Genomic DNA, 72,089 nt, shown 5'->3' on the forward strand with positions numbered 1-72,089 from the left:
GTTTTAATATTTTTAGCTCTATGACCCTAAGAGTGAGTATATCTGATGGTTACTTGATGCAAGAACAAGTGCCAGGCTCTGTGTATGAGGTCGATAAAAAGATCAGGCATGTCCTTATTCCGCTTCGGTAATTTTTTTTCCGATTTTTTTTGTGTGTTGTTGTTGTTTGATTTTTTGCCTGTTTGACTGGCGAAAGCCTTTTTATCATCTACGAATATAGGGACAACAGGAGACAGTACATCTTAGCCTAGATACAGTGAATAGCCATTATTCCAATCTATATCTATTTAGCTTTTTCTGACAAAAATATATACATCACATATATACACTTACTTTAGTTTACAAACTTCACATTTAAAAAAAAACAACTTTGGCCTTGTACATGTAAAATAAATAATCAACTCAAATAACAACTAACGCTTGTTATATCAAGCAAAGTTTATTATAATATTCAAAATGAAGCAATTAGCAAAACAAAAAGCAAATACACAAATATAAATTTTAGTGAATTATGAGAGGCACAGGTGAAATTGGTAAAATGTGTCTACTTCCAATATGAAGTCTTACACTAATGTTTACATTTAATCTATTATTATTACTAGTGTACAGAAATGTCAATCGACAATCTAACTTTAATTTTTTGAACACTGTTGATATATGATATTAAAAGAAAATAAATCGATGAAAGTTCGTTTAAAATTGATCTAAAGAAGATTTTATTATATACAAATGAAAACTCCGGCAAACATTAGCTAAGTATTTTCGCCAAAATGATTAAAACATATACGTATATACCACTGTATACTGCTCAAATATGAAGATATATAAATACAACTCCTGAGTAAAAAATGAAAATCATGTAGCTTTTGTCAGAGGTACAAAACTCAATATGAAGGCTCTGAGAATTTCGAGACTGAGAATAAGCTAAAAATATTTTGTCAGAAAAAAAATTTGTGAACTTTTTTGCCAAAACACGTTACTATTAATTTATTTGAGAAAATCGGGGGAAAAAACACAATAATTTTATTGTATTGTCAGAAAAATTGTATCATGGTGTTATGTTCTTCTTTCTTTAGTTAGAATGAAAGGCATATTATATGACCAGAAATCTATTGTAATCAGTTTTCACCGTGTAGATATGTGATTTTGTTCTTATTTCATAGCAAGGGTATTACGGAAAAATAAGTTGTAGTAGTTTTCTGAGGTTTTGTATTTTGCTTCGGGCAGCGTAGGAAAATGGATATCTTGCATGACCAAAGGTTTTCACACGCTGTGAGTAGCAAAATATATTGTCACAATATAGTTTTCCTTTAATTAAATACCTATATAAATTCTAAGACATAGAGATTCCATTTACTATAGATGGATGGATAGATATATATATAGATAGATAGATAGATGATAGATAGATAGATAGATAGATAGATAGATAGATAGATAGATAGATAGATAGATAGATAGATAGATAGAGAGAGATAGATAGATAGATAGATAGATAGATAGATAGATAGATAGATAGATAGATAGATAGATAGATAGATAGATAGATAGATAGATAGATAGATAGATAGATTTATTTCGGCATAAAGGTAAACATGTTATATGATAAACGATCATGATATAGATTAAAACAAATTACAAATAAATGAATAAATAAATAAATAAATAAAATAAATAAATAAAATAAATACTATATAATGTAAAGCGGACTTCAATTTGTTACTTCACAAACAAAAATATAGCTGTCAAGAAATAATATTCCTGAATGACGGATGAATACATCATTTTTGCACAAAAAAGCCAAGCTCTATGTAGCATCGGTTCCCGTTTCCAAACAAAGACGTGATGCACAGCTTAGATAGGAAATAAAGGAAAACAATAGTCCGGCAATTCCATATGTGGTACCGTCACAAACATAATAAGGGCTTACATGAGCAACGTGTATATAAGGAAAAACATGTATACTTATATAATAAATGTTGATATAAGTTTTATATGTACAAGTCATCTACAGGTAACACAAACTGGTTAGAGCATGCAATCATCTTTCAAAGTTAAGTAAAAGATAATGAATCATTCTTTCTGCAACTTTCACTTTAGATATTTCTCAACTAACGTCATATCAGTATACGTATTTTACTAAATGCACAAATCTTATTCAGTCATGTATTTTCTTGCGTACGTAAATTATTTTTTCGCTTAGCGTAGCTGAATCAGCTATTTGCCATTTAATCAAGAATCGCCTGTAAAATATGACGCAATTTATCCCGTTCTTGTCGGACATTAGTCATCACTGTTTGCCGCTGAATGCAGGTTATCCAGTTCTTGTCTAACAGACTCGAATGTCGGTCTTTTACTTGCTTCATATGACCAACATTTCTTCATGACTGCATACCATCTGCAATATAAGAATGCTTAGACTGTAAGTGGACAGTCATATGTACTAGTACACGTAGTTAAAACTAAAAATTAAGAATGAAACATAGAATTAGCTGCTCATTTTTATAGACATTCTACTTGCTTCACATTTTGCCTACTTTTAACTATATGATGCATTAGTATGAATATGAATAAAAACTGTGAACAGGATATTTACGTGTCATCACAGTGTTCCGGCTGTTCAAGGCGTTCTCCTTCCTCGAGTCGTTTTGGAAGGTCAATATCTTTTCCCGTATATGGTATGTCCCCTAGTAAAACAAATACTTCTATATATTTTTTTTTATTTAGGTATGATTCAATGAATGACAGCAAATTAAACAAAAATGCATATAATTTGCATAAAAAGAAGTCGTATTTATAGATGTTAAAAAAAGGCTGTGCATTATGATTTCTGAAGAAAAAAAGAAGGAAATTTCTATATTTCTTACTATATTTATCGCTAATGTTATATATATTCATGTTATATATATTCATCGAGAATGTTTATTTCGCACTATCAGTCTATTTTAAAGCACATTATAATACGGTTAACTGAGCATATGAAATGCTTCATATTTATGCACATTGTCACTGTTACGCGGCGCGAAGGGAAGTGAAATTGTGAATTAATAATTGGGGATTCAAGTTAAACTTGTCAAAATTGTGCAAAGACATTGTTGCCTTAAGCAAATGGCTATAGAACTGTAATGTTACACACAGAAATTCCGGAATAAAAACAACAATGAGTAACAATTCTCGTTATTTCCTACCTAGGGAGAAAATTTCCCACAAAACTACACCAAATGACCAAACATCACTTTTTTCTGTTGCATTACGGGAAGATTCCATGCACTCGGGAGCCATCCATTTTAATAGTTTGTTCTCCTTAAATAATTCAATAAAATAGAGAAAATAAGAATCCCTAAAGAAAGTCCAAAACGGCAAAATTAAAAATGTTGCAGGCTCGGTTTGATTGAGCCTGTTCATGGACAGTGCTGTCAAGTGCAAACTACCGTCCTGGCCCTTTAGCACCGGCAAACAGAATTCAACATTTATACATGAAAAGGCAAATATTTTAATAAACCGAGAATAATTATCATTTTCTATTACACTGTATACATCATCGAATCCTTATAGGTCCTATTTTTGTCTAAATTTCCTATCATTTTATAGGTTCAATCCACTAAAATTACTGATATTTGGAATCATTTTGTTTTTTTTTATAAATGTTGCCATACATTGTTTATAAATAGTGTTTTCTTGTCCAACAGCGGAAACTACAAATCAACAGATTTTACCATCTCTCCTTTTTCAGCATCTCCTTCTTCTTCTTCCAGAGACTGTGGTCCAAAGCCATAAATTTTCACCTCGTTTTGGGAATTCAGAAGAATATTTTGAGCAGCCAAACGCCGATGAACAATCTTGAATAATTAAGTAAACGTACTGCATTTAACACTTATATACAATGTATAATTAAAATACCAAATAAACAAACGTATATATGTTAATATATTGTTAAATATGGTTCTGCATCAACCACATTAATATTAATTGTGTATGAAAAAGTAGATACTTTATTATTTTTATTATTTAAGTCTGGTTTGTCCTTAACTGTATTTATATTCAACTCTAGAAATCCAAAAAGGAACGTCCATAAATATGTGTGCAAATTTTATAAATCAGTGGTTTGTTGGTTTTTGAAAAACACTGTTCATGTAAAGATCGTATGACTACTTTCCATCTTTACTGTGGAAGAAGACCTAACATCGTGCATTATAACACATACACAGGATACTACCACGTGTAAGTAAAGGTTTTGACGTGATTCGAACCAACAGTAATACAGATCGAATGATTCGTAGCAAGAGACCAAAACCATTGCGGCAACAGAGGCCTTTGTCTTGATAAAATAAATAACAAAAAAAAGAAAGAAAGAAACAAGCGGGCCATGGTCCTGAATCGCTCACCAGAAATAACTGCTTTTTAGTGTTGGAAATTATTTTTTAAATGAACTTGCTGAAAGGGAAGTTCAGCTCTTTCAGCAAGTTCAGCTCAAAACACTTCCTAAGAATGCTTCCGACAAAATTTGGTGATCATCCATCAATTAGTTCTGTAGTAGGGGACATTAAAAGGTATTTCTACTTTTAGCTACAGCTTTTTTGGGCCAATAAAAATTATTTAGAGCAAACTTGATAAAAAACTACCTAAGAATGCATCCATCAATAAGTTCTATAGAAGAAGGTGTTTTTTTCTATGTTTAGCTCTATAGTGACCCCTGAAAGGGCCAATCAAATTAAAATGAGCAAACTTGATAAAAGCCTACCTAAGAACGCTACAGACAAATTTTGGAGATCCACCATCATTTAATTCAGGAGTAGAAGATATTTAAAGGTTTTTCTATTTTTAGCTCTGTTGACCCCTGAAAGGAGGCAATTAAACTGACATAAGCAAATTTAAGTGTGACTGTCACAAGGATGCTACAGACCAAATTTGAGTTAAATCTGTCTATCAGTTTCAGAGAAGAAGATGATTGTTGACGCATGACGACGGACGCCGGAGTATCCCCCTTTGATACTTAATCTTCGGTTCCGGTGAGCCAAAAAGGAAAGGAGTGCTTAAGATTTATAAAGTCGTTTAAAATTGTTTTTGTTACAGTTCTGTCGGCCCTTTTAAAGAACTTACAATATGATTGTACGTAAATTTAATATCTCATGAACTAAAAAAGTATAAGAGGATCTGTCATTAATTGACATCCATTAACTTTCGTATGTATTATATATCTTAGAGCTAATAATGTATTATATATCTAATAATATCAATTTGTTTCGCGCAGACTGATTTTTTTTCAAGTTATATGAAATTGAAAAACATTTACATTTTGTCATATACGAGTGATCCGTCAACAAAATTGAAATGCTGTACCAGGGTTGATATAAATTCAAATTTTATAAAGTTCAGGCCATATCAAGCATATCAAGGCAAAGTATTTTAAAAGTAAAGAAAATCCTTGTCAACAGTCTTAAGGAAACACATTTGACTTGGTTTTCATTAAACTTTGAAGAAATGTTTATGCTAATGCTTTTGATATTTTGGTTAAATATAGAAATGTGTCATCCATGGTATAAATTGAGACACCAAATTAAAATGAAGAAAATCCTTGTTAACACTCTTGGGACCACAATCTTAATTTAATCGCCATCAAAATGTTAACCTATATCATATTTTTCATAAGTCGGAAGATCTCGGTCACCACGTCATACAAAAAAAAACTTGTTAAAACAAAGAAGTAAAGAAAAGTATGAGAAAAAAAAATCCTAAAGAACGGCCAAAAAAACGTAAAATTGAAAACGTTGCAGGCTCGATTTGAGTCTGTTCATGGACGGTACTATAAGGTGCAAGTTATTGTCTACGCTTCCAAGCACCGGCTTAAGCAGTATTCAACATTTGAACTTAAGAAGCATCTGCAGATGCATTCATGTAATCTTCAGTGTGACACGTTCGTGCCATTCAATGAAAAGCGGCAAATAGTCCCCGAGTAATAGAATGACTGTGTCCTACACGAAAAAAGAATGAATTTAACTCAATACAGGATTGGAGCAGTTCCTACCCATAGACGCTTGCAGAAATCTTGATCACAAAAGAGACAAATATTAAAGAATTAAGGGGAGATCACTGCGTGGAGATTGCCAATCCCTTTTTTAGTCTCACTCAAAAAGAATTGGCGAAATCAAACAAAATGGAATTTGGAATGGGTATTAGAGGTTATAAAGCCTACTTATAGACAAGCTGTCAAAAGACAAATTTACAAAGCACGTATTATACAGTTTTCAAGTAAGAATACTGGGACAAGAATAAATATTTTGACAAAACGGCGCCAATCCATAAGCAGCGTAATGACGTCATCCTAAGTAAACAACTCATTCATAAACAAGCTGACGATATTTCATACATACACGAATGATAAATGGGGGACTGATGTAAACACAATACGACGTAAGTTTTGATTGTTGAAAACTTGATAAAAAAACGCATATACAAGTAGTCCCTAACCAGTGGTTATTGGCAGTTTAACACCGGTTTTCTTCCTTCTTTGTCTATAGTGACAAAATCACGTGGAGTGATAGAATGTATATTTAAGAAATAACATCGGCCTGAGAGGTGTATATCGGCTATTTAACACCGGTTTGGAGTTTTGATGCCTAGGAATTGACCACGAAGGCCATATGGAAATTATTAAACAAAAGAAATAATAAGAAAATAAAAACGTTATTTTATCAATTTTCAACAATAAAAACTTACGTCGTACTGTGTTTACATCAGTGCCTCATTTATCATTCTTGTCTGTATGAAATAACGTCAGCTTGTTTATGAACGAGTTGTTTACTTAGGATGACGTCATTACGCTGCTTATGGATTGGCGCCGTTTTGTCAAAATATTTATTAACTGATATGGATTTAATATGTGGCGTAAGTGTATGTGAGATATTATTTCGGAATTGTATGAAAAGAAAACATTATACGAACTGAAAATATAAATACAAATGCTTTTTATTGTTGCTTTAAAATGCTTTGTAAACTATACAATCGAGGGTGATTTAAACATAACAGCGCATATAATAAGAATCTTACACTGGCTGCCGGTTCATACCGGAATATCTAGCTCGAGGGTTACTGTTTACTGTTATCCACCGTTTCGGTGGTGCTAGAAAACCCTGTCTTACACCCCCATGTAAGATAAGTCGCGTGCTTTACATGACGTCATTGCTGCGCGCCTTTTATGAATGAATTGCGTTCTTAGAATGACGTCACTTAACCAATATGAATGAAGATGTAAGTTCATACGCTAGGTGTGTAATGAAAATATTAGTCTTCGTTATTTCTGTTCTGAAAATAATTGATATGTAATATACAAGAAAAAGAATCAAACACCGACTGTCGGTGCAGACGGGAATATCTAGCTCTCGGGTAACTGTTTTGCGGTAACTCGGCAGAGCCTCGTTACCGCCGTAAACAGTCACACTCGAGCGAGATATTCTGGTCTGTACGGGCAGCCGGTGTAAGATTTATATATTCTTGCATCTCAGACAGGATTATCTACCGTTTACACCGGTGCTAGAAAACTCTGTCTAATAAACATCCCCCATGTAAGACAAGTCGCGTGCTTTAAATGACGTCATTGACGCGCGCCTTTTATGAATGAATCGCGTTCTTAGGATGACGTCATTTCCGTTATGAATGAAGTTGTAAGTTCATACGCTACTATAAGAAAAAAGTGCGTAATGAGAATATCAGTTTTCATAATTTCTGTTCCGAAAATAATTGACATGTAATATGCAAGAAAAAGAATCAAACACCGGCTGTTGGTACAGACGGGAATATCTAGCTCTCGGGTAACTGTTAAGCGGAAACTCGGCAGAGCCTCGTTACCGCCGTAAACAGTTACCCTCGAGCTAGATATTCCGGTCTGTACCGGCAGCCGGTGTAAGATTCTTATAATATAACATAATGTTTTACTTTTTGAAAGTGATGTCCTGACCGATCATAGGCTTTTTACTTTTCATTTTACCTATTTTGATTAAAGATACTAAATGATTCCTCGGATATTATGATAAAATGGGTCGGTGTTTATGTATATTGTTTGCGTATCACAAACTTTCAGTAGACAGTGAAACTATATCTTGCACGTGAAAACAAAATATCATCAACGGTTGAAAACTTCGCCAGAAAAGTACCCCGTCATAGGTAAATGTGATCAATTGCAGAAAGCACATAAATAGTTGCACATAGCACTTAAAAATGTAACATAATTCGAGAAATTTTACAGAAATATAATTTTTTAAACATGAAGATTTGGACTCAGTCATATAACCTGTAATCACTAACATTGCATATAAAACAAATTGAAAACTAGAAATGTGTCCATAGGATACGGGTGCCCCCACACGCCATGTTCTGTCAATCTTATGACTCTAGGTCAAATATTTTTGGACTACATGTGCCACAAGTTGAAAACTAAAAATCATTTACTAAGAAAAAGGCATGAACTTTACAAATACTGAATAAATCCACAAGCAAACCCCAAGGTGCATAAGTACACATGCTGACCAACATTATTGTAAACTTTCAGGCCTACAAATCAAATAATTTTGAGCTATGCATGAACAAGTTGAAAATTGGAAATTTATACTACTGTAAGTAAAGGGCAATAACTCTAACAAAACTGAAAAAACCACATGCAAAGTCCGAGGTGCATAGCTTTACAGTGATATTGATCATTATTCCTGTTATTTAGTGATGTTGATCATTATTCCTGTAAAGTTGGTTAATTCTAACTCAAGCACTCAAGGAACAAATATCACAACATAATGAAACGTTTTTTACTAAGTCAAGGGCAATAACTCTACAAATACTGGATAAATCCACAAGCGAAACCAAAGGTGCACAACTACATATGCTGATCAACATTCCTGTAAAGTTTCATGACTCTAGGTCAAATCCTTTTTGAGTTACGTGCGACACAAAAGAGAACGGACGCACGGAAGAAGGACGGAAGGACGGACGGACAAGGGTAAATCTAAATGCCCCCACCCCCCTAAAGTGTGGGCACAAAAATAGAGGTCTCATATTATATAATAACAGTGAAATTCCTCGTTGACACCTACTTGTTACATTTTTATTCGTGAAAATATTGTATCGTGTGTTCAATTTTTGATAGAAATATAAATTTTACATGCAATACAAACGAATTTCCTCTATATACAATATTATTAACAACCATATTAAAAACTATCATACCCCTTTTCCAGCTAGAAATTCCATTCCTTTAGCAATGCCCAGACCAAATCGGAATAGGTTTCCTTTAAATTCCACGGAAACGTTGTTTTTTCTTTCGACTAAGTAATCCCTTAATACACCATTCTCGCAGTACTCGTAAATCATAAATGGCCCCACTGAATAACAACAATCATTGTATATGTAACAATCTTTATAAACTAAACTTAAGTTAAGAATGTGTTAAAAATATTCATAATTGGAAATCGTCATTCTTTCTTGGTAAAAAAAATACATGTATGTAAAGCATGTATACACTTCCATACGGAAGGTGCTAAAAATCATAAATTCACTAACAACAATATGTCTCCAAAAAATTTTGGGAGACATAATGACATTATATCAATTCAACTTTTGAGAAATGTTGTCAAGCTCTCTGAACAAGAGACTGGAAGCAGTGGATAATCGCACTGGTCTCAATGGTGTTCCGTTTAGGCCATCGTTTCTTCGCAACAACGATCTAATCAAAGACCAGAACTGGCAAGCTACAAAATGATAAGCAAAACTATCATCACAGTTAACGATAAAAAATGCCGAAGTGGGAATTAACGATACATTTTTTACAATAAGAATAATGTGCCCTTGCATCGTCTCGTCGCTCTATTCTGTCGCGCAGTCCCGTTTAGATGTATTGTCTCTTCGCGTAGGCTTTTCGTCTTGTGGCTTCAGAATTCTTCAAATCATGTCATTAAGTTATGTTCATGTTTCATCATTTTCCTATATTTCACCATTTAATGTGTCATCGCATTATCATATCAACACTTCGACACTTGTTGCTTTAGTTCATCACCATGTCACTTCAGGGAATCGTTCTTGGTGTAATATGTTTGTCTCCCTGGCGCATTGACGCTTCCACGCATCGTCCTGTTGTGTTGTCATCACTTCACTACACCGCAATGTTTCGTCACTTCGGCGCAACTGTGTCGTTTCGGTATATTGTTTGTTTACTTTAGAGCATCGGCTCATTTTGTCCTTTCATTATCATGTCCCCACTTTGCAACATTGGCTTGTCACTTTTGCATATCCTTTTGTCGCTTCAGCAAATCAATCCGTCGTGTAATTGCCTTGACGTTTCAGTGCATCATCTCATTGATTCGGCTATTTACTGCTCCCCTCATTGAACTGTCATTTAATCACATTTATATTACTTTGATACATCGTCTAGTCATTTTGACGCATTGTTCCATTAAAAGGACGATAACACCATGCGATGACAGACACGATGTGTGAGTTCATTTGCTACAATGGATCATCTCGTTTGTTTTTCAGTGTTGCAGGAATATCGGAAGTCGCTGATGCGACGACATGATGAAATATCAGAAATGTTATTTCAAGAAATACATTACATATAAAAACATTAATATATGCCTACGGTGTATGTATGCAACTCCTGCCTTAACATTTAACAAACCTAACACACGCAACCTAGGCATCCCCGACCTTACAAAGAAATGAAATGAATAAACATTAAATTATCCTAGTATGAAGAATCTTACTTTTCTGACCTTAAAATTGAGATCCCTTTAACCTTTGCGTAATGTTATTTCAATATACAACGCACAATTTCACACCTTCAAATATATTGTTACCAATATTGACATTTATGTTCGTTTACTTAACTTAATATTACGCCCTCTCCTCCACTCAATCCAACTTTCAATGCATGTGTCATAAGGACACGTTTAATAGTTAAAAATGAAATCTGTGAAAAGGTAGCACAGTGTATAAGAGTCAAAAAATAAAACACCCGCAGTCAAGCGATCATGGACACCTTATTAAACTTATTCAGACAAACGCCTAGCTGTATTTCAGAAAGTTTAAACTCTGGAAATATTTTGACTTGGTATTACATTGTCCCAACACAGTGATATCATATTTCGGCTTTCCAGATTTACTGACAGAAGAAGACCTCAGGTGCCCTCCGAGCATTATATTAGGCACGAGCGGACAATGATAAGAAACGCCGACGTTCCTTAATCTAGCTGGAAAGCTCCTCACACGAAAGAACCCAACGTTCCTAGCTGAATTTGAACCCATAGCGGTTCAGGCAAAGTGATATGTAGTCAACGACCTTAACCACTCAGCCATGGATGTCTAATGGAAATATAACTGAGCACTTAACTACAGGGGTGTCGAATTTCTGTTAATTCCAAAAAATGAATGTATCATTTTTATAATAATTGTATAGAATATCTGAACTAATCAGTGTTAAAACTTATTAATAGTTAAGAGTCAATAAATAATGCTTGCATCAATAAGACGAGATTTATATCATAATTTACAAGCAATTAGCAAAAACATAGAAAAGCTACCTACTAGTATTATCTTGTACAACAGCGCCAATAAACTCCAGGACATTGGGATGACTTCCGACTTTCTCAACAGTGAAATGGATTTTAGCTTTCATAAGTAACTCGTCTTCAGGTGTAAATTGTTCTATTTCAATGGGAAAGTATTTCAAATGTCATCAAATTAAATTATATTGGCGTAAAACGATCTTTATTGTTTTGAGAATGCACATAAATGTAAAAATCATCTTTGATAACACATATCTAATTTTAAAATTCATGATAAATGCATTTTAGCAAAGAAGTTTAACATGTAACAAAATTGCATTTTCTTCTTACTTACATGTAGTTTGAGAAATACCTTTTAATGTTTTTGCTACAACCAGATCAAGTCTAGCTTTATAGATGTTAGCAAAGTGTCCATTTTTGATCAATGCTTCTAAAGCAATATTGTTCCTGTTTATGTGCCACATATGTGGTGCTTGTACATCCATACCATTGTAAATAAACATTTCACTTTCTTGGTTCTGAAATAAGAGTAAGAAATAACAGATACATGTGATACGTGTTAAAAACCTGCAAGGCTAACCAACTATTATTTTGTATCAAATGTCTTATAATTATGTGATTAGCTTAAATCTTACATCATAATCCATTTTTCCTGATTGAGACCCATCCTGTCTTAGCTCTCCTTGTCCTTTGTGTGTTGTGTTTCTTACCCTCTGGGTGATGGATCTCCGAACACTTCGAAACCTCTTAGCCGGATGTATGTACCCCCGTCTAATTAGGAAGATCATAACAACAATTCCGACAACCAGTATAACCACTGTTCCTATATGCGAAAAAATATTATTTTTTTCTAAATGAATAGAAACATAGTATTTAGGGAATTGCATACGTGCGTGTAGAGAAACAATATAAATTGAGAATTTTCATAAATAGCATGTATAATATATTTTGTAAAATTACAATTACTATTAGGTATTCTTCTCCTGTTGTTATATTCGTAATGAAAACATTTCAATAAGTTTCGCTTGATATGTGTCTTTTTACTTTGTTTTCAATAAAATGAATAATAAACAATTGTTAATTTTTACAATTAAGTGTTAATAATTATTAGCTAAATAATTCACATGTAACCAATATTTTAAGATTGTATTCATAAACAATATTAAGAAGACAAAGTGACCAGTATGGCAAACAATCAAATTTTAAAAATATATACATAACATGGTTCGTACATACCAACAATCACTCCTATTATTAGTCCTATGTTACTTTCTGCTCCATAAGGTCCCTCAATTGATACTAAGATATTAATAAAAAATACCAAAACAATTTTTACCATTTATATTCTTTTCCGGTCAATGCACGTCATATTCTATCATTCTTTTTTTTCTCTTTCTTTCTTAAATTACTTGAGGTAAAAGCTAAACAAACTAATATGTTATCATTCAGTTGTGAAGCAAATGTACTTAAGGTGTAAAAATATACTTACAACCGCATTTTGCCCTTTGTCAAAGATAATTGAAAATCATATACATATCTTCATAAGATCTTTGAAATAACAACAGGTTTGTACCATTTTACAAACAATAGTTATATAAATGGTTATTTAAATCTGGAGCATATTCTTTAATAGTATTTGTGAAAATAAGTGTGCCTTTAAATATTATTTTGTTATAGAAATTCATTAAAAGTAGCCCGGTCATTTATTTTATGTTTTTCAATGGATTACTGATTTATCAGTGAAAATTATATTTGATAATTTCATAGTGAAAATTATCAAAATATAATTTCGCACTTTTCAATGACGAAACTACTTTTTTAAGATTTCCCCCATGTGGTACCTCAATTTTATTTTTGCTGACAAGTCTGACAATGTCAGGCTGTTTAGAGAAAAGAAAAGCTGAAATTGATAAATAATTTAAATGTCAAAAGTAATAAAAAGAAGAAAGCTTACATCTATTCATTCAAATTACCAATCACCAAATATCGTCTCAATTTCTTTTGTTCTGAAAAATAATTCTTTCCACATGCAAAACTGCTATTGATGACATTTGAGCATATTTAAGTATCGTACGAGCAATAACTGCCGTATGCTTTATAAAAACTTGAAAAGCAATGACAGCCATCAACCCGAATAATAAGTAAACAACCCAGCGTTCGTAAAAATTCCAAGTTTTCCAATTTCCTAGACGATTTTTGAATGTTTCCACATCTGTCAACACTTATTTATTGTCTGTTACAATCCTCAAATAAGTTTTGTTTCTTTTAAAAAGGTGTATGACTAACAAATCCAAATGCTATCCCTTTGAATCAAACACAATTATTTTCCTCCAGTGAAATACACAACTTTTAAATATGGCGTCCGCTTACATTTCACAAAGCCAGATATAATATAAATTCGCAGTAAGTAACAGAAAAATGGATGGATGGGTGGACTTTTTCTCCTACTTGAATTGTTTGTTTTTATTATTAAAACAAGCGATAATTCATATTTTTTTTAATAAAATGAATAATAATTATCACCGCCATTTAACTTTGATTGTGGAACTTATTTTTCAGCCCAAGACTTCTTGGATTTTATGAGAAATTCGACTAATACATGTACATAATAGAGGCTACCAGTGGGGAAACAGATTTTAAAATTTACGTTAATATTAAGGAAATTTCGTTTTAACTTGTTTTTAAGCATAAAATAAAAAGAACATTTGTTTGTATGTTGTGTAAGATGTAATACTAATTCATCTCGTGAACTTTAAAAACAGTATTCTCACGAGTGGAAACGCCACTCGTGAGAATACTGTTTTTAAAGCCCACTCGATGAAATAAAAATTCATCTTACACAAAAACAAATATCGTCTATATAATTCAAATTTATGAAGACACAGCCCTACCTGTTTTCACATATAATGAAATATCTGTTTGCTGAATTGCATAAGCTTGTGGTATTTTCATTCCGAAATTGACTTGGTATTCTGTGGCACTATCAAGACCAGTGATATCATAATATTTGCTTGAACCAGAAGTATAATATGTCTGGATCGGATCTTTGCCATCCTTTGTAATGTGAAACATTGAAATAAGAATGACTTATAAAAACGTTATCTGTCTTTGTAAAGGAAGAGACATAACAAGAATCTACAGTACCATGATGATCTCTTAAATTCAATGTTCAAATTGTTTCTGATAATTTCATATTCATAATATGCATATTTAAGCAATTAAAGACCAAATATCTATTGAAGATCTTGGATAATGTAAGACTTAACAAAGAAAATGATTTTATCCCGAACAATGAAAAAACATAGATATGATTCTTGAATATTGAACAAAGCAAATTGTAACCTAAAACAGGACGCATTTCATTTAAAATCAACCAAAAAGCTATAGCTTTTAAAAAGTGATCTCAATTTTATTTCGAAAACATGGATTTAAGTTGTTAGTGAATATAACCATGAATCTTTAAAATAAATGTTGCATGTAAAACATAAACAAAAATATTTTATGTTCACAAAGGGCCATAATTCAGAGTAATGGGTTTTAGATAATGACCTCCAATTATGATTTTTAAGACGTGATTTAAGTTTAAATAGTGTTAAATTGATGTTGGATGCCAAACTTTATCCAAGTTCAAATCAATGCCTTGCATTATGATCTCAATTATGATCCGAAATAGACGTTTTAAGAGATAATTCCAATTGTTTTGAAGATTGGTGTTGCATGTAAAACATGAACCAAGTAAATTCTTCCTTGTTTGTGAAATAACAAGACAATAATCTGTAGTGGACGGTAAGATATAACGTTGCATAAACGTTCTTCTTAAAACTTTAACCGATGTCGAGCAAAGGCATCCTTATACGCAACTATATACAATATACAATAAAAAGAAATACCCCTCCCTAAAAAAACAAAACAAAAACAAAACAAAAAACACGCACACACACAGGTGAATCGATATATGCTATCGCATTGCATATGCTGCAGTGGCATAAAAAAAGAAAACTGTATTATCAACAGAAGGATGCTCATCACTTTTGAACGAAAAAAAGCAACCTTTACTGCTTAAGTTAGAAGTTGCATTAATCCAACTCTAAATCTTTAGGTAAAACCATTCTTTTAATGAATTTGTGATCAATTTTGAATAAAATTTAGTATGACTCTTTATATTTTCCTCATATGAAAGAAAAACAAAAACAAAAGAAACCATTACAGTAACATTACCTTTTTAAGGAGAATCAATACTGTTTCCGTCTTTTCACAACAGGATGCAGTCTTAGGAATGTCCCAGGCGACACGGAAGCCGTCTGTGGTTGGAGATTCTATACGTATATTTTCAGGATCTAAATTTTACAACAATATGATTCAATATGTGTGTATATCCTTTATAAAAAAATAATAAAATAGAAAATGATATTAACAGTTTAACAAATTTAAACAAAGTTTCACAAAACTCACATTTTTCGATTCCCTGAAGATTTTTCACAGGTCCAATCTGAAAATATCAACAATGCAATGCAATACTGAAGAAGCGAAAATATGTCAAGATAGATATTTTGTGTTTAAAATTTATTCTAATGATAAGAAAATATTTTGTTACGTTCATTTATTTTGAATGTAACATTTATTCGAAATGTAAGAAGTGATTTCGTCAACAGCAATATGGATTTTGTAAAGCATATATTCATAGTGACAAAAAAGACTTCGTTGTGTTTAACATTTTATCAAAATCTAGTGAAGGATTTAGTCGTGTGTGATATATCTAAATGTAAGGGATGATTTGCTTATGTGAAGCATTTATTTAGTTGTAAAAAAGTATTTCGTCGTGTATTGCATTAATTTCATTGTATGGAAGGATTATGTCGGGTGTAATAAGACTTTCGTTGCGGGAAACATTGTTGTAAAACTAAAGAAAGATTTCGTCGTGTGTATTCTTATAGATGTTGTAATGAAAGTTTTCGGGCTAGGTATCATTTACAGTCAAGACTGCCTAAGCGACCCCCTGATTTTAACGACTCCCTGTCTTATCCGACCTTGTTTCAGTACTCCCAACTTGTTTTCCTATGTAAATGGTCTGAATTAAACGACTCCCTGTCATATGTGACAAGCGACCCTAATTGTCTGGTCCCAATGCAATGTTTGGTCTGATTTAAACGACTTTCACACCTTTTATTTGTCCGTTAATCAGATAAATAATACCTATTATAACACCCCAGAGGGCCAAAATAATTAAGTCCAATTATAATCCAGTAGCAAACAAAGTCTACACACCTCTATCTCAATTACACAGTTAACATGTATACAGTACAGGTATCGAGTGACGTAGCGAAGCATTATGCAATCGATGTGTGTGTAATGTACATTATGGCCTGAGTAAACTGGGCTAAGACTTGTGTTAGATTTTTTTTTAATTATAGAGTGCCAGCGGAAGATTTTTTAGGCAGAATTTTTTTAATTTACCTTTCTATGGCTGCATAATTAATACGGAAAAAATATTGATACCAAACCAGAAAAAGCTTTGGATATGGATATGTTTAAAGATCCTGTAACACATTTTTTTCATGGTTTTATTTCATAAATATGATGCTAAAATTAAGATTTGTCAATATCGTAAGTTCAAATAAGCATTATTTATAAAGATATCACCCAATTTAACATTTCATGTAAATAAAGGCCATTAAAGGGAGGTAATTAGAACTTTATTTTCTATAAATTCTATGTCAAATTTTCCAATAAGAAATCAATGCATGTAATTTATTGATTAATTATAATGTGCACAAATATTTGCAGTACACATTTTACATATTCTTTGATGTTTGAAAATTGTTTTATTTGCATAATTATATCCATATATATTTTTTTGCAAGTGTGGTCTAAACACAGTAACAATATCAATCACAAAACATAATGATACAGGATCTTTAAGTCACAATGGTATATAGACAGATAGATGATATTTAAATTTAATTTTCTTTGAGACAGTATTTAGAGACTCCCTGTCATATGTGACCTTTTTCTGAAGGTCCCTTGGAAAGTCACATATAAACAGTCTCGACTGTAATTGTAAGGAAGGATCTTATCATATGCGATATTTATTCTAAACGTAATGAAAGATTTCGTCACGTGTAGCATTTATTCTATTTCAAAAGAAAGTTTGATCATATGTAATTTTTAACCACTGCGGGATGTTTTCGGATACATTTGCATCTTTCTGTTACGCACAAAAATCTTTATATGATTAAGACTTGTCTGGGATGCTTACCTTCTGAAATTTGCTCGAAAAACGGAATGAATTCTTATTTATAACCAAAATGGTTAATAATAGCTCAGTCCGTCATCCTGAATGATGACAAATCCAAGCCACGGCGAGATCTTTTCCGAGGCTTATACATCTTCCTGTTACGAGCTAAGATCTTCGTAAGCAAGAAAGTATTTCGCTGTGTATTTTTTTTGTTCTTTATGAACGGAAAGATTGTTGTCTTGCACGTTTTTTTTGCAATTGTAAAGTAGGATTTAGTCATGCATAGTACGCGTATATTTTAAATGTATATTATTTATTAAAACGTTAGGCAGGCTTACGTCGTGGTTAACATTTATTGTAACCATTACGCATGTTTTCTTTATATGCTTTCGTCATGTAAAGCACTTATTTTAAATGTAAGGCCAGATTACGCATTTATTTCTCCTAAATTCTGAGGATTTAATGATATTTTCCATTAAGCAAACAAACGTTAGAAAGGATTTCGACATGTTAAATATTTACTCTATATGTAAGAAAGATTGTTGTGTAATGCATTGATTCTAAATTTAAGGAAATATTTGATCATGCATAGTATTTACGACAATAATGATTTACGTCATGTAAAGTATTTATTATAAATGTTAGAAAGGATTTTGTCTTGAATAACATTTAAAAATGTTAGAAATTTGAAATGTAAGAAATTGTTTCCTATTGGTAAGTATGTATTGTAAATAAAAGAAAACGATTTCGTCGTGTCTTAATGCAAGGAAGGATTTCTTTATCTATAGCATTCATTTTAAAGGCACATTATGTCTCAGAAACGAATATTGTTTCCTTCTTAAAAAGAATAAATATGAGTATCATAACGTTAAAATATGGTTTTAGAGCATGTAAGATGTAAAAGTAATGCTGTTTGTGAAATTATAAACAAAGTAGTATTTTGACTTCTATAAAAAATTTTAATCACTATAAATGTACTATAGACTATCAAAAACGGCAATGAGTACCAGTATCATTTTGGAAACTATAACAGAACATCAAATATGGAAAGCTTTTGAAAAATAAACGTAAAAGAATTTTTAAGTTTGACGGGTATTTGAGCTTAAGATTAACTTTAGGACGAATTCGTGTTTTAAGCATTCATTATATGCTTGAAGACATTCAAAACAAAATCAAGCTACACATTTTAGACATACACTAGTTTAGCTTGGCATTACAATACTCTCTTCACAATCTATTTCATATGTTGATCTAAATTACTCAAAGGAAAATTAAAAACTATATCTATTTGATTTTATTGGCCATACTGTATGGCCAATCACATATGTTTCTTTATCTTATTTAATTTTGTATCACAATAATCGTCAATATTTGTTTACTTTTTATCTTTCTTGGGTACTTACGTCAAACGTCACGGATTTATTTAGTAGGGCTTGGTTATACGCATAAACTTCAACAGAAGCTGTACTATTGTCAAGATCACTCTTGCTGACCATGAACCAGCAGTTATCCAAATATAAATTCTGGTACGGTTTAAAACACATCCCTTCTATCACAAAACAGAGTGGGTCTTCAGTGGACTGAAAAAAGACCAAAAACAACACATTCTTGTAAAATAATCTAAAAATAAAAGTGTCTATGAATGTTAAATAGTGATACTGCATTAACGAAGTGATCTCAATTTAAAAAAAGCTGGCTACATAATTTATATGGTTAAATAAAATAATGATATTTCGTTATTTTTATTTTCATTAATTCTATAGAACACATTATTCAAATTTCATTGATACCAAAGAAAATCTTAAGTTAAGCCGTTTTCAACTACAATTATTTTCTTTAATTTGTTCCCAAATATCAATTACTTATGGCACTACAATTATGAAATGATGAGAAGAAAGGAAATGACAAATAGCAACCGGTCATAGCAAACAAATAGAATCCCCGAGAATATGCCAAAGTGTCTGGCTAATGAAGAGGGTAAAAGTCAGCATTTATAACATCAAAATTACTTGTTCAACTTATAATTGCTGTTTTCTGGTATTATATTTGATTACTATATATTTTCTTTTGCAGGACATATTCATCAATTTCCTTCAGAAAATGTTTTAAATCTTTTGCAATTTATTTTTAATCCTTACCCCCCCCCCCCCCCCGAGAATACAAAAAAAAACCCAGGATATTAATGCAATATGAATGTATGCAAACCAAAGTACATTTGAAATCGAAGCTGGTGCAAAGCCTTCATATATAACCCTGTCTTCCTTGTCTGTAGTTTTAATTGTGATAGAAAATCCAATCTTATGTACGCCACTCTCTTTGTCAGAGGCAAGGAACTTTATCCTAAAATAAATGTAGATGTTCACTTTTTGCAACGTTAATTTCCCAAACGCCAGTATGTACTATTACTGATTAAGCAGGTGTAAGGTGTAACTACGAATTTTTACTTTACATAAGCAACATATTTAACCTACAATCTTACTGCATGGTACAGCCAGAAAACAAGATGGTTGTCATTATTTTTGTTCGAAAAACTAGTGCATATGGCTATCACAAGTGTGTTTTAAGCACCAAAGATTTAACTTCGCTCTTAAAACATCATTTGGTTGTATAGTTATGGAAGCAACCTGTAAAACAGTGGAAGATTTAGCTTAGGGAGTATATTTATCTGAACGGAACAAGCAAACGATTTAAGCATATAACAAAGGATGATTCAAAGAACTTACTTTATTTGTGGAACACAGTTCTAAAACACTATTTAAAATTAAAACATTGAATGTGCTCATTGTAAAGATAGATAATTAAAAAGCTTTGTTTCTGATAAGATAATATCTATGTATTTTTAAAGCTGGTAGATGTCATTATATGCTCAAATAATGAACATCAATACTTTCTCTTAAGAAAAAGCTAAGGTTAACAACATTTCCTTGGCGTGGTATTTATTTCAAATGTTATTCACTTACCATTGCGTTATTTATATATAATTTTACCTCACTTAATTAATTAACTCTATAACTGTATATTAATATATTTTAACTTGACTGCACATGTCAGATATTAAAATCATACAATAAGAAACTCGTATTTGATATTTATAATCTAAAAGAAAATTTGGATATTTTCAATTCATGTTTTAAATTTTCAATTAATTTATTACCAATTGACCAATTATGAAAGAATATAGTGAGTTATGATGGTACAATAATAATAGACCTTGTTATATCAAAAATTCAAACAACACACATATAGAAAATTGAAATAAAATACATGCTGCTATTTACAAATCTATTTCGAAGACGGTATTAAATATGACCAGTTAATTGTGTTATTGACCTCTTAAACGTTTACTATGCCAATTTTATCCAACCGTTAAACATGAATAATAGTAGTATTCAGAACTAAACTAAGGCTCTTGAAGACGAATTATCTACACTAAAGTATGAATTTGTAAAAAGCTTAGCTCCTGTCACTAGCTTTATTCAGAATGAATATTTACTGGGTTTTTTTGAAGGTATTTTAAAGGTCACAACGTAAAACGATAGCAATAAAATTCAATTGCATGTTAATTATCATAACGTATTGATAGTTTACGGTGAAAGGTTGCATCCTGAACGGAAATAAGATAATTGGTAATTAAGGAGAAAATACTTTTCTTTCATCAACATTTAAACGATATCATTATTCTAAACAAGATAATTCAATTCAAATGAATACCTTGAAATTTATCTAAACATAGCCAAAACATATACATTATGCATGTAATTTTTAAGACATTGTTTCATAATTTATTGTTTATGTAAGAATTAAACAAGGAGTATTAGAGAAATAAAAATAACAGCGTATTATGTTTTATGTAACAATAAACTATTTATTTAGAAATTCCTTTATTTGATAAAAACCCTTTTTTTGGACATTAAAATTTCTATTTTCATAATATTTTGAACGGACCGACTGAATACTGGAGCTACACTTTGAAGACAAAGGCGTTTTGCATTTGGTTACACGGTAACATTACATCCTGGCATTTAACTTCACTTTTAGTGGGGTGAATGAAAATAAACCTTACCTTGAAGAGAAATTAAATTTCGTACTTTCAATGTTCGGTTCAAACATGTGACCATCACCGCGAGTAGATATAGTAGGTTCTGTGTTATCAAACCTTACCAAAGTACTGTCTGTTTTTACATTTCCCATTACATCTGTTGCTCGGACCCACACGCGTACACGGCTTCCTGTTATTATAATTCATTACGTGTAACGTTTAATATGTGATTGTATATGTACGTCTCTACAGGTTATTGTTTTATACCCTGAGACAGGGTATTGATTTATAACCCTGATAGCGTTCAAAATATGTATAGAATATCGTGGCATATTTCTGTCACCAATTAAAATAATTATTAACAGGACAATTAAGTTTCAACAAGTTGAAGAAATCTTCCATCTTAAACGTAAAAAGTCATAAGAAGTTATGTAAATTAATAATGCAAGTATAAAGTTTACCCTCCTGTAGCTTCAACTGAATTGAGGTTTTCTCTTGAAATGGGTACAGAATTTTCCATGTGGACTTTGGTTCCTCGTCATCTATTGATAAAACAGTTGCTACTTCAAATTTTACGATTCCGTGATAATTTTCAATAGCGTCAAGAGTTCGATTTCCTTCATTGTCGTCTAAGGAATCTTGTACGAATCTATAAAACGACACATGTACAATTTGGGAGATTAAATTAATTTTTTAGATAAGCAAATGTAGATTTTTATTTTTTCTGCAATAATATCCCAATCAATAATAAGAAAGCTTATCCAATAATTGTAGTGTTATAGTATGCCTGATCTTATATAACTCAATATCAGTAAGTCAACTCAGTATAAATTTCAAACGTCATTAATGCATTTATTTCTTATTTATACAATTATTAATGATAAATGATAAGAATGATCATTACTTAAATTTCAAATATTGCAAAAAGGATACTTGTTCAATGTCTTATTCTGATTTTTTTTATATCTCGCTTGGATTTAAACGAGTGGAACCACTCACGCCATTGTTGATTGTTTTATTTGTAAATGATATAAGTAATATTGTTTATTTGTCATAACTGTCAGATGAGAACACCCATGTGTCATTTATGTATTGTTTACTATTAGCTGATGATATTGCTTCATTTATAACCAAATCAAATAGTCTTCAAAACCAGACTGATAATCTGTATGAATATTCTAAGAAATAGGCATTAAAATTAATGTCAACAATACTAAAACTGTATATTATGAAAAACATGAACATGGTCAATCAACGGAGAAAATATTGAAATTGTCGATTCCTTTCGATATCTTTTTGTTAAATTTTTGTACACAGGTAATGTTATAACAATATTTATAAAACACACTGAATTTAATTATCTATGATTAAAGCATTTAAAATAGTGGTATGCTTATGTGCTTTACACAAATTATAAGGAGTGGAACGTACGTTACCTAAACTGCACTGACGAATGCTTGAATTATTTGAATGTTAAGAGGGAAAGAAGCCTACTCTAATATTTCAATAAACCTATATTACTTATAAAACAATATATAACATAATAGAAAACATATATCATTGTTCTGAAGACAACAGTTGTGTATTTTGACAGAGACTTTAAGAGGTAACAAATATAGGCGAGTTTTCACTTATCTGAAAATGTTTATTATTTTCCAGACGTTTACTTTGTCCCAAATGACAGGGATGCTCTACTGTTTATCCCTTAAGCTTCTAACATCTGGTAATGACTTTATTAAATGAAATTACAATAACTCAGGGTGATGAAGGTGGCCATGTATCCCGCAGAAGACATATCAGAATTAGGCATTATCATTAAGTCTTTATGTACTATAATGATAACCTTTGTAAGAACTTTTTAAAACATGTATGAAAATACATATTTTCATATACACTAGATCTTTTTTCAAAAATAACAACACCTGCGTACAATATATGCCTCTTAACCTAGGTATCATGGATTCAAGCCTATAATTCATCAGATAAACAAGTTCTAGTAAGCAGACTCGAGGGCGCTTTTGATGAATTTCATGACTTTTATTCTCGAACTAAAAAACGTTTAAACTAAAATAATCAAAGTGAGACGGTAACAAAATACATGTATTTACTTTTGACTATAAAGTATGCCATCATCTTCAATTTCCTTGAATTGGATTGGATATGAGTCAACACGATAAAGCAACTTGTTGTCTTCAATAATCTTATTAATAAAATGTTTTGACCAGGCTACATCGATAGTTACATCATTCCCTGAAAAAGATGGTGGTACAAATAATAATGGTTAACAATAAAACACTTGAAATATCGTTATTTTTTCATTATAATTAAATCCTTTTGTTTAAATAGCGATTTAAGTTTCATATAATTTTTATTTTAAAAGTTGTCTTTCTCCAGAAAGTGAATAACAAGAATATCGCTGAAGGCGATCGATGCTCCCTGAATCCCCCTCCCATTATTCAATAAACTCTGTACGAGCAAAAGTGTCTTAATTTAATGTAGCATTATCGATCTTGGACATCCAATTTCCTCTCTCTGGTTTGTGTTAATAAAATTCTTTACTACTTTTCAAGTTGCTTCACACACCCACAAAAAAGTAAAATTATGCATGATAAAGGGAGAAAAACGGGTCAAAGTGGTTATTGATTATACATATTAAAATAATTTGTAATTACTTGAAATAAATTGTGGCAAAATAGAAAGTTATTTTGATTGTTACTTATACACTCACAAAATACACTTTAATTAACGCATTGTCACTTTAATCATTTATAGAGATGTCACTTTAATCATTTATAGAGAGAGATAATTAAAAAAACTAAACATTATAAAAAATGTAGTTTTTTAACAGTGCATGCATTATTTAGTACATGTTTAATCAGGAATCATCAGTCCGTAAGGGCACAAAAATCAGCTTTCACAGTCGAGTACTACAGAACCCGGACATGTCATCAGTCATGCACTTACAGGGTTAATTTTGATTTGTTTGTTTATTTGTTTACACAGTAAAGGTCATATGGCGGCGTTCCAGCTTTACTGGTGGAGGAAGAGCTCAAGTGCCCTTCCGTCGGGATTCGATTCCATAGTGGTGAGTGGCAAGTGGGCGACATTAACCACTCAATCCACGGACACCCCTGGTTAATTTAAGGCACAAAGTGGTGACATTTTATCTCCATGCAATTTTACGGAGTAATACTCAAAGATACGAGTTTTAAGCCAGAGGTAGGTCACTGTACATACTGTGACCAACGAGAGCATAAATGTACAGTAATCTGAGACAATATATGAAAAGGCGGATCTAGCACTACACTTTCTCTTATTAGTCTTTATAAATGTGTGAACTATTGATGAGATACCAGTTATTCTATGGACAATCATTATTTATTTTTTCAGTTTATATAAGGGATGTAATTTAAAAATTAAGCCAGTTAGAATGTATGCTTTTATACACTGCACATCCTGTCATAAATATCCATCACTGTGTAAATTGTTATTCATTAACTTTAAATTTATTCTCAGGAAAAAAAGTTTAAGTCTTGTAAAAGGAGATTAAAACAAATATGGTTTTTTAGCACTGTGCGTTAAGCTTCAGATAGTTTAGGCATTATAATCTGTAAAAGCATTATTTAACACTTTTTAGTATAATATTTGTAGATAACTAAATAAAAAAATAAGCAATGTAAAATTATGTTTTTTGACACTGTTCTTCTTGTCACCACTATCTATGACTGTGTGGCATTTAATTCAAATTTCTTTTAAATATTTCAAGTTATTTCAGACGGGCGGAAAGACGGATTAGGCGGCGACTATTATGTTCTTCTTACGGGGAGCATTGAAATATTAAGTCAATGTAAAACGAAAAACTTATGCCTGGCAATATCACTTTGACAACTGTAATTCAACTGTAATTCAATAACAAAAGGTAAACAGTGATTACTGTCACACAAATGAGCTGAATATAAGGTTTTTCGAATGACAACAAATAGTTGGAATAATATTTTTTGTAAGGATATCTAAAACATATTTACAGAAAAATATTTTTTTTAAATAATTACTCACATTCACTTGAAGTCTGCCACATATACCCAGTTTCATTAACAGCTGAACTCACGTACAGTTTTCCGTCAGGGTTTTCATTGAGGGTAATGTCCGATTGGTCATCAAATAATACAAGTCTTCGGGCTATTCTTGAGTTATTTGCGAAATCTCTAGTTTCCATCAGAACACTTGTTATTTGTAAAAGAAATAACATTTATTTATATATTGTACAGGTCAAACGAAATAAAACTACTTAGGCGAACGTTGTTTGGTATGAGGTAAAAACACAACACATTGGTTTGAATAAAATAGGGTATTTATTAAAAAAAGGCAAGAATGAAGATCAACAAGGCAAAGGAAAAACCATAAATGACAAATGTTGCATAATAACAAATATGGTATGTATTACTAGTATGTATATAGTTATATCGAAAAGACCAATATGGGATGTAAAAACCCCCAAAAAGGAAAACCTGCAACCACCCAGAGAGACTTGACTAGGATAAGAGCTTGACCCGTTTTAAAGATTGCTACACATATACTTATTAAAACAGTTTACTTGAATTATCATGTGTAACAATATCTCAATTAATGAAAACATTTGTAAAAGCAACGTATGCTATTTGGGAGGGCCTTCGATAATGTTGTTATAACTTTTGGCCCAACCCTATTGTATATTTACATTACCAAGGAACCTTTTGGTTCCTTCAAAATGTAGCCTACAGCTTTGAACTGTCAGGAAAGTAAAGCAGGAACTGAATTCGTAGTTTGTAGACAAATGGTATAATGTAAAACTGCAGAAAACAGTGGAATAAAACTTATGTACAAATTAATGACATTAGACTTCTGACTAAAATTGTTACAGAAACAATAAAAAAATAAAAGCATTTGAACATGACGAATGACATAAAGACCTTAATTAACATATACACACATAATTTTTACATCAATTAATTCAACTGTTAATACTAAAGTTGGTTGGAGTTCAAGTAGTAGTTTAAACCTAACCTGTATTTATCAGTGAAAGTTATAATTACGTAACCTGCAGCCTCGTACTGTCTGATTAATATAACCTAATTGAAGCCAATTTGTTCATATATGAGTCACATGGTTTTTACGATATAATTACTATGATGCAGAGTAAAAGAGCTAAACCAAGTTCTTTCAGCAAAGAGTAAAACTGCATCTTAGAATATAAAGAAAATTTCATAAAAACAAATCAAAAACTGTTATCCAGAGGCATCAGATTTATGTATTAGGCGGTTTTAATATTACATTTAATTGGATGTATATAGGGTAATTTGTAAAACGGATGTATTTATGATATGCTGTAGACTTCCATCGACTTAACTTTTGCATTTGCGATGCTGACATATTTTAGGCATGGGTAGCCACTCCAATACGAAAAGAGTGCACTATATAAGTTTGGGTCCATGTTATTTGCCATTACACAAAAACGTAAAGCTGACCGATAGAAACCAATGGAGAAAAGCTGACAATTACGATCTCTGAACAGTTGATTATTACGACCAGAAGCTATTCATAAAACCTAAATAGAGCATGTACTAGGCATAAAATGTGTTACCTTGGCGTGCGAGAGGAACTTCTGATAACATATGTTGCCTTTGGAGTGTTTATTGTTACGCATTGTAATGGATAAAGAGGAGTTATTGACCCTGTTTATTAGAAAACTGAATCCTCTCGCCGAATAACGTTTTGAGAACCTGTTAATGAATGAGCTAGTTGAACAAATATAATGAAACAACGTTTGATAAATGATTCAACAGTCTGAAACTAGAACTGCCACTATCATGGCGTGAATACCCCCGCATACCACTTTGTCAGAATCAACAGTGGCCATATAGAGCTCAAGGACAACCTCCCTGCCAAATCTGAGGTTACTAAGCCAGTGCATTGCTAAGTTATGTATTCTACATGCTTCAAATGTGAAAATGTCAAAATCAATACATTGCGGACAGGACATTCTTTAGCAATTGAGAAGAAAAGCTTTTTTTGTCAAGGTCCCTGTGACCTTTGACCCAGTGACCTCAAAATCAATAGGGGTCACCTTATAGTCATGATCAACATCTATGCCAAATATGAAGACTATGGGTCAAAGGAATCTTAAGGGGTGGACAAACTTTTTGAAGTCAAAGTCCCTATGACCTTGACCTTTGATCCAGTGACCTCAAAATCAAAAGGGGTCATCTACTAATCATGATCAACATCCATGCCAAATATGAAGACTGTGGGTCAAAGTAATCTAAAGTTATTGGGCAGACAAACTTTTTAAAGTCAAAGTCCCTGTGACCTTGACCTTTGACCTGGTGACCTCAAAATCAATAGGGGTCATCTACTAATCATGACTAACCTCCATGCCAAATATGAAAACTATGGGTCAAAGGAATCTTAAGTTATTGGGCGGACAAGCTTTTTGAAGTCAAGGCCCCTGTGACCTTGACCTTTGACCTGGTGACCTCAAAATCAATAGGGGTCATCTACTAATCATGACTTACCTCCATGCCAAATATGAAGACTGTGGGTCAAAGGAATCTTAAGTTATTGGGCGGACAAGCTTTTTGAAGTCAAGGCCCCTGTGACCTTGACCTTTGACCTAGTGACCTCAAAATCAATAGGGGTCATCTACTAATCATGACTAACCTCTATGCCAAATATGAGGACTGTGGGTCAAAGGAATCTTAAGTTATTGGGCGGACAAGAAAAAACCGACGGACGGACGGCCGGACGGACGGACAGCCGGACGGACAAGCTGATTCCAGTATACCCCCCTTACAACTTTGTTGTGCGGGGGTATAAAAAGATTGAAAAATAAATAATCGACGATGATTACAGTACCGACAACTTAACAAAATTGTTTTCTTACCTGTACATGCCCGGTTCTTCCGGCTTGTAAGAAGGATAGGCAATGTTTCTATTGTGTGGAATGGTTTCCTTAAATACAGGCTTCAAAGGTTCTGCTTCGATAAGTTTGTCATATCGATCTGGTGTTAGTTTAAACACTTCTATGTAATATTCCCAAACGCCACATAGTTCGTCAATCCATTCGGACCAGAGAATCTTTATAGGGTCCTGAATTAAAAGAACAACAAATAGATATTCAACCCTTTTAAATGAAGTATCCGTTCAATCTTATTTCCGTTAAGCAAACTGGATTGTAATAGTCGTAGAAAACGTAAAAGACAAATCGTATGTTTCATTTTACAAATGACAGTATCTCGTTAAAATGATTTATGATAAATATCACAAAGTCATGTTGTAATGAAAGTTTAAGTTTCTTTGAGAATTAACACATAGTATTGTTACAAGTTGAGTATATTAATATTTGAGTAATGAAATGTTGTTGTGAACTGAACAATTTACTTGTCTTGACATAATTTTTATTCAATATATATCATAATACTAAAATATATTTCTTATACTAGGTCAGAACTTTAAACTGACAAAGAATGTGTAAATTTGACTTAAAATTTAATTTTTGTGCTAGAGTATATGAATATAAAGAAACGAAGAATTCTTATTATTTAGTTCTGGATAGAAGTAAAAGCATGATTAATCAACCTGAATATTTGTTTAAAACGCATCGGTGTACAAATAGATGAATATTTACAAATATTTTCACTATATTTCTATGTAAACGACGTCCTAATGTTGATGTTTCCAAAACGTAGCTCAAGATCATTTATGGTCTTTTTATTAACATTTTATTTCGGTTGTATTTACCTTTGTGAATTCCTTTTCAACACGAAGTATATCTGATGCTGAATTGCATGTCTTTGTTTCTAGACAATGTTTAGGTGCAATAAAGTCGAAATTGAACTGTACCTTTAGAATGCATAAAATTAAAAATTATGAAAAGAACAATTTAAAAAACAAGAGTGTCAAATGTTAAATTGCAAAAATCAAAAAATCTAAATACAATGCATTAATTAAAAACAAATACTAGATCTATCTAAGAACATTAAAATCTTTCTCTTTATATTTAAATTTTAAAATGTTTATATCTTGTTTTGTCTTCGTAACAATCAAGTTGTAATGAAATTTTATGTATCTTCGAGAATCAACACATATTGTTGCAACAAGTTGAGCAAATGAATATTACTAGTATATAAACCACGTTACTGAATAGTTTTTACAATTTTCTTGCATTCACATAAAATGCAAGTAATGCTTGTATAACAATGGCTTAAATTATTTCCTGTAGCTAGAAAAACAAGAGCCACTGCGCTCGACTTTTTTTTAAAACTCTTTCCAAAAGCAAAAAACAAAACGGTCTAGTCACACTAGTTTTGTTGAAGTATGAATCCTTTCTTTAAATAAAAGCTCAAGGTCATTTATGAATGAAGGTCAATGTTATGATCATGGTACAAGATTGCTGACGGCAGCTGACATGACTGTAACAATACCTCTTTTTTTCTAAAAACAAAATCGAGCTAAAAGCAACATATTTTCTACATACAAATTTCAATATAAGAATAATGATAAGAATATTGATGTTGTTCTTTTTCTTCAAAGTAAAACAACTTTTATTTTAGAGTAGATGTATCTATTTCGGTGTCCCTATTACTTGTTTTTACGTTTGACTTTATAAACTGTTTCATCATAGCAAATTTTGGCAGTATTATTAAAAGAATCGCAAAATAGAAATAGAAATAAAATTATAATGAATAGTATCAAATCAACGAACTACTTATAAACGTTTCATTTTTAAACAGTCTTGACGAATAAGTGAAATAAAAAAAAAACATTGTAAAAAAAACTTTGTTTGCTGGGCCTGGTTTCAAAAACAAGAACAATTGTGATAACTAGAGATAGGACTAAAGTGGTTGCATAACCCCACCTACCATATCATTGCGTTTATGGGTCTTTTATAAACTAAACATACAAATAGAAGAATTTATTACGTACTTAATAATTCCGGTATAGTTCACTCTTACTCTCAATGTAATTTTATACTTAATGTCATTTTAGATTTAAAAAGAATTGTTTAAACAATAAAAGTTTAATCAAAACGAAATTTGAAATCAAAACTAACGGAGTTTACAAATGAGAACGTTCTTTTGGTAATAAAAGCACGGATTTGCAACACGTACAGAGGATAATACTGAAAAACGCTGAAAAAAAGTAACCTTTCTTAAGTAAAAATATGTTCCTTACAATTGACAGAATAATCATTCAATGGTTATTGATGGTAAAAAATGAAGCAGATGAATGTGATCCTAAATGAACGTATTTCAGTAATGGAACTGAGTTCAGTAATGTTTCTTACACAAACATTTACGCTGTCGGTAAGCAATTATATTTATAAATACTTGATTAATATGTATCTTTATTTCAAAAAGCCAGTAGACCAGAATGGTCCATGATGCAACATTTTTACAATATATACAATTACATAGGTCACATGACATCAATTGTTTACTTTTTCATGCATAATAAACATACTCATACAAAAATAAGCCTTGAAACAGACTTATCATTGTAAAAGATATACTTATTTGCATATTAGCCATTGAAAAGGACAATACATTTTTAAACCTAAACTGTTTACAAAGGAGGATAAACACACAGGGAGTTGAAAACTGCTGCAAAATGTATGCCTGTATATATCGTAATGTATTGGGAGAAGACATATGATTAATTTTGATACAAAGCTTCATGTCGGCTTTTGAATGCTTTATAAATATATAGTCCTAAATTAAATATAACATATTCATTTTGACATTTCAACAATTCTATGACTTTGAATATACCGGGTTTAATTACATAATATTGTGGTATTAACCTTTTTCTCAGAACATTATATTTAGAGCAACATATTACAAAATGATATTCATCTTCAAACATATTACATACAGTGTCTACACAATCTATTACTGATATCAACTCTATGTCTAGACCATCTACCAGTTTCTATTACAAGTCTATGAGAAGACAAACGTTATCTAGTAAGTGCATGTCGCACATGTTTAGTTTTTATAAAGTTAAGATATGGATGGAAACTAAAATCCGAAATATTCCTATTAAATAATGCTCTAGATGACTCTTCTTATCTTGAATTCCATTTGTGTACATACACATCAGACAGGCGTTTAAACAATTCTAAAAACACATTGACATTTGCAACTCCTTGAAATAACCATACATGATAAAAACCATACTAACTTAATAAACGTTTCACCTGCTTTGCCCAATTAAGAGTATTTGGGTTTCTTTCTATTGTATTTATCATATCTTTATGAACTATTTTAACATATTTCCTATCGTTTAAACGTAGAACTTTAAACAACTATTTAACAATTTAAGTAAACATCTTGTTCTGCATGGTAGTCTACCTATTTCACCATAAACAAAATATTTTTACAGTTCTTTTTAACACTAAGGACCATTTTACAAAACTTGTATTAACATTCCTGGAGAGAATATTTGGATTTGAAGTTGTGGCTATCACAGGTCCATTTCATGAATCATTCTGTGTTGCAGATAAATTGACAGGTTTTACAGCTTTTGGATATACTGCAGTTTGCGAGGAGGGCTGAGGATCCGAAACATGAGCATTGGACGTGGTTACAGCATCAGCGTATGTATGTGCATGCGTTCTGTGTACAGATTGTATTGTACATATATCAGATGTTGAAATATTTTCACCAGCACGTACGCTTTGAGAAGAGTCACTGTACGTATCATGTACTTGAAAATTATTTACAACAACGTTATTTCTTGGACGTATGTGTTGAAAAGACAGGTTCGGTTTCTTCATATGCACTACTTCATTCCACTGTTGGAACACATCAGCCACCACTTGACCATTCACAATCAGCTTTGCTGGATATACAATGGAAACACGGGTTTGAGGGGTTTTCAGAGCGTCTTTATAACTTTTTCATAAGCGTTTACGGGCTTCAACAATTTCTGATGGGAAGTCTCTGTGAATCGTGTGTGGTGAATTTTTACATTTGTAAACATTGTTCATAACATACTGAACATCAGCATAGCTCCCAAAACACACAAATATAGATCGCGACCATTACGACCCTGTAGTGTGCCTAGCCAACGAGAACGTTCAATTGGGAGCATCGTAGAGTGTCGAGTTGCAATTCCAGGAATCTACAGACTATATCAGAACAACTTTCAGGAATTCCAGAGCAGAACTTGATGAATATCAGATTGTTACTACGAGAGCGAGCCTCTAAATCTATCTGTTTTTAAGTTAGGATTTTCAAAGAATCAATATACTGATCTGTAATTTCAGCCATTCGTTTATACTTTTTGTTGGTGCTTCGCAGAATTTTTTCGATTTTGGCTATACCATTATCTTGATTTGATTTCAATGATTTAATTTCACTAAACAATAAGGTCATCTTACTTTCCATATATTTCATAATTGCATTGTTTGTATCATCAGGTAACCTCGCGTCACTAGGGCCCCTCTTATTCTTTCCATATCTATCAATTGGAAAAAAAAAACTTCGCAATCCTCCGTTTCAATAATATCTCCATCTTCAAGATCGTTTGCAAATTGACTAAACATATTTTCAGTGTCAACATTGGCCGCCATTATCACAATTCCACGAACAAAAGAACAAAGGGTTTCTGTAACAGTATTTGATTTACATACTAAGTACAGACTTTCCCATGATGCTTTAATTATAATGCTAACTGCGCATGCTTAGTAAATATACGTACTCTGTTCTATGTATTAGCTTTGTATGAATTAGTTGTGACTAGCTTAATAAAATATATAAACGCATGTTTGTGTTCTTACCTGCACCAAGAAACATGGTGTCAGAAGTATAAGACTGCTTATATACGCAAAAAGGACTAAATGCGACCCTTTCCTAAAGCATAATTCGTGTAGTGGTGGATTTATTAATCTTTTAATTTACGTGTAAAAGTTTAATATTTGGACATATCAGCACAATTATGAGTGCCGATGAACGGACCGAACCGCCATCAACTGTTGCACACCCATCAAATGCTGTGCTATCGTTGATTCCATTCCCGCAGGATGGATTTAATTTCAAACCAAAGGATCTAAGAGCAGCAACATCTTTAACATGCATAGGGCCTGAAGCAATAGATATATTTGACGGATTTGACATTGCAAATGAAACAGACAAGGACGATATCGAAATTGTCATTGATAAATTCAAAACGTTCTGTTTTGGCAAAACCAACGTGACATTCGAACGTTGTTCATGTGAATGAATTAATAAATGATATGCTAGTTCTTGGAATTCGAGATAATGGGTTACGAAAATGATTACTACAGGATGATAAATTGACCTTAGATAAATGCATACCCATGAGCAGAGCAGCAGAAGCATCATCCTCAAAAGTAAAGTCGTTGTCTAAACATACATCTCCAGGCGAAGATGTGCAAGTCGTAAAGCCAAAACGCAAGTAAGTGCTTGCCAAAGTGATCAAATAAAACAGAAAAAGTACAAATATTGTGGAAAAAATTGTTCGAAGGAATGTGTCCGGCTTTTAGACAAAAGTGCAGGTCTTGTGGCAAATTTAATCATTTTGCTTCGGAATGCAAGTCGCGTAAACATCACAAAGTGAAATCAGAAAGACCACATGTGAGACATTTAAATTTGAGCTCATCGTCAGGAAGTGAAGAGGACGTTTTGATGTTCAATCAAAATCAAAAGGTGCAGTCGAAAATTTTCGCAAACACGTTATTTATTAACCAAAACAAAACTGTGAGATTTCAATTAGACAGCGGAGCTGTACAGCAAATATTTCACCAAGGTTGTACGTGCCAGACGAGATAATGGACAAAACTAACATTACGTTATCAATGTATTTCCTAGGTATCTAAGGGCAAAGGACGATTTCGGAGAAAACTACACTGGGAATTTGATGATACAATGAAACCAGTGAAAATGCCACTCAGAAGGGTTCCTATTGCAATGAAAGAAAAAACTTAAAAAAGAACTAATAAAACTTGTAAACAAGGGCAAAATAGCAAAAGTAAACACTCCAACAGACTGGATATCAAGTTAAATAATTGTGAAGAAAAGATCAAATATGCTTAGAATATGTATTTATCAAAAATTTTTGAAAACTGCTTTGAAAAGAAGTCATTTTCGGCTACCAGTGGTTAAAGATGTGTCGTCTGAACTTAATTCTGCAAAAGTATTTTCAAAATGCGATGTAAAAAATGCTTTTCATCATGTGGAGCTAGATGAAAGGTCAAACAATTTGACAACATTTGAAACGCCATTCGGGCGATATCGCTGGCTTGTTATGCCATTTGGTATTTCACCAGCACCAGAGTACTTTCAACAATACCTGGAAAGGAATTTGGAAGGACTACCGGGTATAAAAGCGATCGCAGACGACATAATCATTTATGGAAAGGGTAAAACTAACGAAGAAGCATTGTGCGATTATGACAACAACGTATTGAAACTGCCAGAAAGATGCCTAGAGAGAAATATTAAGCTAAATAAAGAAAAATTTCAGTTGCTCAAAACCGAGATGTCTTTTGAGACAGACACAGGGGTGAAACCTGACCTGTATAAAGTAGATGCAAATATGTACATGCCAAGACCCACAGACAAGAAAGCTTTACAACGTTTTTTAGGCCTCGTTCGAAGTTCTTAGATAAACTTAGTGAACTATGTGAGCCGTTAAGACAATTGACGCATAAAGATGCAGTATTTCAGTTGACAGAAGTCTATGATGAAGCGTTTGACACGCTAAAACAGAAGGTGTGATAATCTCCAGTACTACGATATTTTGACCGATAGTCTGTAGTTACTCTTCAAACGGATTCCTCAGAAGCCGGTCTTGCTTTGTTACAAAAAAGACAGCCTAAGCATATGCAAACCGTAGTTTAACAAATGCAGAAAGGAATTATGCAATGATAGAAAAGAAACTATAAAGTATCCTGTACGGAATGACCAATTTTCATCAATTTACATATGGAAGATAGATTATTGTTGAAAATGACCATAAAGTATTAAAAAATTATCTGTAAAAAAAATTTTGAAACAAGGCACCAAAACGTTTTTACAAAAAATTTTTACCCAAAAATTTGGGAAACATATGACTTGAGATCGTTAAAAGGGGAAAGGAAAACCCTTTAATTATGTAAAATTACAGATAAACCTCAAGGGGCATATCTACCAAGGCCCCAAAGTTTACATCACTTGAAGAAGTTTTATTTTAAAGATTACAAAGAAAAAAATCGAACCCCACGATATGTAAAGATTATCTAGCATTGTCTCCTCAAAAGAAAAACCCACTAGAAAAACCCAAAGAACTGTTTGAAGATTTTAAAACAAAGTAACGGATCAAAAAAAATGTTGGGAGGGTTTTGTCCATCCAACGGGGTTTTACCCATATTTTTGCAGTGAGAAGGGAATTATCAAAAGGTAATGGTATCATATTTCGCAGACATAGATGTGTCATACCTAAAAGTATGCGGTCAGAAATTCTAGGTCAAATTCATTCACATATTGGTGTTGAAGGATGTTTGAAAAGAGCAAGATCATGTGTGTACTCGCCAAATATGACATCGCAAATAAATAATGCATCACTAAGTAAGACACTTGCCAATCTTTAGAAGGAAAACAAACAAAAGAACCCTTGATCAATCATGATATACCGGATAGGCCATGGGTTTAAATTTGGACGAATGTCTTTATGTTTGACGGAAATAATTATTTGGTCACTGGTGACAATTTTATTAATTTCTTTGAAATTGACAGGCTATACGAATCGAACTCGAAAGAAATCATTGGCAAACTGAAACAACATTTTGCTAGACATGGAATTCCAGAACATCTTGTCTCTGATCAAACAAGTGTATTTAAATCTGAGACATTCAAATCGTTTGAAAGAAAATAGGACTTTAATCATATATTTTCATCAGCTAGATATCCGCAGTCCAACGGAAAGGCGGAAAACGCAGTAAAAACGCTGAAACGTATCATGAAAAAGGCTAAGCATTCTCACACGTATCCAATGGTAGCGATATTGAACTTCCGGAACACACCCCAACAATCAACAAATTACAGTCCAGCTGAGCAACTCATTAACAGGAAAACTAGAACATTGCTTCCGGAAAGATCTTTGAATTTTAAATCGAGTGTACCATTTAATATTAAAGAGAAACTTGACAGAACTAAGCACAGGCAAACGCGTTATTACGACAGAAATGCAAAGTTCTTATGTCGTTTAAGAACCGGTGAAACTGTGAGAATACAACCCAAGGAACGAAACAAAACCTGCGAAAAGGGCATTGTTGTTAGAAAGCCACAAACACGTTCATATGACGTAAGAAAGGAGGATAGTACGGTAATCAATCAAAATCGACGTCAGCATTGCAAAACTAACGAACACTTCAATGAGAAGGAAAGGGAAGAAACTGTCGATTTACCTACGAATGCTAGCAGTGATGAGTTGAACCTCCCGTTAAAAATCCGAAATTAAAACCAGATCAGGTCGAGTTATACGTATGCCAGTGAATTACAATGACTATGTTACATAATATACAAACTGTAGAAATTGTAAGACTGTGTATAATGTATGTTATTAACAGAAACAGCCTATTTTTTGGACAGGCAAGATTTGTTTATTTTTTAAGTATTTCTTAGTCATCATTTTTTATTAATGATATATCGATTTAGTATTCTGAACTGAATAAGATTGGTAATATCTTCTTTTATAAAAATATAAAGGCATGTTTGTGTTCTTACCTGCACCAGGATACAGTTTCGAACCAAAACTAGTGATTTTACTATTTTCTCACCATATTACTCCAAATTTATTGATTTTATCCGCCGACAACAGCACAAACCATAGTCTCTCTTAATTACAAAATTTATTGCTTAATTTGAATCGCAAAATTACTTTAATTATCAAAAATATTTTCAACATTTTTTTTACAACTTTTCACCACCATGTCACGTGACCACCAATATGCAAAAATATATGAATTTCTTTTCTTTTTTCTTTGTTTCATTTTACGCCTTTTCCCAACAGTATTTCAGTCATATAGGCGGGTAGTTTCCTAACCATCGTTCCTGGAGAGTTACACCAGTACTAGACTACCTTCCTCCGCGCTAAACTACCAAAGCATCTCCCGGGGATCGAACCCACGCCAGAGAGGTAACTGGATTAGAAGTGATCGACTCTAACCCCTCGACCACGGAGGCGGCGCAAAAAAAAAAAAAAAAAAAAATATATGAAAATTATAAACATTATACCAGTTGATCATATAGCATATAGGACATTCATCGTTAACTGAGGGATATCTGATAAGTTTGGATTTTTTTGTAAAACTTTTTTTCGATATTTTCATGGCATGAGTAAACTTACAGGATCGTGAACGTTATTGGTGGTGTCGTTATTTTGGACAAAATTTATAACTCAATAAGTTCTTGTATTAAATTAACTAAAGTATGTTCTAATGTTAAATGTTCACTAGAAAATGTAATGAGATCTTAAAGCATTGAAAAATGTTTTGTGGGAGAAAGTATGGTAAAACTTAATTACCTTAATACCTTAATTATTTTAATTAGAAAGTTTAAAAACCACCCTGTAATTTTATTTTAGAACTATCCTTTAAATTTTACTTCGTAATGGCAAGAACTCTCCTTTATATTTTATTTTAGAACTATCCTTTATATTTTATTTTATAATAGCAAGAAATATCCTTTTGAATATCAAATGAAATTCCCTGATTACAATTTGTAATTTTTGTTTAATTTGAAATGGCCGATGAAAATTCTTCTTATATTCATTTTTCCTTGTATTTTTTTACAGAAAGCCAAACTGATATTAGAGGCCGAACAAAACATCTTGACTTTAAAATGTTTATTATTCAAATCAAAATTTAAACAAATATACATTCTGTTAAATATTTGAAAATGAAAAACAGTAAACAGCAATATACAACCTACCTCTCGAATATCTTGCAGACCTTTGTAGTACTTCCGAGCATAAAGATTACTCTGATCATCTATATTGACCAACTGTTGGAAACCCCCTGATGATGACTTGAACTTGATGTTCAACCTAAACAATAAAGAAACATTTAATTATTCAAAACGTATTAATAGACAATTTATTTTTAATTATTTAAAAACGGCATTTGTAAACTAGTTAAGTGTCATTCTAAAATGTAACTTCGATTTAAAGCAATTCCTCCAACACTTCTTTTTCTCTAAAAATATATCCGTGCCGTGTCCCATATCATTATTATTTTAATTCGTGTGTATATCATTTCTAACCATATCTGTTTAAATTATTATCAAACTTTTCAAAGCAACACCATGTCATGCTAGAACATTGGAAAAGTTGGCTTCCTATTTTTTGTTTTATCCTCAGTGTTGTTGTTCTTTTCATGATATAGTTATTCTCTTGTATTTAGTAGTTTTATATAAATTAGCATGTGTTGTTGTAGACATCCATATATGCTGTTTTTGCTGAAAAAAAAGGATGGAATAAATTTATTATGATAAGACTATCTTACCAATCTCCATGTTCAATGAGTGTCTTGAACTGTTCATCGTCAATTACACAAGTGGCCAGCTCAGCTGCTGGATTGTCCTTTGAGAAACCACCCTCACATTTATAGACTTTAAATGATCCTTCGTCTCTAATTAGGCCACCTGACAAAAATGATTTAATGCTTTTCATTATGACTTTCGATGTAACTTAACATGCAGCAATAAAAATCGTATTATAACTAAAGCATTTGTTGGAAAGAACGTATCTCGTTGATACAATATTAGCATTTTTAGTAAGAGGGATCAAATATTATAGCTATAATCAATAAATGTAAATCGCCTTACCATCTCTGGGGACTTTGCTGACGTTTGCTTCTATGATGCTTTCTACTATTCCTATTTCCCCTTCAGACACATAGTTTGGTCTCTTTGGCAAGTTTTCCGGCTGAGAGAAATATGTTATATACTCGAAATAGAGATTATTGAATCGCTTCTGGTTGCTGCAGAATTAAACAATATTTCCATAAACTTTTTTTTTCAAAATACAGTTGATATACTATGATTTATAAATTGAACTATAATTTCGTTTCACACTATGTAAAATTATTTCAATTTCTAACAGGACTTGTGATAATATCACTTTACAAAAAGTAGACAATAACCAATGTAAATACAGCAATGAATATCGCTTACGGCATGTACGGAGTACATGTATATTTTTAGTTATCAAAATTTTTGACAGGCTATATGGTCCTATATAAACGGTTGTTTGTGTGTATAATATGAGATTATATATTGCAAATAATTATTTATATACAGCAATATAACCTCTAACTTCCTTTATTACAAAGTACAACTGAAATTACTGGCTTCATAGATCGACTGCAGCGTTGTATATAGACTATATAAACGTCACGATTATCACAATGAAAAAGACCGTTACAAACGTGCAGTACTTTGCGGAGTTGCATTCTGTGGGCAGCTTCTTCTTTACAACAACAGATTAATTATTTTCTCACAAAAGATTTAACCTCTCTCTCAGTAGCAACAATATTACATGCAGGCCAAAGGGTGTTGATCTGCAGAAATTATACTGTATATCGGTTGTAAAATGTACAAACATGGGAAAACATGACAAAGAATATTAAAGCATTTTTTATATTTTCCGGGGTTTTTTTCTGTTCATATAGCATTGCTTAATTATCATCTCAAAGAAAATTTTGAATTTCACTATTATCTCCGTCAATATTTTAAATAATTCTACGAAAGCGTCCTGGTGCCAATTTATAATGTTCTACTATAAAAAGGATAACTAGGAAATAAAATAACTAATTAGGAGTTTATTACTCCTTCAGAGGACTCTATTACTCCTACAGAGGACTTTATTACTCATACGTTAGACCGAAAAACTCCTACGTTTGATTTTATAATTATTACTAAATAGTGGGACAAGAAATAGCTTTTTGTTTCTATACAATTGAATTTTGCCATAATGCAGAAATGTCTAGCGGATTTGGGAATCAATGTGATATTTCGAATAAAAGATTTCCTACTTAATAAAAGTTTTGTCTTTTACTGTAATATAACATTTAACATTTCATAAATATCGCTGCAAAGCAAGGGTTACTCTTTCTAGAGATCATGACCCACATGCCAAATATCTAAACTTTAGACATTTAAGTTAGTGTTACAAAAGAAAACATCATGTAATTTAATATATAAGTTTATAAGTGACCCCTGGCCTGGTGCCAATTTTTACCTCAGGGCTATAATTTGAGTAAAATTGGTAAAGGTCCACTAGACAATGTGTCATGCAAAAGCATCTATAGTATAATAGAACAAGATTATTTTTAACTGTATGCATACATGTACTTAGTATAAGGAAAATCAAAACCCCCTTGGGCGGGGCCAATTTTGACCCCAAAGCTATAATTTGACTAATGTTAAATAGAAGTTTTGTAGACAATGTTACGTGCTTGTTATCTGAGCTCTAGCTATTGTAGATTTGAAAAAAAAATATGTTTTTAAAATTCAAATATTTTCACTCTATAAATATAAGGAAAACATTACCCCGAGGGCGGGCCAATTTTGACCCCAGGACTATAATTTGAACAATGTTGTTAGAGGTCCACAAGACAATTCGTATGCAAATTATCTATGCTCTACGCCTTGTGGGTCTTAAGCAGAAGATTTTTTAATTTTCTTTTTTATAATTCCCTTTGGTTGCCATGTCGGTTAAAGTTTGTGACACCCTATAAGACCCTTACATTGTGTATTTGAACAGCATCAGTATAGATACTACAAAACTTAATCTGCTATGCAAGTTTAAAGTTTTGATAAATTAATAAAATCAAACTGGAAAAATAAAGAAATGAAATACATTTTTTCTTATAATTAATTTTCAGTCATGCATCTAATTGATTCTACTACGCTATTGAACAAAACATAGATTTGTTCTTTGCAGTATGGGACATAGCTGCTTTTGGCTACTGTTTTGCCCGGTAATTCCCCTGTCAACACCTATCTACATGACAAGTTTGTTGCTGTAATCCGCTTGAATGATGTTAGGCATGACTCTTGATGCAACAAGGTGTTGTGTTAAATCTGTTTTATCATTGGCTTTTTGTATAAAAGTAAGGTGAGGAAAAGAAAGTTTAGAGTGGTTTTATGTTGTTTTCTGCACATTTATCTTGTGAAGAACTAATAATATCTTATTTGATAGCTGAATTGATATGCATCATACATTTGTATAATAATGAAACCAGACCATCAAATACCAAATGTCTTTAGAAATAATGTTTTGCTCTCATCAGATTAAGTATTATAACTTTTGTAGAAGTATTTGAATGATAAAATACATTTTGTTTGTTCAAGCAACATGACTTAACAGACCTTGGTCATAAAATATATACGCAATGATAAGAATATCCACGATTGGGAAAACCAACCTTTGTCCAGTCCCGTTGGTGGTCTTAATGGAGATTTTATTACTGAACATTCATGTCGATTATTTTATTCATTTTTATTTATTTATAAAAAAACGAACCATGCCACTGGGGTTGATTCTTGATGATCATTTCTTGTTCAATAAAACATGCGATAAAATTAACTGCGATAAAACCACACAATATCTAAGTTGAATAGTAAAGTTGCATGTATTAGCCTTTGAACAGTGTAAAACCTATTGGAATTGAAAATTTATCAAAACAAAGACCGGCTTGAATTTTCAAAACAAATTAATCCTAATAATAAATGTAATCATATTTCTGGCATTAATTCAATTTAGTATATAATACGCTAATGATCCAAAATAGCAGCTAGTTCCCCATTTGTAGTCACAAATGTCATGTCAAATTTGTTATTGGGTAAACCCTTTTGGAAGAGCCAAATTCACACAAAGTTATTAGAAAAAAGACGATTTAGACTGAGTACATATGGTGTAAATTTTCAACTTGTTTTGCATTAATTTATAACATTAAGTATTCAGCAACGACTGTCAAGCTAGAAATTATCTACACAATGGATCAATAGCATCATACAAATTATTTGCAAACTTTTGCTAAATATGATACAGTATATATGCAAATATAAAATTTTTTCATGTAAAAGCAGTATCTAGAGTAATAACCTTTCATTACTCGTCTTCCGCAAAGCGGGGAGGGGATTATAGGATTGGCATCCGTCTTAATATAATTGGGTTATATCACCAAGGTCAAGTCAGGTGTTAAAAAGTCTAAATTTTGTGTCCGCTTTATAACATTTAAATTGCTGAAATATTTTTAAAATAACTTGGCAGAAATGCTAACCATTATCACATCATGTGCAGAGTCACTATCATCAAGGTCAAGGTCACACTCCAAGGTTCAATGTTAAAACATCTATTTTTCATTTCAACTCTATCACTTTTTGACTTTATGGAAGATTTGAAATAACTTGGTACAAATAATTACTATTATGAGACTTTATATTTACAATATGCATGGCACAACATCATGGTCATGGTTGGTTAAAGGTCAAAAAGTGCACATTTATGTTCACTGCGGAAGGGTATTTAGCTGTCATTCAGACTGCCCTGTTAATATTAATATAACAATGAATAGCAATGATACGTACGTTCCCCGTTACATTGAGGTTATTTTTTGGACTTCCTGAATAACTTCATTTTTATGTGCTTATCGTAATTATTTTCCCAATACTTACAATAAACCTTTAGCAATAACAAGGTACCAGCTCTTAAGAAGTTGTTTAAGAGCTTCTTTCTATAAATACGATGACATCAACAAAACAACACAGGAGTATTTTCTTACTGTGCGTGTTATCCAAATAAATCAACACCGAAAAGTTCAGTAGCGGAAATGGTAGATCAGTTAGACCCGTGATTGTAATTATATGTTTTACTTCAGCAAAAATAGGGCACTGTATTAAAATCAGTAGACAGTAACCACCGCATGGTTAACTCATTTTTTCTTTCCTCGGTCTTGTTAGAAACAAACTAATATTGATGTGAGCAGTATTCATCAGCTATATATTAACGCTTATTTGTCGTTTTGATGCAAAGCAATTAACCTCTCGAGCATTCTGTCTTCGTAGTCCAAATCTCCAAACTGTTGGTAAATAGTCGACAAACACTGCTCACATCGATATTATTTCTTCAACAAAAATTAATGCATATTGTCTTACCACCAAATAATTTCCAGTTTTCCGGACTTTTTCTCCTCCAGACCCTCTAAAGTGAACATAAAAATAACTGCACCATCAATTTTCCTGATATGAGACAATGTTACGTTACTCTTACCGACAACTGGGCGTAGCTCGTCACTTGTAGAATCAACTGTCAAATATTAAGAGGATATTTTTTCGTTTGAGAGGAATTCTGATTTATTCATGAAAATTTCATTTGATAATTTCATAGTGAAAAATATCAAAATATAATTCACACTTTCCAATGACGAGACTACTTTAAAGCATTTTCCTTTATAAAAGTATGTGTTACCTCAATTATATTTTACCTTACAATTAAGACATTGTCAGGGCTGTATAAAGAAAAACAAAGCAAACTGATAAATAACTTCAATTTCAAACGTAATGAAAAAAATGAAACTCAATTTAACAATAACCAAATATCGTTCCTAATTTTTATATTAACAGTCTGAAAAATACACTTCCTTCCACATGCAAAACTGCTCTTGATGACATATGGGCATATTAAGTATCCTACGAGCAATAACTGTATTGCATTGTGTAAAAGCAATGACAATCACCAGCCCGAAGGAAAAGTAAACAACCTAGCGTTCGTAAGGCAGCCTTTCAATTAAAAAAAATCTATGTTTTCCAAATTCCTAGTGGCTTCTAGAATGTTTATACATCCGCCAACATTATGTATTGTCCGTATTAATTCTCAAATAAGTTTCCTTTCATATGCACAGATGTAGAATTAACAAATTCAGTAGAAAGCTCTCTGAACCAAACTTCTATTTCCTTCTCTCGTAAAATACTATTCAATATAATTCATTTATTATTATATTATTAGGTTATTGTGATAGTATTACAGTTAATGGAACCTATTGGAAATAAGCTTTTAGCTTAATGGGCAATCCTTGGATAAACTTTATTTTATATTTATTTTTGTTGCATTTTTGTGTGTTTTACTAGTATATATGCATTTTAATATAGGTGACAATATTGTATGTGTTTATGCATATTTCCCTGAATAAATCGATACGAACACACAACTTTTAAAAATGCCGCTCGCTTACATTTAAAGGGACATTTTAATAAATAACCTTCTGCGAACAATAACGGAAATAAGCTCGGTGTGCTGTATCCTTTTCTCCTAGAATCGTTTGTTTTAATTGAAAGAAGCGAAGAATCATTTTTTTTCATGAAGTAAATAGTATTATCACTATGTAACGTTGATTTTGAACTTATTTTTCTTAAGCCCAAGACTTCATGTATTTATGAGAAATTGTCTGAAATCCGGGGAAACCGATTTTGATATTGAGGAATTTTCATTTAAACTTGTAATTAAGCATAAAATAAAAATATACGCCACTCATGAGAATACTGTTTTTAATCTCACTCTATAAAATAAAATTTCATCTTTCAAAAAGGCAAACAAATATCCTTTATATCAAAGTTGCTTCCATATCACGCGAACTAAATGTAACTTTTTGCTGTGAAATTAGTTTACAGAAACAAGTATTATCATTAATGTATTATTACATTGATCAGTAGTATATTGATTAATGTATGATGCAAGGACTTTTAAGTATGACTTGTTAACAACAAGATATGTTTGTAAAACATGTATGCCCCCTATCGGCAGCCAATTTGTCATGTGATCAGGTTATTATGCATGACTTCTGACCCAGTGAACAAGCAATTAATAAGGGTTATCTAGTATCTACTGGTCATGACTTGTCACAAGGTAATAATTATTGTGACCCCATAGGTTGTGTGCAGCAATTAAAGTTATTAAAAATCTTACCAAATAATATATACATAAATTTTATGAATCACATAGGCCTCATTAATGACAGCCAAGTTGTTATATTACATAAGACCTTCAAATAAGTATACCAAAAGCACATAAAAATATCAACCAAGGCAACTTGAGTTGTTGAGTTATTGGTTAGAAACGGTCATTAAGTACAAGGTCACTATGAAATTGACCCCTTGACCCCAAAATCAATAGGGTTCATCTACTGGTCATGACCAATCATCATACCAAGTTTGAAGTTCCTAGGCCTAAGGGTTCTTTAGATATTGACCGGAAACCGTTTTTACCTACAAGGTCAATGTGACCTTGACCTTTGACCCCTTGACCCCAAAATCAATAGGGGTCATCTGCTGGTCATGACCAATCATCATACCAAGTTTGAAGTACCTAGGCCCAAGCCTTTCTTAGTTATTGATCTGAAACTGTTTTTACCTAAAAGGTCAATGTGACCTTGACTTTTGACCCCAAAATCATGACCAATCACCATACCAAGTTTGAAGTTCCTAAGCCTAAGCATTCTTTAGTTATTGATCGGAAACTGTTTTTACCTACAAGGTCAATGTGACCTTGACCTTTGACCCCTTGACCCCAAAATCAATAGGGGTCATCTGCTGGTCATGACCAATCACCATACCAAGTTTGAAGTTCCTAGGCCTAAGCGTTCTTTAGTTATTGATCGGAAACCGTTTTTACCTACAAGGTCAATGTGACCTTGACCTTTGACCCCTTGACCCCAAAATCAATAGGGGTCATCTGCTGGTCATGACCAATCACCATACCAAGTTTGAAGTTCCTAGGCCTAAGCGTTCTTTAGTTATTGATAGGAAACCGTTTTTACCTACAAGGTCAATGTGACCTTGACCTTTGACCCCTTAACCCCAAAATCAATAGGGGTCATCTGCTGGTCATTACCAATCACCATACCAAGTTTGAAGTTCGTAGGCCTAAGCGTTCTTTAGTTATTGATCGGAAACCGTTTTTACCTACAAGGTCAATGTGACCTTGACCTTTGACCCCTTGACCCCAAAATCAATAGGGGTCATCTGCTGGTCATGACCAATCACCATACCGAGTTTGAAGTTCTTAGACCTAAGCGTTCTTTAGTTATTGATCGGAAACGGTTTTAACATACAAGGTCAATGTGACCTTGACCTTTGACCCCTTGACCCCAAAAAATAATAGGGGTCATCTACTGGTCATGACCAATCACCATACCAAGTTTGAAGTTCCTAGGCCTAAGGGTTCTTTAGTTATCACTCGGAAACCATTTGGTCTACGGACCGACGGACCGGACGGACCGACGGACCGGACGGACCGACAAGTGCAAAGCAATATACCCCCTCTTTTTCAAAGTGGGGGCATAATTATTCTAAATTATACCATAAGTAATTATCCTTCCTTTTAAAAGTAAGGTTGCTTTTTTTTAATATATATATATATATATATATATATAATGACTTTTATGTTTCATTTGAACCAGGGAAAAAGTGTTCATGGATGAAAAGGTGAATGAATAGCATTGTTGCATCATATACAGTGACGATGTTTAAAACTTACGCATGAGTTGTACATATACTTTGACTGTAATATCGTATACAGCCTACACCGAATACAGATCACCATTAGCTGAATACGGCAAGATGCTCGTTTTGTAAGATGACCAAGATGCTAATCGTCATCATTTTTTCGCCAAAACTATGACCACGACTATGACTACACCAAACACTACGAAGTTAACATGTTCGGCATCGATCACGACGACTTCGATCATAACCACGTCATTCACGACTTCAAAGTTTATGATAAAAAAAGTACAGCAGCGACTACGACGATAAACGACTACCACTACGACAACTTCTGCGACTACAAATACATCTGCGACTTCGACTTTTACGACGACGCCAGAGACGATGACCATTTATACGACTATACGTAGGGCTACGACCACCAAATCTACGACTTCTATGATTACGAATACAGGTAAGACTGCAACAACAACTTTGACTTCAAAAGCTTTGCCTGCAAGTCAAAAACTTCGCCTGCAAGTACAGTCATGATTTCGACCACATCGACACTCTCTACGAGGATAAAGGCCTCGACCATGACTACAGCCGTCAACTATAAAGAACAAAGAAAATACTAGGCGTTGCGTTTTCACGAACGTTTTTTTAAATAACTAGAAGGTTTAATTTCTCACAAAAACATGTCTTTCAAAACAAGGTATATGGTACTGATCCCCTCCTGTGAATTTTGGGCAAAATCCTGCCAGCAGTTTGACCTTTGAAAGCCGGACAAAGTTTTTTCTATTTACAGCTCTGACTGCCATTTTGTGCAGCAAAGCGATACATACCGGCCATATCCACAACTTTGGATGGTATTGATCACTCATTTGAAGTCTATTGAAATCCGACCAGAAGTTTGACCTATGAAATACGGAAAAGATGTTTCTATTTTTTGCTCCTGTAACGTTTCATTGAAATCCCATTAGCAGTTTGACATGTGAAAGCCAGACAAGATTTTTGTATCCATAGCTCTTGTGGCCATTTTGTGCAGTGAAGCAGATCGTGCGGCCATATGCACATCTAGGAATGGTACTGACAACACCTGTGTAGTTTCATTGAAATCTCGCATGCAGTTCAACCTGTGAAAGCCGGACAAGATTTTTCTACTTTTAGTTCTGGGGCCATTTTGTGCAGCGGAGCGGAGCCTGTCGGCGATATGTACAGCTATGGATGGTACTTATCACTCCCGTGAAGTTTCATTGAAATCCGGCCAGAAGTGTGACATGTGCAAGCCGAACAAGTTGAATGCGGACGAACGGACAGACGGACGTACTTACAAAATGGTACTAACGTGATTTTTCCTTTGATCCTTTAGGCCATTTTAATCACACAAGGTTTTAAAAAAAGACACACAAGTAAAAACGGAATGAATAGGATCAAGGAAAATTTACTGTTACCCATTGTTCTCCAAGACAAACAAGTACCTCTCGGTTTGTACGGACAGACAGACGGCGAAGGCAAAAAAAATTGGAAGACATAATTATGACGGTATGTTTCTAAGGCTCATCCGGGCGTCTCCTCTTATAACCGTTCTGTCATGATTATATATAAAAAATCCATGTTATTTAAAGTATTGTACACATATGTATCTTATTTGAATCATATGTAAATTATGGTTCTTTATTTATAGATACTCATTAATTACTTGTTGGTATGTAATCATAGTGAAATGACATACTTGCTATAGCATTCCAAGTGTTAAATCTTAATATTGAATAAAATATCATCTCGTTCAATTGATGTAGAATATCAATTATGTACAATTTAAATCATACCGTGCTTAGATAATTCAAATGTCAAATTATGCTTGCTTCGAATACTTCGCCTACAATTAAGGTAACGACTTCGATCACAACTACGATTGTGATTACTACAAGTCGTTATGTAAGACGACGCCCACGAACAGGAGTATTTTCTAGACTTCTACGATTTCTTGTAAGCTTCAACTTACATTCGACTATAAGTTCTACGACCTAGATGGTTCAAGTACAGTTCCAAATAAGACTTTTACGACTACGACTATATGAAAGCGATCACAATTACAACCTTATCTACCATGACTATGTTTTTTAAATTTACAAATAAAATTACAACTTTTACTAGGATTCCCTCCATTACATTTTCAACGACTACAAATACGACGACCACTTCACCGACGGCTAAGACTTTGACCGTAGCTACAGCAACTTCGACCATGACCGGGAATTTCACGATTACAGATACGACTTCGACGTCTACTCATACAAATATGACAACTTCTATGACGAAAACTGCTTCGACAACGGCTTTTACGACGTCTGCTACGACTAGGACTACGACTTCGACAATGCGCCAACTACAACGCTGATGACGACTTCAAGTGACTATTTCGATGACTACTAGAATCGCAACTACAGCGACAACTCCGACAATGACGACGATAAATAAACAGTCCGGCTCATTTTATGATAATTACTAATTTTCTTCTGCAGACAAAATTTTTCTTTAATGAGTGTTTAAAGTGAATTTGACCTTAAAGAAACTCCTTTGACGCCCAAAAGCATGATGCGGTGGCTAAACTGTGCTCTGGTGAATTCAATGTAGCTTACTGCCGTGATCCAGAGTGACAGCTACCTTACAACCAACCTATATCAACAGTATACAGGTTATGTAAACTATATACATTGTAAACTGCATACGGCGCAACAATGCAGGTATTAGAATAAATCCGTGAGTCTATATAAACCGCTTGAAACAGAATGTATGAGAAAGTGATATTTTTACGGTACTTACATCCTATACAACCATCAGATTGACTTTGTTTTATGAAGCCAGGTTCACATGTACATTCGGTGCCACTTGTGCAGTCTCCAGGGTAACAGGGACTTCTATAAGAACATGTCACTGAAATATATTTAAATTATGATAGAGATAAGATAAAATCACATTCAAATGACTAGTATTTGTTTTTCGTATCGTTAATTTCACATCTCAAATATATTTAAATTTAACATTTCGTAAAGTTACAAGAAAGTTTTCTCCCTTTCCGTAAAGTTTACTTTTTTCCATAAAGATAAGAACAGATACACCAGATAATTGTTTTATTTCTTTTGCTTCCAGAGTAATTAATCCAAGATTACTTAGATGTCTTAATTTTTGAAGAAATTTTGTATCCCAGGGAAAAAGTAATGAATTTGTTTTAAAAACAACATCATTGAATGTTTAAATAAAATCTACATAGTTTTGTATATTGTTCCAATTTTTCAATGTGGAATATGTTATGTAATTGATGCCAATTCATAGTCAACATTCTATATTTTATTATACAGTACTAATAAATATCAAATTTGTTTATTATCTTACATGAAGCGCATCCTACTTCCAGAGACCAAGAAGGACACTGGCAGACATTTGGATTTGTGCAAGTTCCGCCATTCTGACACCTCGGCTGGCATACAGCTTTAAATAGAACAATACTTACATGTCAACATTAGCTTTATATATGGTTATCTTTTAAGAAATCATAACTAATTTATTAAAAAAACATTTATTATCCATTTGACATAATGACACCTGTTCTTGATATATGTTTACATTAAACAAATTGCGTTGAGAAACAAATATAAGCAAAGATACTATTTAGTTATAAAAGGAAAATGATATGAATAAAATACATACGTATGTTACAGTTTTGATCGCCATTGTGTGTCCATCCAGGTCTACAAATATTTTCAGTATAGTAAATAGTTCTCCAGTAATATCTCCACCATGAACATCCCCTGTAATAAATAACAAAAATAGTCGCTGCAGTGGTTTGTGTAAACTTTAATGCTGGTCAGTCCAAGTCCGAGGCCAGCTTTCTTTTCATATATTTTTTTTCAGAATGCAATGTGTAAACATTTGATATACCGGTACCGTTGGCCTAGTGGTTAAGGCGTCCGCCTTCGGATCGGGAGGTCAAAGGTTCGAGCTTCGGAGATAAATCGGCTATCACAAATGGTACGAAAGTGAATGATATTTTCGGAATTAGCACCATAATATGATTCAATTTAAAAATGGATTAATGGTAAAAAGGAAAATAAACTGAGATATTATACTTGGTTTATAAATATTATAAACGATGACTTACCACCAGTTGTACCACATTGCACAGTATTTCTCCCTTACACTTCTACTTCGTCTTACTGCATAATAATTTCTGTAAATCACATACTCACATTTCAAAGACATACAAGACATAATTGACTACACTGATCTCCTAAAAATATATGCAACTATTCTTTTCCTAGACTTTCATAAGCATTTTGCAATGTGGAGTTTGATTTTATGTAAAAAAAAAAGTACTTTACCGCTAAATATCATCATGTAATTAATAGCGGCTGGAAATCTTTTTAATTCTTTTTTCGAAATAATTACATCGAATATTAAGATCAGACTGCCCTTTAATAGCTCTTCTATTCATCATCATCATTGCTGAAATTTTAGCCAAAATAATCAGAAAATGTGAAGAAATTTACAGGTATATAAGTTAAAACAAACACAAAAATTAAACATCTATAAAAACCGCAACTTGCCAACGACACAACTTTTATATTTTTAAAAGATATTTTAGAAGTTTCCATCGTTGTGAATATAACTGACTTATTTTGTTTATTATCTATGTTAAGATTATATATAACATTCATAACAAAAACATAAGGATTGTGGATAGGCAAGGTAGCAAATAATTGTAGTAAGCAGGAATTCAAAATAAAGACCACAAATAATTATGTAAAGAATCGTGTGTACAATATGGAAGAATGTGGTGAAGGAAAATTTTTGAATGCTAAACTATTCACTCAACTGGAACAAAAAAAGAGAGATGAAATTTAAAGAAAGATATGATCAGTCATAAAAAATGAATGTAGATTAGACATACTATATATAAAAACAATGTGAATTGCCTGGTTAAAAGAAGTTAATCAATCTAGTGAAGCTATCAGGTGTGTTATTCCAAATTTTTTACTACTATTCTATAACTATTTTATACTTTTATACAGATATGTTACACATATTTTATAAACTGTATTAGATAGATATATCGATAAATACAAATTTACAAAAAGAATCAGTAGTTCATGTGATGAATAATGCCTCATAAAGATCAAAGAAGATTCAGTAACTACGGTTTGCTTCATTTATTTTTTTAGAAATACGCAATGATGTTATTATATTTTGGAAAAAGGGGCGATAATCATAAATGAATCGATCAAGTTTTCATACACATTTTAGCCGTAATATGGGTTATTTCAATTGCTGCAAAATGTAACAAGTTTTGAACACAATAACCATAAGATTCATTTTTACTGTATTTTTGAAAATTTTGTATTCAATTGGTGTAATTTTGTCTTCAATTTAAAATATTTAGTACATGAATGATGTAGTAAATGTTCGTATACAAAGTCAAAACTTGATTAAACCATACTGTTTAACCAAAGTGTGCATCATAGATAGTAACAATAATTACACATCACATTATAAATTTTATACTTACTGTCCGGGACTATATTTTGTCCCAGTTACAATACATCTTTATTATTATGTTTAATTCACACTTTCAACTGTAAACAACGAAAAACACTTCAAAACTGTAAATTTTACACCATAATCTGTTAAGTTGTAAACTTTTCAGTAACTGTTAAGTTGTAAACTTTTCAGTCAGTTTAATCTCTAAAATTAACACTTTAACACTTTAAACTGTAACATTTTCACATAAAATTGCACAATTGACAGTTTTGCGATTTAAATATGCATATATTATATATATATATATATATTATATAAAAATCTGTTACACATTTAATTGTAAAATTTACGATGTCAACTGTAAAATGTAAAAATTGAACAATAAAAAATACACATTTATCTGTAACTATTATCTTAAAATAATCCTTAAAATTTACACTTTAAACAGTAAAACTGTAAGTTACCAAATTTAAAAATACCAATACATCAGACGGAGAAAAGGACGAACGTACGTTCCATGGACTTTTCCTTTATCATAATACATGGCATCTTCCAAAAATTACCATTTTATCTGACGAATGAACATATATACTATGAAAATATAAATCTTACTAGAGCCTATCAATTATCACAAGACGTCAAATAACATAAATATATAAATAATGTTCTTGTTTCCTCTTTCAGGTGGCAAAATTCTTTCACTGTGAAGTATAGATTAATATTCAATTACAAATCTTCTTCAAGGCAAAACGAAAATCATCTAAATAAAACGCCATTAGCGAACCCAAAACCACAACAGAACTCGTAATCTTAATAAAATTCAAACACATTTGAAAAGTTTGGCAAAATAATTGCAAAACTTCTTTCCAAAAGAATGCATTCTCTTTTAAAGACATTAAATCTACACATTCCGAGACTGCCTCCTCTAAACTGATGTAAACTCATCATCAAAATAGTTTGCATATTAATTAAATATTTGTAAGCTGACATTTAAATGCAAGCATGATTAATGTGCGTTATAAAACATATATAACCTTTGTATATCACCGTACGGAACGTGTTATAGTATCGCGTTTTGCGGTTACAGTATAGAATTTTCAAGATGGTGGATTATTTGTGGTGATTTTTATTCCGGTACATACAACAAGTAGTTTGGTTTAAAAAGACGATTTTGCGTTTTGCTTGTACGTGTCGTAGGTTTACTTTTTAAAGGCATGTTTAAAAAAGAGGGCCATGGTGGCCCTGAGTCGCTTACTAGAAACAACTGCTTTTCAGTGTTGAAAATTATCCATTGTGAATATTTCCTAATATGAAATTTGAGCATAGAATATCTTTAAACAATAAATTGAAGAAATGACATGACCTGGGGCATTTAAGCTTTAGCTTGAACGGATGTTTTAATGAATTTTTTTTCTACTTTTAGCTCTGTTGACCCTAAATGGGGCCGATTGAAATGACATGAGCAAATTTAAGTGTGACTGTCACAATGATGCTACAGACCAAATCTGAAGTAAATCTGCCCAGCAGTTTCAGAGAAGAAGATGATTGTTAACGCATGACGACGGGCGACGGACTGACGGACGACGGACGCTGGAGCACCCCCCATTGATACTAATAGCTTACCCCGAACCTTCGGTTCTGGTGAGCTTATAATGTCGGAATGGGAGAAAAATGCGTTGGTCTCTCGATTCGAATGTTCAATCTGTCAAATCAGCACATTTATAAGACAATATAGAGATAATACGGCGGTAGAGGGTCTGAAGAAATATATGACTAGATACCGGATTCAGTTCCTTACCAAAAAAGCACAAAAACATATTTTAGAAACTAAACTACTTGTAGAAAGGGATAGCGACGGAAATATCATATTAAGATGCTCGTTCATTGGTAACTTTTTTCAGGGGTTTCATATTGTGACAACAGGGAACGTGTTTTTATTTTTGACTATGATACAAAACAGAGAGAACATCAAAACACTCGGCAATCTGATTTATACTCGGGGGCTACGCCCCCTCGTACAAATCAGATAGCCTCGTGTTTCGATGCTCTTTATATTACTAATTTAGCGAGACATATATCATGCAAATTTGCAAAAATGGTCATTTTTCTGTTATCATATTAGAATTGAATAATGTTGTACTTTTCTTGATACCATGGCAATAGAAGATGTCGTTTTAATGTTATAAAGTGTTTGCAGTTACTGAAAACATTCTTCAGACATAGGCAGAGACAGAAGAAGAAGACATAATTTATTCGGTAACTTATATATTTACAGTATCACGTTACATACAATAATTACAATTATAATAGTTTTGTCAACATGACAAAAGCAAAGAAAAAAAGATAATAATAAGGACATAAAAAGTTTTAACTAATGATATTCTATAAAATTTGTTTCAAACGGAGAACAGGCAGTTGGAAATAAACAGAGAAAAGAACATCACAACATCATTATCATTCACAGAAATAAAGAGTTCCAGAAAGAAAGAAAGAAAGAAAGAAAGAAAGAAAGAAAGAAAGAAAGAAGGGAGAAAGAAAGAAAGAAAGAAAGAAAGAAAGAAAGAAAGAAAGAAAGAAAGAAAGAAAGAAAGAAAGAAAGAAAAAGAAAGAAAAAGAAAGAAAAACACCAAAAACAAAACAGACGTGAAAACATAACAGCTTCAAAAGTATAGTATTACATGTATATTTTAAACAATAATAAGGTAATTAGCTGTACCAATTGAGATTACAAAATGCGTTTTGTTTTAACAACTGGTATTAATAATTCTTGTCTCTTTTTATTGGTTAAATAATTATGTACATATATTTTCCTAAATTTACAAGTAACGCTTTATTTTCTGATTGTAATTAATCTACTTATTTATGCATAGGAGGTCTAATATAGTAATAACGATAAATCTTCTTCGAATATCTTGATAACATGGACAAATTAAAATAAAATGATATTCCTCCTCAATTTCTGGTAAGTTACATAATTGACACAATCTTCATTTCTATGTGAACTTCCGGTTTCAATCTCTAAGTTATGAGTAGATATTCTAATTCTACAAATGTTCATACTATACCTTTTCAATTAATATTTCTTAAATATGGTTCCAAACAAAAGTCTTTTTATGTTACTATACAAAGTGTTTAGTACGATATTGTTTTCTATGTATGATTGCCATTTTTGTCTAAAACAATTAATAACTCTGCTTAAATTTAGGTAAAAAGTTAACACATTTGATATTTAGTGTGTTGTCCCAAACATAAGAAAAGCCAAATTCATTTAATATGAATTTTACATTTTGAGCCCAATTATATACACCAGTCAAACTATTGCTTACTGTATATCGATAAATTTCTTTCAGTATAATATCCGTATTTACAAGCTTTAGCCAAACTTTAATTAATGATTTGTACGTATTTGTTGATATTAAAGGGGTATCTCTCTAAGACTCCCTAACCTAATTCGCCATACGATGCGTAATTACTAGCAGATTGTTTTACTCACAAAATTTCAGGTGAACTCTTTCAATATCTTTAGATTTAGTAAAACCCTAAACAGGACGTGCATACTTATCCCTTTACCTCATATATACGCGAAACAACGCACTTTCGACCCCCCACCCCCCTCTTTTAGGTCTCAAATAGTGAAATAAATGTCCTATTTCGGCCCCAAACACATGTTTTCGCTTTAGAAATGTTGCTAAAAAAATGAGCACTTTTTCGGCGCCGTCCCATCAAAAAGATGCATCAGGGGGTTGCCAGAAGGGGAATGTGCCCCCTTCTGTTTGGGGGTTTGAAGGGGCGGTAGTCCCCCTCATCGCCAAGAAAATTTTGGACTTGTAACAGGAGGCTTTTCAATGAAAACGGCCATTTTTCACAATATGCTCATGAGGGAAAGGGTAAAGTATTGAGCCAACAAAGGCATCAAATAATTGTAATGAAATATGAGGAATTAATTTTTTTTATCTTATTTAATAGAATGCTCATTGTTTTTAAATATTTCCCTACTATGCACTGCGTATCTATAACAAAAGAACGGGTATAATTAAAAACAACCCCTAGATAATTAAAATCGTTTACAACTTCAATATGTTTTCCATTATAATACTATTTTTTCTCTTGATTTGTTCTGTCCCCTTTTACAGAATAGATAATTTTGGTTTTGTCACACAGACAACATTGCCAATAATTAACGAATAGTGCTTAAATCGATGTTTAACGAAAAGGCTGAAATACACAAAACATTTAGCAAAATTACATCATTAAATTTTAACAACTCATACATAACTTAGTATTTCCTTATAAGGAAGTCATCGGATGTTATGTTTTGGCGGCAATAGTGCACGAGTTTCTTGTAATTAGTAAAGCGGGAATTCGAGGTTTATTTGTCAAGCCGTTTAGATGTGAAATTCCCGAAAATATTGAAATTTTTCTACTTTATTACACAGATAGTTTTGTAAGTGCTTATTAATTTTTTTTCAGGATTATGTACAGCTCGGAACAAAGTAAAAATGTGTCTTTATACGCGAAATAAATATTATCCATGGACTTTCAAAACTCGATGAGAAACTGTTTTGATTCACTGTAAATTATTATTCTGTTTGCATATAAATGATATAATCATGTACATGAAATGAGTTTATTTTAGGGAGAAATGATTTTTGCCTTTGCCTTTCTATAACTTTCAAAATTCGTTTCCTTTTTCCATTATGACATAAACTTTTAGATCGCTAAATTTGGGTTTTATGTCAGACAGGTTCGAAGGAGCCGCTGGTCTTGAGTCTGGATTCATCCTTCAACAATACATTGGAGTTGGGATTGGTATCACGCTCGCAGCAACCTGATTTTCGAACATTTTCAAAAACGTCCGTTTTTGCAAAACTCGATTTTCCGGTTAGATCTATATTGGAACGTTTACCTTTCTTCATTTTTACAAGAAGTATTTGGCATATTTAACAGATGAATTTGCTTAGAAAATTTATTACTATAGGTCATGTTGAAGCTTTTTTGGATTCTTTGTCTTAACAAAAATTGATATTATTCTTTATATCCAGAATTTTGTATTGGTTGGTTGGGAAAATAAACGGTTATTTGAGACGGCTTACAAAATTTATACTCCCTCTAGCCTCTTTAAACTCTGTTTTATCTTGTTTCTTGTTTCAAAGAATGTAAATTATTTATGCTCGTTTGGGTGTAACGAATTAGAGCATAAACCCTTTAATATTTTGTCCGTTTCTTCTAAATAAAGTGTGATAACTCCCGCTGTTGCTTGAATCAAATAAGAAAGTTGACTGGAACATGTTAGCGTTAATTCTTTTATCACATTTACATTTTTGATACAAATTCATGCACTTCAATGAAATAAAAAATAATAATATAAACAATGCTACATTTTGAATAAATTTATTTTTTCAGGAACAACGTAAATATCAAAACAAAACACGACAAGTTTTTAAAAAAAAATCATCTTTCGTGTAACAGTTCCTACCGTGTGAAACAGAGCAACATAAAAAATGGCAGTCATTTATCATGCAGTTAATAGCTCACTATTTCGTTAAAAGTCAAAATCTCACTTACCCCCTCCATGCATCCACTAGTTCCAACATTACAATAAAAAACACAAAGGTTGTCAATAACAAATAAAAATGCTTCATTTTGTTTAATTAAGTTCATTACGTTTACAACTGTATAACAGTATTGTTTGTAACAACCTACTCTGCTGAACGGCGAACCACTGATACACGTTGAGTGTCAGTAAAGGTTTGTTTTCAAAATGCAGTATAAATAATGATGAATTTTACAAAGCTGGCAGAACAAAAAAAAAGAACTGATAACTTTTAAAACATACACAGGTGTACGGCGCGACGCCTGGTAACAACTAGTTAATAGACAGACCCATCTACAAAAAAATTATATGAATAAAATCATTTAAAACATAATAATAATTATACTCGTATATTATTAAAATCACGTTTCAATAAAAATTTCGAATTCACTTACCATGCGTAAAAAGTATGCTGTTTACAAGATATTAAACCCATTGTCCCGTGGATATTTGCACTTTTAAGCGTAAATACATCACGTTTTTCTTTAATTTTGCAAATGTAAGGGAATAAAAATGAAAAAGAATTGTCATCAATCTATCTTCGGTTTTCATTAAAATATCTGATGTCGACTTGTCCAAAAGTGCTTACAGTATGGAAAAGATTTGATTGCATTCTTGTTATAAAAATGGCAAGACTGAAAATGAATATATAAATTCAGTTTTAAAGTTAAAAATTTTATAAAAAATAAAATAAATTTATCTAAATAAAACACCCCAAATTTAAATTTTTAACCCTATTGATAATTTTTAATGAAAAACTGAAATCTCGTAAAAATAAAATTTTACGTAGACTTTTACAGTAAAAAGCAAAGGCATGCACGCTTTCTTTCTGTAGGGGCCCATCTTCTTGGTTAAAACTTTTCCCTTTTCCCTGCACCCAAAGCTCTTGATCTACTAGTCTAAATGTTTTATATGAGTTGATCTGAAAATAAAGATGAAATATTTTACATGAATTTATAGAAAAGTTGGAACAAATAAAATAAATAAAAGAAAATTATGGTAATTATGTATACATAAGCTTGACATTTCGATACTTTATTTAGAATATGAGACGAAGCGCACACTATTAGACTGTATATAAGTATTATAATTAATTTACCCGACGTAAATCACAAAATATTTGGTAACACTTGGCCTTTAACTTTTGTTTAAAAACTCATTTTTTTTTCTTTTCCAGAAGTACTACTCGTATGTAATGTTTTCCAGGAACCCTGTAAAAGTTTTCAGGAAAAAGAATTGAAAAGTTATGTTTTCGTGAAGCAGTTCTTACACCGTGAATTGTATTCAAGGTTATATAACGTCTGTATTGATTATTCTGCTAGTATTCCATGCAGCATCGACATGAAAATACATTGCAGCTTGCATGGAGAATGGCGCGTGCATGATTAACTAACCCTTTAATAAGCGTAATATTCCGTAATGTCGAGCTCGTAGTCTCTCGTATAATATGTCTAGCATCCAACTGTTTGCTTTTATAATCAATTGGAGATGATGTTGGCTTAGCTTGGAAATAACTAATTTCCATTAATGTTGAATGATACATGTATTGTATTTTCATTTATTCTAAAGTGCTTATTTTACATGTCATGTATTTGTGTTTGAAAGTTTTGATTATTCAAAAGCTTTGTCCACACATTTAAGAGATTGTAAAGGATTTGTGTTGTCTTACGTCAGTGCAAAACTATTCTTAGCTTACTTACATTGTTATTATGGAGCCTTTTTAAAGCAGGTTCGTCGTTGTGTATTGTCTGAAAGAGAAATCAACAACAACAATGATTCATTATATGAAATTGTATGACAAAGCACCTGATTATTTTCAGCTATTCAGTACATTGTATAATTATTTTATGCGACATTAAACTCCAATGGTTGTGCAGATTACCTGTATAAACTTTATACAGAAAAATGATTTGGTGGGGGATGCATGAACATGTAAAATATGTTATATTATTTTAATCTGCAGCTGCTCGCTGTAAACATAAACTGATAACAGATATTTTAAAACCATACGCTCAATTTTTCTGACAGTAGGAAAGTAGCATTATCATCAATTTCGTACTTTTCATACTTCGGTTATCTCATATCTTTATGTTTTGAACAGATGCAGCAAAAGATAAAATTGTTTGGACTCTAATCTATTTAGGTTTGTATTTACAGGTATAGCTCATTCATTGTATCTCCACATGCTTTAATTTTGTACATAAAATTGCTAAACAAAACGTCCGACTTAGAATCGTCTACCCTAAGAGATTCGATCAGTTTAAAATGAAGACATTAAAAAACTGTTATTGAGTATCCTTTGTTTTGTGCCGGTGATCTTTTTGTTCTTACCATATAACCACATAATAACAAACATTGCATGTACATATTTGTATCGAAATAACCAAACTGGGAGGTAAAAACCGCCATGTTACATAATAACAAACATTGCATGTACATATTTGTATCGAAATAACCAAACTGGGAGATGCCATAAATGACAAATGTTACATAATAACAAACATTGCATGTACATATTTGTATCGAAATAACCAAACTGGGAGGTAAAAACCGCCAGATTATGATATACATTGTAATGTAATGATAACCACAAGATCAAAATAAACTATGAAATAGATAACAATCTTAGCAAAAGTTGTAATAGATGACAAAGTTGAACTAAAAACCATCTACACAAATATAATAATATGGATTGTTGATCAAAAACCATTAAATAAAAATTATGTTTCCAAAACGTGGTCGACTCGCCCAGGAAAAACCATAGTTTGGAAACCTGTGCCCTTTTATCTTGTGTCTAGTACCACTTGATGTAGGGCTACATCCTTGAAAAATATTTTAAACATTCTATACATGAATAAGTGTATTTCATATGACTAGATCATAAGTATTTATGACAACAAATAAAAAATTTTGAAAGAGATAATATAACATTGACTAGTTTTATAAATCTTTGCATGAACAATATACATACATATAGTGTACATCATGAATAGTTGCACAAGTATTTTGAGATAAACAATAAGTGAAACTACTGATTCATGAACAATAAATGAAATGGTATTTATAGCAACATCAAAAATTGAAAGAGGAGGATGGAGTTGGAGGAGGTGGATTTTAGTAATAAACAAAGGCGAGAATCATTCCTCGCCAAAATTATTTCTTTGTGATAGATCTAATGTAATCATTGGTTAATTAGCATCACGTGATTTAGGTCTTGGTATTGATTGGCTAAGATGTACTTGGCTAAAACCCGACCCGTAACGGGTAATATTCAGTACAGTAATGAGAATAGGGACGGACCAATGACATAAATTATTTTATGTGGGCATAAAATCTTATAAGTAAAGTAAACATTCTGGCAAAATTTGATAATGAATTGTTGCCAGCGTATTAACAACCATTTTTCGGAGTTATGCACAGCGGTGATCATAAAAGCAGACTTGCATGACTTGCACATAAATGACTATTATTGCAAATAAGTGTATCATTATGTAATAAGGGGACTTAACGTAAACTGCCAGAAATCAGTAATTACAACGACTGATTAATAATGCAACTCTGCAACCGGTTTGTTATTACTCTATATGACTTGTCTCAGATTAAAATGATTTTGCCATTTCAGAACTTTCAATTTTAACAATAACTGTGTGATAGCTAAAAAGTGTTTCTATTATTTCACCACATTTTTTTATTGTAATTGTACTAATTCGTGCTCAGGGAATGATTGATTCTTATTTTTTTAGATTATTGGACACTCATACGTTAGTAATTAAGGCACTAAAGATGTGTCCTTTTTCGCAATCTCTTTCATAAAGAATCAATTAAACCGAATATGTGGTATTAATCAATAATGTGTGTTCGCTCGAAGAACATACAAATAGTATTGCTGTGTAAGAACTTTTAGTTTTATTTCTAGCTGGTTTATGCTAGCGGAAAGACGAGACCAAACCAATAACTATTATCTTATAGGTCTTCCTCCACCAGTCGCGATATGACCTATACTGTGTCGATGTGACGTAAAACCCAAAACAAACAAACGTATGCTGTAATTTAGGTTGTTACCACACAACTTTTATATATGTAACTATATAATTATTGTTCTAAAACAATTTTCAAACATCGAAGAATATGTAAAATTCATACTACAAATATTTGTTCAAATTGTATGTAATCATTGAAATGTATGCATTCATTTCTTATTAAAACATTTGACTTCATCTTTACAGAAAATAAATTTTTAATTGCCTCCCTTTATTAACATGAAAATGTAAATTCGGTAATACCTTTACGAATAATGATTTTTGGAACTTACAATATTGATAAATCCATTTGAGCATTATATTTTTAATAAAGAAAACATAAAAATAATTGAGTAACAGGATTTTTTGTGTCGCTCTGTGCCTTTTTAACTGAAACAAAAGTCCCGTATTTGCGAATTGGGTTGATTTTTTTAAAAATAAATCCTTACGCCAGAAACACAACATTAGCTGAGTCATTTCTGTTTGAGGTTTAATGGCCCTTGAATCTTAGACGAATACCTTAATGCTCTCGATGAGAAGATTCTTTCTTAAACTCGATGATAAGAGTCGATGATATGGAAGAATCTTTAACACTGAGGAATATGCATGTATAAGCTGGAACTCGAGTTCCAGTTACGGAAACTTAAAGCGTATAATCAAATGAGCTCACAGACAGACGCTTGAACGAGTGGGAGTACCAGAATTATGCAAGAATTAGTCGAGTAAGAGCAGACGATATACAGGTTAACTCTACTGATTAAGCAGACACTCGAGAAACCTGAAGTCGTTTCAGCGAAGTGATTATTTTCTCCCGTATTCATGTATTAATGACGAATGAAACGTTTTGCAAAGATGTATTTCTTGTTGACTTCAATAAAAATCTTAAACTAAAAAATATCATTATATCTTACCAATTCAAAAAGAGATTATACGTATGTAGAAAAGTATACGATTATGAAATGATCGTTTAATTTTGAAAATGAAGTAGCGAAACAAAACAGTAAAATTATATTAGCGACACAATCAAATTAAAAATTATTTTTCGGGTTTTATATGAGAAACTCATTTTAGATAATTCATTAATTTGTTCATGAATTGTTAAGATTGGTTGAAAATTGCATGTACTTGCGTAACGTTGTATTATATATGATTATGTATTATTTACAGACATGTATTTGATATGATCCACGACAAAATACAATGTTATTCTCTTTAAAATAAGCCTCACATACGTCAAACATGTTGTTATTAGTTTCGTTTTAAGCACATCTATTTGAATATTTAATCTTAATTTCAATTTCTTAAACTTTTATAAAAATGTTCAGGTTAGTGAGTTTCACCCATTTTTTATTGTATTTGCTGATTACATTAGCATTATTACGGCTGCGTTTTTATTGACGCTATACATGTGATAGTATCCCACATACCAGAAGAAATTTCGACAGAACGTTTCTGTTGTCTAGAAAATCTCGGAATTACCAAATGATACAGAACGGAAGTTACACGGTAAAAGACATCAGCATCATCTGACGTCAATCGAATTCAGAGATGGAAGGTATATACTGCACAATTACCATGGAAAACTAATTACCCGAAACAACATTCAAATTATGGTGTTGTCCTAAAACGCACTGAAAGCACAGTCAAAAAAGAAATTATGGAGATATAATTGCAGAACAAGAGATGCAAGAGTTTATTGAAAAGGTTCAAGAGAAAGTGCATGATCCAGACAAAAAGGTCCACCATTACATTCCACATCACCTTATTTAGAAACATTCCTCAACTACGCCTATAAGAGTTGTATACGACTGTAGCTGCCGTAAAACGTCATGCCTGAATGATTGCCTACAGTTCACGCACCTAGCCTTAATTGAACTCCCCTGAATTTTCTGAAATTTTGTCTGCACGCGTTTGCTGTTACAACAAATATTGAAAAGTCGTTTTCCCAGGCGGGGATTACGTACCGAATACCGTGACATGGCAAGATTTCTATGGCTGAAAGATTGAGTGATGTTCAACTAATTGTTTTAAAGTTGTGCTTTTGGTGCATTTATACTGAAGGTAACGAAAATAAAACATTTAGACAACTCACCACAAATGACAGTATCAGAAATTTACGTCAGGATTTATACGTCAATAATGTCTAATGTTAAAAAGAAGAAGAATGCCTTTAATATTTCAAAGAAGCACGCACTTTGATGTCTAATGCCGGAATGAAATTTAAGGCATTGGAAACTCCAACAGCAAAAGGTTACAATAAGAAGCAGGCAGGGTAAAGATCCTAGATATTGACAACGCCATCAAAATCCTAGATCAACGTTGGGAGCCTACAACAGACGAAGTGACCTATGTAAATAGAGATATCCCCGTTTCTGCTGATGTTACAAAGATGAAGATATTGAAATATTCATCCCAGATATACGTCCCACTTGGAATAATATGCCCAGTTAACGTTCGAGTCAAACTCCTGTTACAAGACATTAGGAAGCAAAAGTACAAGTGAGATGTACCATTTCCAGTCATGGTCAAGCCTAGCGAAAGCCTATAATACTAGCTGCTACCACATTTAAATTCCCAAGAGGAAATTTCCCTGAAACAGCTGTAACCGAAAATGACATTAGGACAACCTCGCACATCTTCGAAGATGGAACCATAAGACCGTATGGTGTAGCGGCGCTCATCTGAGGCAGAGAAGATTCAAATATGGTGATAGCTAAGAACTACAAGGCAAGGATTCTTTAACTATGCCCAAAAACTCATTGCGGCGTGGTTGGAGCTAGATTAGCGAAATATTTGTAGACGACATTTCCTACAGCAGACATAACACTATGGTCCGATAGTCAACTTGTATTTAATTTGCTATCTACGAAAAATTACACAACAGAGATTCGCTGAGAACCATATCAAGGTGATATATATGACCTTACGAACCAATGCAAATGGAAATGTTGTCCAACAAGCAAAAATCCAGCCGATTTACTGACAAGACATATAACCGCCGAAAACATTATGAAAAGAAAACAATCTTTGGATGAATGCACCGATATGGCTATATAACAAGACAAGATGACCGATATGGGATGCCTCAAACGATAATCGCAGACTGTTTACAACAGACTGTCCGAAGATTCTTAAGCCGGAAGTCACAGCCTTTCAGACATCGCTAAAACGTCCCATGCGCGTCTGCTTATCTGAATACCATGTTTGAATACTTGATCGTCAGAGAGTTCCTAGCAAATACCGGCATTGACTGGAAATTCATACCTGAGTAAGCCCCATGGTACAGCCGTTCGTGGGAGCGACTGAAATCTTACAAAACGAACTCTCAGGAAGATTCTTGACTGTGCAATGGTAGATTTAAAGACACTACAAACAATTGTAACAGAAACTGGATCGCTGTTGAACGATCGACCACTGACATTCGTCTCATGCAGCCTTGAAAATCCGGAATTATTGACCCAAGCACACCAGTTATAAACTTGCAATATTAGGTCCTTAAGCCCCATTTACAGAGTCCCGGTTTGGCGTCCCGGTTTGCCACGGTTTAGTTCACCGGGATCAACCGTGGTTAACCGGCGTAATGTCGTAGCGACTCCGTGAAGTACCGGGATAAACCTTGGTGAACCGGGACAAACGGGAGATCGCCACGGGTTGTATTAAAATGTTTAATACAACCGTGGCTCACCGGCACTCACCCAAAGGGACCCGGCACAGTGTTGGGATAGTGTAAAAAAGTAATTCTAGAAAAAAATTATACTTTATATATATTATATAAACAATATATATATTTTTTTAAAAATTACTTTTTACACTATCCCAACACTGTGCTGGGTCCCTGTGCACTCACCGGGATGTAGCCCAGAACCGTGTCTATCGGCTTGGCACCGAAAATCGCCGGGGAACCACTGTATCTATACCGCATCTATACCGTGGCCAACCGTAGTAAACCGGGATGCGTGTTAATCAATGTCAAAACACAGCAGAGCCCCGGTGATGACACGATGTCGCCACGGTAAAAACAGACAGAGCTACGGTCATTTGCGACAACGCTCCGGTTCGACCCGGTTTTGTCCCGGATATTGCCGGCAAGTCCCGGTTATACAACGGTGATAGACGATGCCGCCACAACCTCATGCCGATAACAGGCAGTTTTAAGAATAGATATATATATATACACTTGAAGTGCTACTTTGGATAATTTTGCTAAGTGAAGACGAAGAAGGCCATTCTCTGCTATTTCTTCTGATGGGAGCAGGCCTTACTGTCCTTCACTGAGTCGTTTCCAAAGATACCTCAAAATCTGTAGGCGTTGTAAGCACAGTTTTCCCAACTTTGTTCCCCTTTCCTATGGGTGGCATCTCTGCCCTCTTTTTACCAAATGACTGATGTCAACGTAGTCCAGTAGTTTTATTCTCATAAACTTGAACCGGGAAGCATCGGCGCATTACCGGGACGTTACCGGGACCGGCATCACCCGTAGCTTAACCGTGGCGAAATCGGCGATGGTCGGGATGGACCGTGATGAAACCGTGTCTAGTCGGGTCTCCACCGGGATCAACCGGGAATACACCGGGTTAGCATCGGCACTTACCGTATATATCCGGTGCTATATCGGGTACTGAACCGGGAATACACCTGGGCTCTGTCGGGGATGTGTAAACGCAATTTGATTTTTCAGATAAACACCACGGAACAACCCGGTTCACCGGCTTAAGAGACCGTAGCGATATCATGGCCATTACCGGGACAGTGTTAATGGGGCTTTACCTTACGTACCTTTGAGCGGAGATTGAGTCAATCGTATTTTCTACAACTGTTTTATTTTTTTTTTGCTTCACCTAAACAGACAAACCCAATGCAGAGAACATGATCATATCAAACGCAGTCTCTGAAATTCGTTTCTTTCTTGGTCTCTTTTACAAATTTAATAAATAAACTCACTGCATGTTCCAAATATAAAAAGATAAACATAATAACGTTTAGAGTATAATCTTTGTATCAAATCTGGTATAAGAATAATTTATAGCAAAACTCGTTTTCATTGCAAATCCGGTTGTGAAAAAAATGCCACAAAATAAGGTCATCGCAACGAGTTTTGCAATAAATTATTGCAAAGTTCGTTTTATTGCAAAACTGATTGTAACATACCTTTAGTGTGTCCTTTGCGGCAATTTAAAACTCGGGAAGATATTAATTCATTAATGGAAATGTGGTAAATCATTTTCTTTATACATACCACATGGAGCATATAGTCGGTTAAGATAATATTTCTTAAAGCGATTGCTAGCTAAAGATATTCTAATACATTTCAACAGTTGATTGTGCTTGTTATTATAGTATCAGTCCTACGAATTAACCCAAGATTTCGAAATTTCTTACCTCTGGCCAGTGATGAGCATTTAATTATAATTACATGGCGTGTCACTGTATCACTGATAGCACTTCCCTTGAATGTTTTATGATCCTATCATGTTTCAATGATGTATATTTTGAGCTTGAGGATAAAGTGAACATTCTGGATATCAGAAAAAAACTAGGATTTTCATTTTAGATTTTCATTTAATTTTTAAGAGATTCATACATGATATAATTTTTATAAGACTAAAAGAGATTTAATTACATTTAAAAAGGTTTTAGTCACTAAAACCTCACAATGAAAACAGAAATAGTTTAGTTTTATGAAAAATCATCCGTTCACCATTTCCCGTTGTGTGTGTGTGTGTGTGTGTGTGTGTGTGTGTGTGTGTGTGTGTGTGTGTGCGTGTGTGTGCGTGTGTGTTGGTGTGTGCGTGCGTGTGCGTGCGTGCGTGTGTGTTCTTTTTTTCTTTTCTTTTTCGTGAGATATGTACTTAATTGAAAATCAGCCTATTCTGAAACAGCTAATAAACAAAATTTGTTTTATGTCAAAACTGTTAATTTTGGCCTTACCTTTTTTTCAGCTTAGCTTTAAAAACCTATTTTCTATGCTGGCAAATATACAAAGTTTGCATGACCAGTCCGATCGATACAAAGTTAGTTTCAACCCCGTCGATTTCCCATAAAGTCTCAGCAGTTGCAAGGAAATAATAATATTGCTCTATATGCATATCGCACATCTAATCAACACCCATAATTGTGTTGAAGGAACTGACCGGAAAAAGGACAACGATATGCGCATATCCCCTTTGTATTGATTGATCCAATAAACAAAGTTTCATTGAATTTCAGCCGGTAGCTGAAGAGGCATAGCGAGAAATCGATTATTGCTCTATATACATACTGCATAATTAAAAACCCTTGCATAAGATATGACCATCCTAATGCATCCGCTAATAGGGTAGAACTACATGTACTGTGAATACATTGGAACTTATGGCCGTAGGTTAAAACCCCAAAAGGGTCGACTTTTTTCTTTTTCCTTTAACTTTTATGGAAAGTGCAACGAATATTAATTAACTAATAATGTATGGCCCATTTAACGATTTTTGCATGTTATTTCATTTATATTTACTATGAAATATCATATCAAGTAAACAAGAGCCACCGCCGGGCGGGGGCAACGCTCGACTTTTTACTTTTTCTAAACGCAAACATAGAAAGGTTTGAACATATCTTAACGTTTCCTTTTTATAAATTTAGTTGGTCTGTCTTGTCACATTTGTTTTGTTTAAGAAATAATATATCCCAAACTGTGATTTTATTGCTCAATAACATCACTGTTTGGAGTTCGGATGCGGGGAATTATATCACGAGGGCGTAGCCCGAGTGATATAATGATGCGCATCCGAATGACAAGCAGTGATGTTATCAAGCAATAAAATCACCGATTTGGATATATTATTTTGATTCTAACACGACATCAACAAATAAATGCTGCCGTACATGATAATTAGCTAAATTGCGCCTGATTTGTTTCCGCACTTATTGTCAGCGCGTCACATTTTTAGTGGTTACGTCACGTGTATAATGATTACGTCACATGTCTAAATATAGAACGTCAAACAGTGATTTTATAGCATAATAACACACACTTTCGGTTCTTCTTTGTTCAATAGGGAAAAATGCGGGTCGTGTTAGAATTATATATTTTGTATACATGTATATATATGAATAGAAACATTACGCAATTTCTAAAAATAGCAACATTACGCAATTTCTAAAAATAGCAACATGACGCAATTTCTAAAAAAGCAACAATGATGCAATTTCTAAAAATAGAAACAATGACGCAACTTCTATAAATAGAAACAATGACGCAATTTCTAAAAATAGAAACAATGACGCAATTTCTATGAATAGAAACAATGACGCAATTTCTTGAAATAGCAACAATGACGCAATTTCTAAAAATAGAAACAATAACGCAATTTAATTCTTAAAATAGAAACAATGACGCAATTTCTAAAAATAACAACAATGACGCAATTTCTAAAAAGAGAAACAATGAGGCAATTTCTAAAAATAGCAACAATGACACAATTTCTAAAAATACCAACAATGACGCAATTTCTTAAAATAGCAACAATAACGCAATTTCTAAAAATGGCAACAATGACGCAATTTTTAAAAATAGCAACAATGACGCAATTTCTTAAAATAGCAACAATGATGCAATTTCTAAGAATAGCAACAATGACGAAATTTCTAAAAATAGCAACTATGACGCAATTTCTAAGAATAGCCACAATGACGCAATTTCTAAAAATAGAAACTATGACGCAATTTCATAAAATAACAACAATGACACAATTTCTAAAAATAGCAACAATGACGCAATTTCTAAAAATAGCAACAATGACGCAATTCCTAAAAATAGCAACACACAACGCAATTCCTAAAAATAGAAACAATGACGCAATTCCTAAAAATAGCACCAATGACGCAATTCCTAAAAATAGCACCAATAACGCAATTTTTAAAAATAGAAACAATGACGCAATTTCTAAAAATAGAAACAATGACGCAATTTCTAAAAATAGAAACAATGACGCAATTTCTATAAATAGAAACAATGACGCAATTTCTAAAAATAGCAAACAATGACGCAATTTCTTAAAATAGAAACAATGACGCAATTTCTAAAAACAACAACAATGACGCAATTTCTAAAAATAGCAACAATGACGCAATTTCTTAAAATAACAACAATGACGCAATTTCTTAAAATAGCAACAATGACGCAATTTCTAAAATGGCAACAATGACGCAATTTCTAAAAAAAAAAAGCAACAATGACGCAATTTCTTAAAATAGAAACAATGACGCAATTTCTAAAAAATAACAACAATGACGCAATTTCTAAAAATAGCAACAATGACGCAATTTCTTAAAAAAGCAACAATGACGCAATTTCTAAAATGGCAACAATGACGCAATTTCTAAAAATAGCAACAATGACGCAATTTCTAAAAAAATAGCGACAATGACGCAATTTCTAAAAATAGCAACAATGACGCAATTTCTAAAAATAGCAACAACGACGCAATTTCCTAAAAAATAGAAACAATGACGCAATTTCTAAAAATAGCAACAATGACGCAATTTCTAAAAATAGCAACAATGACGCAATTTCTAAAAATAGCAACTATGACGCAATTCCTAAAAATAGCAACAATGACGCAATTTCTAAAAATAGCACCAATGACGCAATTTCTTAAAAATAGCAACAATGACGCAATTTCTAAAAATAGCAACAATGACGCAATTCTATAAATAGAAACAATGACGCAATTCTTGTTGTTGTTGTTGTTGTTGTTGTAAATATATATATATATATATATATATATATATATATATATATATATATATATATATATATATATATATATATATATATATATATATATATATATACACACACACACACACACACACACCAATAAATATATAATTATGGTCATTTAATGCACAAATCTGAGAAAATTCAGTAATTTAACCTTCAAGGTCAAGGTCATTAAAGAGCCCAAGCAAATTTGGGTTTGATAAACAACGAGGTCTGGTCCTTAAGAATGTTATGTTATAATATGAAGTTGCTCCCTTCAATAATAGCAGTTACCGCCAAAACAATGAAAATTTCAATAATTGGACCTTCAAAGACAATGTCATTAATGAGTGAAGATCAAGGTCTTTCGGTATATTTTTAACAGTTATCTTTAAAGATTATTATGTTCAAGTTTCAAGACAATCCATTCAAAAATAACAAAGTTACAGCCAATAATAGCCAAAAAAATGAAAATTTCAATAATTTGACCTTCAAAGTCAAGGTCATTTATGAGTGAAGGTCAAGGTCTGTCTAGTTATTTTAAAGGGATATCCCTGAAGATAATTATGTTCAAGTTTGAAGACAATCCATTCAAAAATAACAAAGTTACAGCCAATAATAGCCAAAAAATGAAAATTTCAATAATTTGACCTTCAAAGTCAAGGTCATTTATGAGTGAAGGTCAAGGTATGGCGGGTTATTTTTAAGGGATATCCTTGAAGATTATTATGTTCAAGTTTGAAGACAATCCATTCAAAAATAACAAAGTTACAGCCAATAACTGCATGAACAAGCAAATATTGGACTTTTAACCTTGAAGGTCAAGGTCATTTATGGATGAAGGTCAAGGTTA

General features: G+C 32.6%; 1 protein-coding gene across 2 annotated transcripts; it reads right to left on the reverse strand.

The window, feature by feature from the left end:
* Positions 1–1,494: 1,494 nt before the first annotated feature.
* Positions 1,495–58,620, reverse strand: LOC132739481 (uncharacterized). 2 transcript variants are annotated; one of them, XM_060727196.1, is made up of 29 exons: positions 58,450–58,620; positions 51,509–51,577; positions 51,058–51,158; positions 50,743–50,838; positions 50,173–50,283; positions 44,020–44,170; positions 39,685–39,839; positions 39,363–39,501; positions 38,791–38,905; positions 29,597–29,698; positions 28,740–28,945; positions 25,877–26,043; positions 23,929–24,070; positions 22,282–22,469; positions 21,845–22,010; positions 19,995–20,121; positions 19,185–19,361; positions 15,999–16,035; positions 15,765–15,883; positions 14,438–14,600; positions 12,783–12,845; positions 12,182–12,369; positions 11,899–12,064; positions 11,566–11,685; positions 9,214–9,368; positions 3,717–3,839; positions 3,189–3,300; positions 2,597–2,687; positions 1,495–2,398 (listed from the first exon to the last, which is right to left on the reverse strand). In XM_060727196.1, exons 1-29 carry the CDS (start codon positions 58,524–58,526, stop codon positions 2,284–2,286), a joined length of 3,741 nt encoding a protein of 1,246 aa, XP_060583179.1. In that variant the 5' UTR covers positions 58,527–58,620; the 3' UTR covers positions 1,495–2,283. The 2 variants fall into 2 exon arrangements, with proteins under 2 accessions (XP_060583179.1, XP_060583178.1); XM_060727195.1 differs by having other exon boundaries at positions 1,496–2,398; positions 3,189–3,303.
* Between the last annotated feature and the right edge of the window lie 13,469 nt (positions 58,621–72,089).

The sequence above is a fragment of the Ruditapes philippinarum genome, unplaced genomic scaffold, assembly GCF_026571515.1.
Source record: "Ruditapes philippinarum isolate M1 unplaced genomic scaffold, ASM2657151v2 ctg4026_1_1_1_1, whole genome shotgun sequence".
Lineage (NCBI taxonomy): Eukaryota > Metazoa > Mollusca > Bivalvia > Venerida > Veneridae > Ruditapes > Ruditapes philippinarum.

What these genes read in the sequence shown, in the direction of transcription:
- LOC132739481 (XM_060727195.1), bottom strand. Translation starts at nt 58,526, where the DNA reads ATGAAGCATTTTTATTTGTTATTGACAACCTTTGTGTTTTTTATTGTA. An exon ending in TTCATTATATGTGAAAACAG is followed by an intron (nt 12,846 to 14,437) that starts GTAGGGCTGTGT and finishes TTAATATCTTAG; the next exon opens with TATCAATTGAGGGACCTTAT. An exon ending in CCGGAACACTGTGATGACAC is followed by an intron (nt 2,399 to 2,596) that starts GTAAATATCCTG and finishes CTTATATTGCAG; the next exon opens with ATGGTATGCAGTCATGAAGA.